The following is a 72,089-nucleotide window of genomic DNA, read 5'->3' on the forward strand; positions in this document are numbered from 1 at the left end:
ATACTCAAAACCATCTCTGAGCCAAACAGGGTTCATCTTGAGAGTCAACTCCAGTTCACTGTAGCTGGTTGAGCTTCTGGTGGTCCCATATTGGGGCAGACGCTGGGGGCAGACTGAGGTTCAGCTGTAAAGTCTGCTGTGGTTGATTATGGATGCCTACCACAGAGTCTCCCATCAAGGTGATATGTGATACACCCTTTGGGGCCTTTCTCAAATTCTACCTCTTCATTCAAAATGGTCCATATTCATCTCTCCCCACCCCCACCAGATGTGCATTCTCTTTCCATTTGGACACTATCAGTACTTTGCCCTTCCACAGAGGACCTATGTCAGCTTTAAGCACTTGATGGTCAGCCCCTGAGGGCAGCTCATCCTTGATTTCCTAATATCTAGCACAGTGCCTAGGCCATGGTTAAAAATTATCTTCAGAAACAAGAAAGTGAGGTTTTCTGGTTTTCTTTCTGTTTGTCATATTTGTTGGTATTATTGGTGGTGGTGGTGGTAATGGGGATGATAATGGTGGTGACTGTGATGGTGGTAATGGTGTTGGTATTGGCAATGGTGTAGATGCCATGGTTGGTAGTGATGATGGTGATGGCAGTTGTGTTGATGGGTTGATGTTGCTGCTGGTGGCGATGGTGATGATGGTAGTGATGGTGGTAATGGTGGTGATAGTGATGATGGTGGTGGTGGTGGTAGTGATGGTAGTGTTGGTGGTGTTGATATTGTCACTGCTGCTGCTGGTGTTACTGGTAGTAGTGCTGAAGGTGTTGGTGGTGACCGTGACAGTGGGGATAATTTATTTGAAACAACTGAAGAAAAGATGAGAAAATAATAACAGTCATTAAATTTATGCCCATGGGTGTCTGTATTATTTATTCTTTGTATTTTTTGGTATGCTTAAATTATTACATGGTTTAAAGGAAAAAAAGAAGAGAAAGTGGAGTGAAAATACTGGGGAGAGCCAAGAGAATCACAAGTTCTCCTTGGAGAGAGCTTAGAAGGCTCCAAAGAAAGGTGAGATGTGAATCAAATGGGCAGAAACGTACCCAGCAGACAGGGTGGATAGAGGATGAGGGTGTTCCAAGCATAGGAACAGCCTGAGACAAAGAGAAGAGTGCAGCACATTCAGGAGAATATGGGGCTTCTGGCCCTGCCTCTTCCAGATACATAATGACCTTCTCTGCTCCATAGTCTCCTCATCTCTAAAATGGGGCTAGTACCAATACAAGCCTCCCAGGGTTGTGTTGAAGATTCTGTGGATAATGCACCTATCACATCACCTGGCACTTGGTAAGCACTCCAAAAATAAGAGCTATAAAAAAGATGCATACCAGAATGGCAGATACATAGGGTACAACTAGGGTGGGCGGGGGGTGGAGATTATGCAATCCATTCATTCATTTATTCATTCAATATTCACTGAGTCTGGGGATACAGCACTGAACATCCTTGAAGTGTTCCAATCTACACAGCTACAGAAGAAAACAGAGTACTTTCAGTATTGGGATTTAAGGTGGGGTTCACTCAAAGAGGTGGGGGGGTGTCCCTAATGTGGAGACACTTCCCAAATTCCTTAGCATAGCGTATAAGGCTTTTTTATTTATTCACAGATATTGTCTGATGTGTGCAGGGACTGGTAGACTGCTGAAATAGTTCTGCATTCACTCCCAACCCAGAGTTACACATCTCTATTTGGGGACCATCATTCCATGTTATGGCTGACAAAAAATAATGGCAGACTGAGAGGCAGTACAGTGCAGTGGTTAAAAACACAGACTCTGGGTCCAGTCTGTCTGGATCCAAATCATGAAAGCAAATCATATACTCATATCATAATAATACCAGCCTCAATTGGCTGTGAGGAGGATTAAGTGAGTACATAAATGAAATTACTTAGAACACAGCTTAAAACCTGGTCAATTCTTTGCTATTATTTTATCTCATCAAATCTTGATATTCAATACACTTCAGATGAATGAATGAGTGAATGAGTGAACTGTTTCAAGCCAGAGAGTGATAGAGTACACTCAACATTTTAGAAAGAGCTAACCATATTAACCATTCCCCAGAGAAACTCTCTGAACCCCACTCCAGAGGAATTTGCTCATGGATGAGTTCAACAGATGGAAATTACATTCCATTTGGTCCCAGAAATGTTCTAGTCTTTACCCCATGCACAAGGACCTCTACATTACACAGGAAACATTTGCTCTGAGGTCAGCACCATGTGGGAGGGAGGACTTGGCTCACACAGCTCAGTAACTGCTGGGCAGGCATTTCTTGGTGAGCAACCTGTGCAGGAACAACAAGAACCACTACCCTTAAGTCATGTGATCCTCAGAATAACCTTAAAAGGAGAGGGCTCATCAACCCTGTTCTTCAGATGAGGAAAATGAGGTTCCTAGAGGTTGGGTGAATCCTAAAAGGGTTGAACTTTGTTATGGCTAAGATTGAGTGTGTTAGAATCTGGTAGAATTAAGTGGAATCCCATTTCAGCTCTTCACTAGGTGACCCTGGACATGTTGCTCAAGTTGCCTAAGTCTCAGTTTTCCCATTGGTTAAATATAGATATTAATTATTCCTATTTTCTAGGATCCTTGTTGTGAGCTTATAAAAAGAGCACTTAGTGCCTGGCATATAGTGATGGGAGCTGTGCCTATTTGTGCTTACAGTCTTGCAAAATTGCTCATCTCCACCCAGCCTCCTTGGTTGTGATATATGCAAAAGCTCACAAAACAAAGCGGAGGTCAGTTTTTCCACACTAAAAACAGAATTTCAAAGTCTTTAGGAAAATGAACTGGAAACATTGGGAAGGGGCTCAAGAGCCATGCCATCAACTCGAAATTGTCTCTCTAGATACCTCATGAGATATTCAGATGCTAAAGGGAAATTGTAGGTAGCAGTTCTTGCTTTTCTGTAATTTTCTTCCAAATGGTTTTGTCTCAGGAATGAACAATGAGTCACCTCATGGCTTAGGTCACTCAAGGGCTCAGGAGAAAGAGCTGAAATTCAATTGACAAAGCCTACCCCCAGAGAACCTACCCTCTGACACACATACGAGAACTTGGAGCTTCTTAAAGTCACCCAACCAAAGTAAAGTCCAGCACATCAGGTGTAATTTGACCAAAGACACCAAAGCCAAGAGATAATCCAGAGAGAAGTACAAGCCATTAGAAACAGACTTGCTTTTCAATTGGCAAGCCAAAACAGTTTTCCATGATAGTTGGTTGCCTAAGAGGATGGAAAAAAATTGTGGCTTAAAATTCTAGGAAGCAGCATTAACACCCAGCGGGACCCAGAGTTCAGCTTGAAATTGTCAGAATAATGGTAGTTCTCATTGATTATAAATACTTAATTAAATAGCTATATTTTAAATCCTGTAATCGAAGAACATACAGGAAAATACAAACAGCTGAGAAGTTGACAACTTGGTAAATTTTCCAAAATGAACACAGCATACAGAAGACACTCAGATGACAAAAAAGAACCTTACTAGCCCCTCAGTAGCCCCTCTCATGTCCCTCCCCACCTTAGTCACCAGCCACCCTCTACCCCACAAGGTATCCACCACTGTCCTGACTTACAACATCTTTTACCTGTTTTTGCACTCTACGTAATGGAATCATGCAGTAAGTCATCCTTTGTCTCTTGCTTCATTTGTTTAACACCGTGTTAGTGAGATTCTGCGGTCGGGGTTACTGCTTCTAGGGGGAGTGGCGGCCGGTAGCCGAGCCCTCAGCTCTCGGGGCTGCTTAAAGGGTACCGGCGGCGGGGGCTCTTTCCCGGAGGCGAGGGCGAGGCGGAGGACGTGGCCAGGGTCCTCGGCGAGAGGCGTGCAAGGTATGGAGGGCGGCGATAAGGACAAAAACACTCTTCATCCAGTAGGGGTATGCGCCAAAGAGATTTATTCAGGGGTGATTACAGGTTATATAGGTTGGTAAGAAGGGCAGGGCTGGAAAGGAGGTGAAGTAGCCTTAAATGGCAATATTGAAGGGAGAGGGGCTAGGATTGGTTCTGAGAGGACGCAGGAGCCGTTGCAGCGGGCGGGGGTTGTTCTGGCCACGGTGCATGCGCGCTGGCGGTGGCAGGAGTGGCCTTGGTACCAGGGAGTGAGTGGGTAAGATAAGGTAGTGGGGAAAGGGCAGTTGGGAGAAAGGCGGTTTCCTCCGGCAAGCCTCCCCTGCCAGTGGCATTTTGGGTGAGGAAAAGGGAGCTGCCTTGACCTCGCTCCTCAGGCTCGGGGGGGCTGCAGAGGGCACTCACGCCCGTACCTACTACCCTCCCCAGGGGGTGATCAGGTCCCCTGGCCCAGGCCTGGCAAGCTGAGGTACAAGCCCAGCTACCCGCAATTCCCCTTTCTTTTCTAATTAGAGGAAGAGGCTTTACCGGAGAGGCCCGCTAAGGGTGAGGGAAGGGGGAGGTCAGGGAAGGGAAAAAGGGGTTGACGGTGGCTCAGCGAGGCTGGAGCTCAGTGTTGGTGTGGTGCCCGGGCGCTTGACAAGGGCTTCGCTGCAGCGGGCTGGGCGAAGGTGAGGGGTTTAAAGTTCAGGGGTTTAAAGTTCAGGGGTTCAGAGAAGCTGGAACTCGAGGTGAGAGCGATGTTCAGGTGATTGAGAAGGGCCTCGCGGTCGGCGGGTTGACCGGTGGCGTTGAGGTCGCGGAGGGTTGGCTGTTATCTTGGAGTGGGGGGCGTCAGAGGTGGCGAGTCGCTGATACTGGATTTGCACGAACGAGGAAAAAATGGCATCTGTTTGTTTTCTTACAAGCTGGACAATTTTGCGGATGAGGCAGGGTCCTAAGATGAGAGCTAGAATAATTATTAATAGGGGGCCAAGAAAAGGAAGGATGTATGGGAGGATGGGAGTGAAAAAACTGGACCAATAACTGGTGGCTTCACGATCTCTTTTACGCTTTTCCAGTCCTTCTCGGACCCTTTTCAGGCTGTCCTCGACGAGACCTGTGGAATTGGCATATACACAGCACTCTTCTCCTAGGGCAGCGCAGAGGCCTCCTTCTTTGAGGAGGAGAAGGTCAAGACCTCGGCGGTTTTGGAGCACGACCTCAGAGAGGGAATTGACAGAATTTTTTAGATGGTAAATAGCGTTTTGTAAGTGACGAATGTCCTCATCAACAGCCGCCCTGAGGTGAGTTAGGGCGGAGCCTTGACTGGCTAGTGCAGCGATTCCGGTGCCAGCGCCGGCAAGACCTAGGAGGGAGGCAATTGTGAGGGCGGTGATGGGCTTTCGCTTTTGCAGTGGGGCTGGAGCTGCAGTTCTTTCCAGACGGAGGAAGAAGTCTTCTTCGCTATGATATAAGACCCTAGGGATAAGGACAATTAGGAGGCAAGTTTCTTTATATTCGCTGATGATATTCGTGCTGAGACGGGGGTAAGTCCTGTAGAGGAGCAGAGCCATTGGGAGGAGTTATGAGGAATGAGAAATTTTGCCGAGCTGCTGGGAGATGAGTAGCTGGCACAGGCAGTGAGGTTGGGAGAGTTACTTGAGCGAGGGCGGACGCACTTTCCCGTATAGGAGACTGAATGAAAGGTCAGGGGGACGGCAGAGGTATTCCAATTGCATTCCAAGGGGCTGTTTTCTGTGCTTTCTGAAAAGGAGAGGTTGGAGGCAACGGGCTCGTACAGTGAGGAAGAGGTGGAGAGGCAGAGCCAGCAGGAGGAGGTAAAATTGGGGTTGGAGGAGTTCACTGAGGCAAAGGCGGCTTGGATGAGGCTGAGGAGGGGAGAGGAATAACGAGAAGGGGGCAGAGGAAGCTGGGGTGGTGGGGTTGGCGATGCGTTGTTTGCAGCTGAGGTGCGGCTGGAGAGCTGTGGAAAAAGGGGGTTAATGACTTTATTGGGACCAATGTTAAAGGGCTTTTTTATAACAGTATCTTTCTTTGGTTGGTTTAAAGCCTCCTTTTTTATTAGAATAAGTGATTTTCGGTCGGTTCCTTTTTTATAGATTCTGAAGCCTCAAGTTTGACCGAGTAACCAGGAGGGATCAGTGGGGAGCTGCACTGTAAGATTAAGATGTGTGCAGGATTCCTTACTTTCTTGGCCGAGCCAGTTAACAGTAGGGAGTTTGCACCCTGTAGGGGCCCACTTTAGGGTAAGGTAATGATTAGGAACAGGAGGCTTCCAATTAGTGGTTAGTGTTTCACACCCCCAGTATGCACAGTAGTACCTGTTGGGGGAATTGTAGTACGATTTTTCAGGATTTGAGGATGGGCACATGTAATATTGGGCCTGGGGATCACTTACCTTTCGAGCGCAGGTTTCTTCGACTCTGGAGACAAAGGTGGCGAAAGGCTTACTCGGTTCCTGGAAGAGCTTGGTGAATTTATTAGGCCGACAGGCAGAACAGCTGGCAAAAGCTCGCAAGGCAATTCCCCAAAGGATAGGCCAAAAGGTGGCAGGTGCATTAATATAAGCAGACGCATTTAGAAACGCTCCAGTGCCCAAATAGGCTTCGGGGGGGTGATAGACTCCAATGGCTGCATCTTGCTCACTTTGCTTAGCTGCTTCTGCCTGGAAGTGAGCACGCCAGTCAACAAACTGACCGGGGTTAAAAATTGAACGGGCAAGCGAGGCCCAGTCTTGGGGGAGGCAATAGTTCATGCCGAGATCCTGCAGTATTTGGGAAGCGTATGGGCTACCTAACCCGTCCTCCTTGACGGCCTTGCGAAGCTGCTTGATAGTATCTAAGTCAATGGGATACCAGTCATGCGGCCTCTGTGGGGTGGGGGCAAGGTTAAGAGGAAAACAGTGAAAAGCACGAGAGAAAGGAGGACACGCTTGCAGAGGACTTGGCGCGGGAGTGGGGGTAGGGGGAGCGTTGCCCCAAGGGTTGCCTTGAGGTGTAGAAGGCAGCCAGGGGTTGTTAGTCGGCAGGGTGGGAGGAGCGGCGGCAGCTGCCGGTAGCGGCTCCGAGGGGGAGCTCGCCGGAGGGAGAGGCGGGAGTGGGAGGCCCCAAGCGTCGCAAGATGGCGGCGCGGTAGGCGTGGCTAAGACACAAGATGGTGGATCAGCCCCGCCCTGTGAAAGGGTGGGGTTCAAGACATAAGATGGTGGACTAGCTCCGCCCTGTGAAAGGGCGGGGCCCAAGGCATAAGATGGCGGACTAACTCCGCCCTGTGGAAGGGCGGGGCCTAAGGCGTAAGATGGCGGACTAGCTCCGCCCTGTGGAAGGGCGGGGTAAAGCGCATGTGGTTTCCGGCAAGGCTTAGGGCTGATGTCATCGCCAGAGCATTTCCTCCCCTCGATGGAAGAAGAAGGAGGAAGTTCGCCATCTTGGCGTGGCGCAGTGTTATTTTGCTTTTTGGGAGTCACCTCGAGCGCGTTGTTAATCTGCTCGACTAAGGACTCCGTGTCCGAGTCATGATTTGAATTAGTATCGCTATCTGAGTCTGTTGGCTGGGTTGATAGTGCCTCCTTGGATTTAACGGGGCCTCTATCAGGGGGGAGGGAGCCTTGAAGGCAGGAGCGGATGGTTATTAAGGTGGGGAGCAAGCCGGGAGGGAAACGCTTGCTCTCATGTTCCATGGCGTTAGTGACTCGATCAATAAGGCGATCATAAGTAACAGGGTCCCAAAGATGGCAAGTGGTGAGCCATGGGTTAAAGGGCAGCAGGAGGTCCCAGTATATCTGCAGCTGCCGGACAGACACTTTACAGCGATGCGTGTCTAGGAGACCCGCTAGAGCACGAACTTGAGGTGCCTGACATGTAGATATACGATTACCCATAGCTGAGGGGAGAGGAGGGGGAGTTGTTCCCGAGCCAGGCTGGCTCGGCTGGCGGGGAGGAGGAGGAGGAGTTGTTCACCGAGCAGAGAGAATGAGATAAACTGTGGCTGCAAGGCCGAAGGAGACGGCGAGAGCGGAAAGCAGTGCCCTTTGGCAACGGGAGCAGTCAGGGGGGGCGGTTGCAAAGAGGCACACGGTGCCAAATGAGGAAAGAAAGATACAAAGAACTACAGCAAAGTAATGGAGGGGAAGAGGGAGAGCGTTAGGAGGAACGGGGGTCATAGAAGTGCGCATACAAGAGGACGAAGAGAGCGTGGGGGAAGGGAGGAGCGGCTTCGGAGCAAGGAACCTCCCACGGCTCCGGAAGCGGCGAAGGAGAGGCGGCCCTACCTTGCAGGCGAGGAAACGGGAAGCTGGAGAGGCGTCCGGGCGAGCGGGTGACCTGCCAAACTGTCGTGTGGAGACGATCCTCACACGGGGCACCAGTTGCGGTCGGGGTTACTGCTTCTAGGGGGAGTGGCGGCCGGTAGCCGAGCCCTCAGCTCTCGGGGCTGCTTAAAGGGTACCGGCGGCGGGGGCTCTTTCCCGGAGGCGAGGGCGAGGCGGAGGACGTGGCCAGGGTCCTCGGCGAGAGGCGTGCAAGGTATGGAGGGCGGCGATAAGGACAAAAACACTCTTCATCCAGTAGGGGTATGCGCCAAAGAGATTTATTCAGGGGTGATTACAGGTTATATAGGTTGGTAAGAAGGGCAGGGCTGGAAAGGAGGTGAAGTAGCCTTAAATGGCAATATTGAAGGGAGAGGGGCTAGGATTGGTTCTGAGAGGACGCAGGAGCCGTTGCAGCGGGCGGGGGTTGTTCTGGCCACGGTGCATGCGCGCTGGCGGTGGCAGGAGTGGCCTTGGTACCAGGGAGTGAGTGGGTAAGATAAGGTAGTGGGGAAAGGGCAGTTGGGAGAAAGGCGGTTTCCTCCGGCAAGCCTCCCCTGCCAGTGGCATTTTGGGTGAGGAAAAGGGAGCTGCCTTGACCTCGCTCCTCAGGCTCGGGGGGGCTGCAGAGGGCACTCACGCCCGTACCTACTACCCTCCCCAGGGGGTGATCAGGTCCCCTGGCCCAGGCCTGGCAAGCCGAGGTACAAGCCCAGCTACCCGCAAGATTCATCTGTGTTGTTGTCAATCACTCATCGTTAATGCTGTATATAGTATTCCACTGTATGAATCTACCACAGTTTATCTATCCTACTATAGATGGGCATCAGGGTAGCTCCCAGATTTTGGCTATTATGCTACAGACATTCTGATATGTGTTTCTGAAGAACACATGTAAACATCTCTGTTGGGTTTTCCACCTAGGACTAGAAGTGTTGCATCATGGGAAGGGGGCATGAATTTACATATAATAGACTCAGCCAGTCTTCTTACTAGATGCACCAATTTCCACTATCAAAAGCAGAATAGCTATATTTTTCTGAGCATGTAGTATGAACTGGATATTCTACTGGGCACAGTACACATACCATCTCATTTAATCCCTACACCAACCCTGAGAGTCACATAGTATCATGACTGCCATGTTATAAGATGAGGAAACTGAGGCTCAGAGAGATGAAGTCATCTGGCTACCTGTTTGCAGGGTGGTATAGTCTGGAGTAGAGTTTGAATTGTTGCATATCAGAATAGTCACAAGAATGAACTGTCATGTTTTAATACCTGCCTCCTCTGTCTGGATGGCTTTTTCCACTGCTCACCCCACTTTACCTGGCTAGCTCTATTTACTGCCTTAGATCACAGAATAGATGCTGCTGTCCCCAGGAAGCCTCCCTGGATTTTCCATGGCTAGGTGCTTCCTCTGCTTCCTATATGTCCCCATGCCATGGCTCTTTTTGCACCTTACCTATTTATTGTCTTCTTTCTCAGCAGAGTGCATGTTCCACATGGGCAGACACCGAATCTTCCTTGTTCACAGTTGGACACACAATGCCCAGCCAAATACCTGGGAGAGAGCTGGTCCTAAGTGAATACTTCTTGAATGAATAAATAGTTTCTGGAGCCCAGTAGGCTCATAACTAAGAAAGAATGGTGAAACAAGGAGCAAACACCTCTACTTGCAACAGGAATAAGATATTTAAACCTGGGTTAAAGGTCAGTAAGACATCAATCATCAACACAGTAGATTCCCATGTAGGATCCTGTGCAGCCTCATATGTGCTTCCTTGAGGATTACAGTTCTGGGGATTTGGCTGAAACACGCTCTTAATGCTTCAGGCTGTCTACACTAGAACTTCCCTTCCTTCTGTGCCATATAGATCTACTCTGATTTCTGCAATGTTAATTAAGGCGTTGAGTGAGAATAAAATAGGAAGGGACCAAAAGTGTTTTCTGTATCTTTGTATTTATCAAAACCTTACTCATAGAGCCAGCTTTCCTGTCATCACCATCTTTCAAACACTTGGCACGTTCTTCTTATTCAGCATTTGTGTTCACCCCTTGGCTTCACCACCATCCTGTGAATTCTCGAGGACAAGGTCTTTGTCTTATTCATTTTTATATCCGGCCCCTGCTTTCATCTCAACCTCATCTCATGTCATTCTGCCTCCATTCACTAAACTCAAGGCACACTTGAGTTCTTTCTGATCCTGGAAATATTCCTGCCCAGGCCTTTTGAGCTTTCTGTTCTTTCTGCCTGGAAGGTTCTTTTCTTTTCTATACGGGGCTCACTTGTTCTCATTTTCCAGGTTCAGATTGAATGTCTCCCCTTTAGAGAGGACTTCCCTGGCCACCATATTATTTTTATCCTCCTTGTTATTTTCTACTTAGCACGTATTGAAACTTGCAATTATTTTACTTATTTGTTTACATGTTTGACATCTGCCTCCCCATCTAGAAGGTAAGTTTTATTAGGGCAGGACCATGCCTGTCTTACTCATTGGCACTTTCCTCCAACTCCCAGCACAGTACCTAAGGTGTAAAAAGGCAACTCACTAAATGTCTGTTGAATGGGATGTACGTATTCCATAGCACAAAACACAGTATTCAGCACACAGTCGGCAATCAATGAATATTTGTTCAATGCATCAGAGATTCTAGGGCAACCTATACAAAATAGCTTTCATTCATTCAGTCATTCAGCAAACATGAACTGAACAAATATCAGATATCACAGAAAACACAGAATTATAAACAGTCTTCCTCATCTCCGTATATGGGGAAACCACTGACCTAATTGCTTGGAAGCAATCCTTGCTGTAATCCTCAACTTCTCTCGTACCATACACACAAATCATCAGCAAACCTTATTAAGTCTCTCTACAAGATATATACAGAATCTTCCCACATCCTAACACCTTCAGCATGCTCCCCTGACCCCACCTACCCGAATACCAGGCTCTGTCATCTCTCACCTGGACAACTATACCAGTCTCCTAACTGGTCTCTCTGCTTCTACCCTTGCCCCTATAGCTTCTATACTTCACATGGCAGCCAGAACAGTCTTGTTAAAATATAAATCACATCACATTCCTGCCCTTCTTGAACCCTCTAGTGACCTGCCATCATATTCACAACAACACCCCTACCGTGGCTGGTAAGGCCCTGCATGATCCGTCTGCAGCTCACCTCCCTGTCCTCATCACCTCTACTCTCTCCCCTTGCCCTCTATGCTCTAGTTACACCAGCAGACTTTCTGTCTTCTTCCAGGTACTTCTCACCTTGGGGCCCTTGCATTTTCTGTTCACTCTACCTGGAACTCTCTTCCCCCATATAATTTCTCTCCCTCACTTCATTCAGAGTGACCTTCACTGATCACTTTGCCTAAAAATCCCCATCCCCCTCCTTGCCCTTACCAAACTTCACTTTCTTCTCAGTACTTATAACTACTTGAAACAATTATTTAATTTATTTCTCTACAAGTAGAATGGAACTATCATGAGTGAGGTCTTCGATTTATTTACTAACTTATCCCTTAACATCCAGAATATGCATGGCATATAGTAGGTACTCAATGCATAGTTGTAAAAGCAGAGAAGGGAGGCAAACAGAATAGATCTGAATAGACCTACATCAAGACACCTAATAATCAGACTATCAAACGTCAAAGACAAAGAGAGAGCCCTGAAAGCAGCAAGAGAAAAGTGATCCATCACATACAAAAGAAGCTTGATAAGACTGTGCGGATTTCTCAGAAGTCACGGAGGCAAAAAGGAAGTGATGTGATATATTTAAGATACTGAAAGAGAAAAACTGCCAACCAAGAATCCTATATCCAGCAAAACTGTCCTTCAAATATGAGGGAGAGTTTAAGATATTCTCTGACAAATAGACAATGAGAGAATCTGTGAACAAGATACCTGCACTACAGAAAATACTAAAGGGAACACTACAGACAGATAGGAAAAGACAGGAGTGAGAGGTTTCGACCACAATTTTGGGTGATGGTAGCACAGCAATGTAAGTACACTGAACAAAGATGACTGTCAGTAGGGTTGAAAGACGAAGGTCAGGAGCATGTGGAAAGAAGAAAGACTGGGACTCTATAACTCAGTGAAACCTAGAGTGCTCAACAGCTGTGATAAAATGTACAAATATGTTTTTACATGAGGGAGAACAAATGAATGTCAGCCTTGCAAGATGTTAAAAATAGGGTGGTCTTCTGTTTATGAACAGAAACTTTCTATTATGCTTCCTTTAATGTAACAAAGGCAATATACCAAAGCTAAATGCCTATAAGAGGGGGATATAAGGGAGGGGTATGGGACTCTTGGCATTGGTGATGTTGTCTGACTCTTTTATTCTATTTCAGTTTAATTCTATCTTTCCTTTCATTGCTTTTTAGCTGTCACGTTTTTTTTTCTTTCTTTTTTTTTTTCTTTTGTCTCTCCACCTTCTTTGACTCTTCTTCCTTCTTTGTGGAAGAAATGGAGTTGTCCTTATATAGATAGTGGTGATGGTGGTGAATACATAAATACAGGGAACCATCAATTGTTTACTTAGGATGGAAAGTATGCTGGGTGAACAAAACTGTCTTAAAAAAAACAGGTTGATGAAGAAACCTTGAGGGCACTACATTGAGTGAAATAAGTCAGACATACAAGGACAAATACTGCATGGTCTCACTGATATGAACTAGTTATAATATGTAAACTCATAGACATTAAATATAAGTTAACAGCTTCAGGCTATCTACACTAGAACTTCCCTTCCTTCTGGGCCATGTAGATCTACTCTGATTTTTGCAATGTTAATTAAGGCATTGAGTGAGAAAAAATTATCTTTGTGTTTATCAAAACCTTTCTCATAATTGAGAAAAAATAGTGAAACAAGGCGCAAACACCTCTACTTGCAACAGGAGTTGAACACTTTGTTCAACTAGGTTGAATCTAAGTGTTTGCAAGTGGATAGAGGTGATGGTAGCATGTTATTGTGAGAATAACTAATAGTGCTGAATGCTGTGTGAATGTGGTGGAAAGGGTAAGCTTAGAGTCACTTATGTCACCAGAAGGAAAGTTGGAGGTTAAAAGATGGGAATGTATAAAACATGAATCTTGTGGTGGACAATGTCCATGATTAACTGTACAAAATTAGAAATCTCTTTCATGAACTAGAATAAATGTATGACACTATAACTAGAAGTTAATAATGGCAGGGTATATAGGGAAAGAATATACCTATTGCAAACTATGTACTACAATTAGTAGTATTTTAACATTCCTTCATCAACAGTAACAAATGTTCTATACCAATACTATGAGTCAATAATGGAGGGGGAATGGTTAGGAGTAGGGGAGGAACTGAGTTTTCTTTTTTGTCTTTATTTCTTTTCTGGAGTAATGAAAATGTTCTAAAAATTGGAAAAATAATTAATTATGGTGATGGATACATGTGATGGTACCATGGGCAAATGATTGTGCACTTTGGATCTTTGGATAATTGTATGGTATGTGAACAATCTCAATAAAACTAAACAAAAAATTTAAAAATTTTTTTTAAATTTAAAAAAAGAGAAGGGAGGGAGGGTGGGAGGAAGGAAGTGATGACTGAAAGAAGGAAGGGAGGAAGCAAGGATAGAAAGATGAAGAAAGGGAGGAAACAAGAAAGGAAAGAAGGAAGGAGGAAAAAAGGAAGGAAGGAGAAAAGAAGGAAGGGAGGAAAGAAGGAAGCCACAGAGGCCAGAAAGAAGGAAGAAAAGAAGGAAATGAGTAAATGAATGTGTGAATGAACGAAGGATGGAGACACAGCCTCTACGACAGAGGGGCTCGCAACCTATGCCCCAAATCGGTTCCCTCCAAGTTGTCCTTTCCAGTCAACGCCATCTGTTTTGCTTGTACTCCTTGACCACAGCAGCATCTTTTCTTTCTCCCCTTCTCTCCGTGTATTGTCCTCCTCCCTCCCACCCCCTCCTCTGCCCTTGCCTCTTGGCCTCCCATGTTACAAATTTAAAACGAGAGCCAAGCTGGCATTTACTGACTGTCAAACACCTCTTTGAGTTTCCTTAAAACAAACAGACTCAACTGACTTTTTTGTTTGTTTTTTTCTTTTTCCTAAGCTGCTGAGCGGTCCCAGTATTGTGCAAGAGGTCACACCAAGGGACTGTCAACAGCTCCCTAATGTAACTCTTAGCCCAGAAAGGGGGTCCAGGGTTTTATAGGCATAAGTGCCTGGACAGGAACACACACACATAAGCTGCTGTTTGTTTTCTCCAACAGGTCTGGCATGTCCCCTGTGGCAGAGGGGAAGTTTGAAATATAGAAGGCCCCCTTCCCTAATTGGACATGAGAAACAGTTTGGATAAACAGAAACATGTCACCCTAACAGTGTAATCCCTTCCCAGGAAGCAGGAGCACTGAAGGCTGTGGGGGATTTTTTTTTTTTTTTACTTTGTTTTTAAATTTTAAAAAGAATTACAGGAAAACATTCATGTATTTTTAATAAACTAAAAACCCCAAGTTCCTAACAAAATCCTTAGTTCCACACCCTCAAAGAAAACAATGACAGTTTGTTGGTTATCGTTCTTCCATTGATTAAATCCACAAATATTTACTGGGTGCCTACTGCATGCTAGACACTGTTCTGGGTATTGGGGATGCAATGATGAGTAAAAGCAGGCCATTTTTTCTAGAAAGTTCCTCTGTGTAGTCAAAATTAAAGGAATGATCTGTTATAAATATGGGAGAGACAGTTACATCTGCATCATCTCACATCACTGTCAAAGAATGATTGTAACAGACACATTTTTCTGCAGCTTAATTTTTTCACTTAAAAATATATCTTAGATTCTTTTCCACATCAGCTCATAAACCTCTACCTTATGTTTCAAAAGTTGCACAGTGTCCCATTGTTTACTTGTACCATAACGTATTTAAACAATTCTCTACAGTCTAGAAGTGAGATTGCTAGGAAAAGGAAAGACCTGAAAATCTGACATATACCAAAAAAGAAGGTAGAGATTTTGAAAAATAAAGTGTAGCTTGACATAATCCCTCAGTTTCACATAATCCCTCTGCCTTGCCTCAAAAGTTAAGGAACTCGTCCTGTGGCACTCAGAGAATTGAGGACTTCTCTGAAGTTTACTTGGCACAAAGCTATGCCCAATCTTAAGAAACCTCAACTTTTACCTGTTTAGCTGGACAGTAATTACCTAGTTGTTTCCCCCTCATGAAACCATGCACTTCTGAAAATAAGGGTCTTATTTTTTTAGTTCCTGGAACAGGACTAGGGACAGAGAAAATACTCACCAAAAGCTGCTGAATGAATAGTTAATTAAAGAATATAGGAGAAAATGAGTGAATGACTGGATGGATGGATAGACAGGTGGATAGGTAGGTGGATGGATAGATGAATGGACGGATGGATGGATGGATGGGTGGATGGGTGGATGGAAAGAAGGATGGATAGATGGGTGAATATATAGATACATTAAAATACTAAGGAATAGATGAATGACTGGATGGGTAAACGGGTGAATGAATGAATGAAATAATGAATGTATGTAGAAATAAATGAGGGCATGCATGCATGAGTAAGTGAATGAGTGGAAGGGTGGATGGACAGCTGGATTATGGCCAAAAACCAAATTTATACTGTTAATTAATTGATTATTGAAGAATTCCCCTATAGTTCTCCTTTAAATAATAGGCTCCTCAGATGCATTAAGCACATAATTCAATTTACACACTGCTGATTAGGGGCACGCCAAGTGTGATAAGCAAACCCAATTGCAATTCATTTCACATCATGGTGCTTAGTGCCCAATGCAAGTCTAACAGGCAGTACTTAATGAGGGTGATGAACAGGAAGGAAGAGACCACATGCCTGTTGGAGCCAGAGATGCCATATGATGCCACACTACTAACATTTGCCAGCCAACATCTAGCAAAGAGGGGATGCCCTCTTGTTTTTTACCCTTTGGGCCTGGAAAATCACAGTCTAAGACTGCCACCTCTTTGAATATTCTTCCTTCCTTGAATAAATGCCCAAGCCATTGTCAAGAAATTAATTCTCATAGGTGGTGCATTGAGCCATCTTTCCAAAAGCAACAGAGATTAACAAGTCACTCCACTTTGGATCAACGTATCACCAGGTTTCTGTCCCAGCTTGTCTGTCAAACCCCTTTGACTTGACCAGGAGCCTCTAGGTCTTCCAACTCTCACCCCAGCCCAGGAAGGCCATCAGTTAAACAAACCACCTTGGGAGCCATCAGTGCATCTTCCAAGGCAAACAAGGTTTGGCCCCAGTGAGGTCAGCAGCAAGGAGGGCAAGGCGATTAAGCCTGTGTGCTTGTCTGCAGCCTGCCTCCCACCCTCCCACTGCTATTCTTGACAGACAGCGATGGTGACAGGAATCCAGCTAGCATAGGAGAGGAGGGCAACAAAAGCCGTTTTCACTGAGCACCTACTGTGTGTGAGGTATTATGCTAGGCTCCATACAAACAACATCCTCTTTCATCCTACGAGTTGGAGGGCAATTTTCAAATGAGCAAACTGAGGCTCAGAGAGGTGAAGTGGCTTGTCCAAGGTCACGCAGTTAGCAAATGACAGAGTGGATCTGAGATTGGTTCTGCCCTTCTCCAAAGCCATTAAAAAATATATATATATTTCAACTTGTGGATAAAAATGAAAACAACGGGTCCTGTCCTCCAGTTTGGTGTCCTCATGATGGAAATATCAACGACACAAAATATCTGAAATTATGAATGAATTTTTTAAAGAATAATATAAGAAACATGCCAAATAAGGAGGTCTGCCACCGCTCAGGTTATAAGGTGGAAAGGGAGAAGGGGAAACCGATAATTCTTTGGTGGCCCCCATGGACCAGGTGGACACAACAGTGAGCACACCAATACCCTGCCCTCATGGACCTTTCAGCCCAGTGAGGAAAAGAGAGATGAAGCAAAGACTCACGCAAATAAAACGGAGAAGGAAAAGTGCAGGGGACACTGGTGCATTAAGAGGAGATCCTGAATGTGTCTGGGTTTCAAGGAGGGCCTCTCGAAGGACTTGTCATTTAAATTAAGATTAAAAAAAACACACAAGGTATCTTAGATATTGGTCAGGTAAAACCAGGTAGAAAAAAACATTTCAGGTAAAGAGCATGCAAATGCCCTAAGGCACAAAAATATGTGGCACTCAGGCAATGGAAAGAGGCCAGCACTGAGATTGAAAGGACAGTTAAGTGGGAAGGAACTAGGGAGATCTTTAGGCCCAGAGCATGCAGGGCCATGTAGATCATTGTAGTGGAAAAAAAGACACTGTCTAGGTCTTCCTATTAGGAAGGCCATACTGCCCAGCTGCTGGGAGAACTGTCAGCTGTTGACCTGCAGTGATGGACTCCTTCATGGCCCCCAGGAGCAGACAGCAGCCTAGGCCAAGGTTGTACCCCTTCTCGGAGGATCATATCCAATGACTGACTGATGCTGATATAAAGGTCTGGTCATGCTAACCCAATATAGGACAATTCTGAAGGGCAATTCTAGTTCCAGAACTCTACAGGGGGTTGGCCAAGGCTGCCATTGGGCCTGCATTTCTGCTCAATTTCTCCATATGTTCCTGCTTCCTTTCCCTCCCTCCCACAGATGTTGATCCCAAGAGCATACCCCAAAAAACATCCTGGACACTAGATTCCATCTCAGAGTCTGCTTCCAGGGGAACCTGACACACAACATCTAGGATAAGAAGATTGGTTTGTATCTTAGGAGCAATGAGACACCAAAGAAGGGTTTTAAGGACCAAGTGCTGCAATTCTATTTACATTTCCAGTACAGAAATGAATGGAGGAAGTAATGAAAATGAGTACTTCCCTTCCGCTGTCCCATGGTCTCCCACAAAGCAGATACCTCAGGCCCTGGAGTCTTCCCCCAATTAGTTTGTATGAAGGAGAGATAGGGTAGAGGAGTATAGCTGTTCTGGTCCCAACTAAGGCTTCAGGCCATCCATCTTTCCCCTCAATTGACATCAATCTTTCATATGTGGGCAAGATGCACCATCGCTGTCTCAGCCATTCCGCTCACCATCCTCCACCAATTTATCATGGGGTCCCACACTTGGAAGACACTGCAGTCTGTCTGTCTGTCCCACTATCAGAGCTGCAGGATGCCAGCTAACAATTACAGGGCACTTCCCTGTGTCCAGAACTACTCTGTGTGTTTTACATGAATTATCTCATTTAGCCCTCAAACAATTCTATAAAGTACCATCAGTAGACCTTATTTGGAGATGAGAATACTGAGGCTAGGGAAGACTAAGTAACTTACCCAAAGCCACACAGCTAGTAAGTGGACGAAGCTTGATACAAATGCAGATGGTCTGCTTCCAGAGCCCATACTCCCAGCAAGCTCACTTGGCTGCTTCCCTAACTTCCAGTGCTCTTTACCAGCCTCTTGCCTTTCCTTCACTTTCACCTGCTTCTGTCTCCATTCCCCCACTCTCCATACTACTCCAAAATTAGCATTCTAGAATATAAAAAAAATCTAATCTGATTTTGTCCTCTTATACTTAAAATCCTTGATAAAGAATTTAATATCATGCAGGTATTAAAAGATACTTACAAATAATGTTTAATGACCTGGGAACAATGCTTCAGGATATATTGTCCAAGGGCACAGTTTTCAATAGTGTGATCTTAACTATGAGAGTAGCACGAAGAGGAGAGCAGTACTCAAGAATATCACGAGTGGTTGAGGTGTGTTGTAGCAAACGTTCATGGAGAGAGAATGCTCAGACTGCAGACCATCCCCAAGGTAGATGTTCCAAAAATGCAAATTACACAAGGACTGTGTATAACTTGATAATGATCATATAGATCTGATTAAGTACAAAAATACAACTTGTGCCTTGGGTATAAGAAGGGATATCCAGGGCTCATTGATGGCAGGCTCCAAAGAACTTCTAGGTTCTTCAACTTTCCTTGACCTGCAGCTGCCAGACAGCATGTCCCCATGGCAATAAGGGAGATGGGGGAGTTGAGCCAAGAGCATCCTTCCTTACAGTCTTGGGATTGTGTCCTGAACTAAGGAGACTGATGTGTATGAGGAACTTGGTTGTTGAGTGGGCAACCCAACTTGCTAGTCCAGTACAAGTCAAGAGATAGTCATTGCCTCTAGGAACTTCTCTTCTACATTCTTCCCCACAAACATTTGTGTGCCTGGTTCAGTGCTAGGTATTTGCAAATGATGTCTAAGATATGGCCCTTGCCCTCAAGCATTTTTGCTGAAGACGTAAATTATTTCTGAAAAGATCATTTAAATATTCTATAGTAAGCAGAGATGCAAAATGCTTGCCACATAGTCACAGAGACTGACTTGCTGCTCACCCAACTTCTCTTTCCTCTTGGGTAGACAGCTAGGCTATATTCCCTACATCTTTAGCACTTAAATGTAGTCATGTGATAGAGTTCTCACCAATGGAATGTGGCAAAAGTGTTAAGTGCCACAGCCAGGTCTGGACCGTAAAACCTTACATGAGTGATCCTCTGCCAGCTAAATGGAGAAACTGAGGCTCTAGAGAAGGGCAGAATCACAGAATGAAAGAAACTGGGTTCTTGAATGACCACATGGAAGGTCTCCCATCAATAAGGAGTACCTGGTTAGTCTGTAGTGCAAGATGGATAAATTTTCACTGGGTGAAGTCACTGAAGCTTTGGGGCTGTCACAGAAGCAAGCTTATGCTGCCTCTAATACCCAACAGCTGGCTAACCATTGCTGACTTCCACAACCACAGTTAACACATACAGCACCTTCATGGGATTCAGAAAAAGACACCCCTTCCTTGGTGCTGACCTCATCCTCTTTCTCTCCACTTTGCATCTAGACAGGTATTTCCCCAAACATCAATCCTTCTTGTATCACTTTCATGGTTTCTGCATTATCCATGTACCATCTGTATTACTGTACTTAGTAATTTTCTTTAGTCCAACTCACTTTTTTATTAAATACATTTATTTCAAAGAACAAGTTTATATTGCTACAGTAATTGGAATGCAAGGATCCTTTACACTAAATAGAAAGCCGTCTTAAATATAAACACAAGGAATGCAAAATACTGTTGCCAAATTCTAATCTATTAACTGACAGGGGTGCTGAGTCTGTGGGGTGCTCTCTTTCTGCTTTAGAGGGGTTAGCAAGTGGCACAGAGGAGTTAAAACAGTATTAGCACCCAACTGAGACTTGCTACCAGAAGAAGTCAAAAGGAATGAAAAGGAGTAGAAAAGGGAATAAGTTTCTCACTTCATGTTTCAATTGTTACGTAATGCTCTATTCTTGTACCTCCTAAAACACTCTCCCCCATTAAGAAAGACCACTGATATATGAAATGTGGTTGGTTTGGGGGTCCTAAATATGTGGTTAGAATCAATGACATCTGGAGGGTCTTTGGCACTGCATTTTTCACCTTTGGCTTGTTCTGCCCACCTCTCTGGCCCTGGAATGCAAACTTGCAGAAGCTTAGGGGCCTTTCCCAACTTGGTTAGAAAACTGGAAAACAATTTCCCCAATTTTTCCCAGGCAGACTCACCTTTGCTCGTGTCTCTGCACTGGCCCCTCATTTGCTCTGAAGTCCTTTTCTCTACACCTTCCCTGTCCCTTGTCTAAGCCACCCTTTTTTCCCAGGAAACTGGAATTCAGGAGGTAGCAAAGATCTTTCCCCCCATACACAAATCTTCCATGACCATATTTCCTCTTAGTAGTAGGGGAAAAAAGAAACACACACATACACACATAAATACACTGCACACTACAGAGCTCCACCAGAGGAAGGGAGGTGAGGGTTGTGTATGTGTAAGGGGGTGGTGTTCTCAAATGTCCCTGCCAGTCTGCTTAACCAGTGATTATTATTTCAATGACTTTGCAATTTGATCTACAGATAATGGACTGTGCATTTTCAAAGGATCCCTAAAGTCCATCCGAATTCTTAAATTAATAACAATAACAACAGCAACAACAATAACAATCACAATAACTCTACAACTCTGCTATGGAGTCTACTGATAACCAACTGTATGACTTTGGATGAGTCATTTTGCCTTTTCTAGAGCCTGTTTCCCAACCTATAGTATTTCAACTAGATGTCCCTTAAGGCTCCTTCTAACTCTAAATATTTATGACTATAATTACATAGGGTATTTACAGAAGTCACTAATATCAGAGAGAAAGTAGGGAGCTCTACCACCTACTAGCTGTGTCCCTGGCTGAGTGACTGAAAGTCTCTGTGCCCCAGTACCCTCATCTGTCAACAGGGATAATGAAGTATCTTCCTTCCTGGTTGGACCATAAAGAACATTTGGTACAGCACCTGGTATAATGCAGTCATGCCAGAATATAAGCTGGATGACATTCTCCATGCCTCACTTTCCTTATCTGTAAAATGGGGCCATCATTCAGTATACTGTGAAGATGAAATGAGTTAAGAGCACTGTCTGGCACATGGTCAGCTCTCAATGTGCAACAGTTATTATAAATGTTGTTTTTCTTCTTCCCCACAGAGTGCTCTGAGACCAGATGGGATGACCTCAGCAGGTGAGAGGGTTCTACAGGGGTTTAGAACCTCTCAAGGCTGGAAAGTTCAGAAATCCAGAGATCGGCGGGGTTGATTTGCCAAACCACTACAATAGGCCTCTGCCCAATACCCAGTCACCTGGCAGCCCTGGGAAGCTTAGAAGGCAAAGTGAGTAGGGCGGGGAGGAAGGGAGGGCTGAATCTAGCGAGCAGGAAGGGCCTCGAGTTCATCACTGCCGCTCTGAAGATTACAGGAAGACTAATAGGGCCCCGAAGGCCTCGGAGATGAACAAACACCATCTTTGTGGTGTGCCTTTGTTGAGTAACCAAGGCAAACTCTCTCTGTGTTTCTGTCTTCCTCCCTTTTATTTCACTAATGAAAGAGAAAGAGAAAAAAGATTTCCCTTTAGAAAACAGGAGACAGGGGAAAGCATTAAAGGCTGAAACCCCAGAGGGCATCCTTGGAATCTAACCACATAACGCAAATTCCTTGTCTCTTTAAATCCTTCCAACAGTGTGGCCCAGGTGTTGGTGGGGAAGTTAACGTTTGTCACACAAGAGATGGACAAGTTCAGGTTGGCTTTTGGGACCTGGCTGCCAAAGCCAAAGAGAAAGAGAGGGAGAAAGCCTTTGCTCCTTGATGTTCTGAGGTTTGCTGGGAGTGGCATCTGGGAACAGAGAGGTCAGAAAGGAAACCATAAAGCCACACAGCACTTTGTAGCAGAAGCACTGGCCTGGAAACCTGAGTTCTTGTCTCAGATCAGCAACTCACTTGCTGCATTACCCTAGGCAAGTTCCATCCCTTCTCTGGGCTTTGTTTACACATCTGAGAAATGGAAGGGTAGAAACAAATGGGCTCCTTTCTAGTCCTATATTTTGTGCTGAGGAAGTTCTAGCAAGCTTTGAAATACCTCCTGAGATATATATTGAGAGGGCATTTAGAGGCCATTATGGTGACTCCTTCCGCAGTGGTGCTGAGCCATACCCATTCAATACAGTGCCATGTTTCACCAGTCCTCCTGTTATGGGATTGTTCTAGTATATTCTTTTCCCATGCCTAGGTTCAGAATGGGATCAGAACTCTCAGTGATAAATATTTAGAATGGAAACATTGTTCTGAGCACCAGAAATCAAATGCTTAAACGATCAGCCATCCATCCATTCATCCATAAACACATATGATCATCTATTCATTCATACCTGCATTCATGTGTGCATCATCAATCCATTCATTCAATTATCAAAACATCCATCCATCCATACATACATCCATACATACATATATACCCCATCCATATATACATTCATTCATTCATCCATGCACTTATATAACCATCCATCCACACATTTATGCATGTACCCATTTAACTATCCACCCATGGATCCATTTATGCATCCATCCATCCAATGTACCTACATACATACATTTAGGAATGCATGCATCTATACATCCAACCATTCATCCATGGACCCACATACACACACACACACACACACACACACACACACACACACACACACATACACACAGCCAGCCAGCCTCATCCGGCCATCCATGCACCCATAATTCATCAACTTATCCCTTCAATCCATCCATCTGCTCTTTACAAGTTCTTGGGGACACTATGAGAGAAGACCCTCATCCATGCCTTTAAGGAGCTCACTATGTAGCTAATAGAAAAGAGAACAGATTCTTTTAATAGAGTGTGCAAACTCCTGTGACAGCAAGCAAAGAAACAGAGATGAGAATTGGGGGAAATATGTCAATAACAACAGCTACCAGCTAATTAGCCATCCCTATGTGCCTAGTTTGCTTACAATACAAATTTTATGAGCTTGGTATTATTATCCTCATTTTGATGAGGATGAAACTGAGGCTCAAAGACATTAATTAATTCTCCCATGGTCACGGAGCAGGTTAATAGTACAGCCAAGAGTCAAACACACCTGTCTCAGAGCCTAAGCCCCTCACCCCATAGTCACTCATTATCAGGGAAGAAGGAATAAAAGCAGAGAAAGCCAGAAACTTCAATAATTCCTCAGAATCCCCAGATTGGGAAGGACCTCTAGAGACTTCCTGTCTTTGCCAGATTAACTGTATCAAAGGGGAAGATGAATTACTTTCTTTTTGAAAGAATTGAGAGTTTTATACCTGTGGGAGATAGAATAATGTCCCCCCCTCAAGGATGTCCAAATCCTAATCCTGAAACCTGTGAAGATATTATCTGATATGGCCAAAGAAATTTCACAGTTGTATATTAAATTAAGGATCTTGAGATGGGGAGATTATCCTGTATTAGCCACTTGGGTCCACTGTAACCACTAGATCCTTAAAAGAGGAGGCAGGAGGGTCAGAGTCAGAGAAAGAGACGTGAAGGTGGAAACAGATAGAGTAGGTGAACCCACGAGAATGTGAGTGGCCTCTGGAAGCTGAAAAAGGCAAGAGAACTGATTCTCCCCTAAAGCCTCCAGAGCTCTGCTAACTCCTTGATTTTAGCCTGGTGAAATGGAATTTGGACTTTGGACCTCAAACACTGCAAGATTATAAATTTGTGTTGTTTTAAGCTACTAAGTTTGTGGTACTTGTTACAGCAGCAATAGGAAACTAATACAAATATTTCTGTCATTCACTTCAGCTTCTTTCCCAAGAGTCAAGGCATTTTCTTTTATTTGACAGCAGTGCCCCTTCTTCTTTTGTTTCTTAGAACATGAAGATCGAATGGTTATTTAAATGAGAAAATACTGTATGTAAAATATTTAGCATCATTCCTGGCACACACTGAGTGCCTGATCAACACTGACCTGCTACTATTATTAATCCAGTGTCTGCTGCAGGTGCTTTCATGTACATCCTGCCATTGACTGCTCCTAACGAGCCTTTTAAAAATAGGGATTATTATCCTCCTTTTACTGACAAGGAACCTAAGGCCTGAGGGGTAAATAATGTAGGTGGCAGAACCAGAATCTGCAGCCAGCTCCCTGTCTGACTCCAAGCCCAGTACCTAAAAGCTGCCTCAGCATCTTTGTAAGCCCTCTGGGACAGGAGAAGGCAAAGACTAGAGATTGGTGCCTGATTCAGGAAAGGACCATGCCACTCAAGAAATAGGACAACAATAGCAGTGCAAGGTTTGTGCAGAGGTCCCTGGGACAGCCTGGAGTGACTGGAAGAAGAACAAGAAGTCTGTGAAATCTGGATAAACCAGGGAAGGCTTCAGGGAGGTGGTGGCCCTTGATAAATGATAGGGTTTGGGTGGTTGAGGCAGTAAGGCCCTGAATAAGTAAAGATGGCTAGGCAGAAATGACAGAGACAGTGTTGATTCTATGGAAAGGTAAGAAAAACAAATTCTAGTAAGAAATAACAACAATAAGAACAACAACTATAAACAACGGCTATGACAATAATAATTGCTCACATGTATTTAGCCCTTACATGATTCCAGGTACTTTTCTAAAGCTTAAATGAACTAATGAAGTCCTCCTGATGAGTCTTCAAGGCACATAACATTATCATCCCCATCTTACAGATGAGAAAACTGAGGCACAGACAGATTAAATAATTAGTCCCAGATGGCACATTTAGAACTGGGATAAATCCCAAATCAGCCAGCAGGTCTATCAGGAACAGTGGAAGGGATTACAATAACAGCATTGCCTGATGGTTTAAGAGTGAGAGCTGTAAATCTCAACATTCTTGGGTTGACTCTAGACATTATTAGGTTCGAATCATGGCTCTACTCTCTTCCTGTCTATGGAATCCAAATTCCCTTAACTTTCCAAGTCTGGTTTCCATGCCTAAAAAATAGGACACAGAAATGGACAGTTTAGTCCTCAAAGGTTTCAAGTACAGACTTCTAGAAATCAGAGTTGTCCCAGTAGGGACTCAATAAATACATAAATTAGGGAGGTTCTGACATTACTGCCTTTTAGGGTAAGGGTCTTAGAAACAAAAGGTTAAAGTCAAGCAAGGTCAAAGGAAGTAAACAAGTATATCATGGAGGTTTAGAATGCTACCTATGAACCAGACTTTCTAGATTCAAATCCCAGCTCATTACCTTCCTAGCTGTATGCCTAGAGATAAGTCACTTGGTCTCTTTGACCCTCACTTTTCTCATGTGTAGAATGGGGATGGAAACAGGACCCGTTTCCAAGGGTTTCACTGAGGATCAAATGAGCTAATATGCTGCATAAAGTGCTTAGAACAGGGCCTGGCACTGGGGAAACTTGCTGTGAGGGCTCATCATATTTTTGTGAGGGATCAGGCCCCTAAGACCTCAGAGCAAACCATTCAACTGTTTTCTGTGTACAGCAGGGCACAGTGCATCAGCCACCCACAGCGGGAAGGATGAGTGTGCCAGCTATTATGCCGCTGTCAATAGTTATGGAGCTTGTGGCCTTGGAGCCTCCTGCCTGGTATGCCAGAATCCGACATTTCATTCCTCTATGCATGTGAGCATTCAACTAACAAGGCGGGCCTCATTCTGCAGCTGAAGACTCCAGCAACTAACACCCCTCCCCATCTACATGCACACACACACACACACACACACACACATAAACACTCCCCCAACAGGAACCAGCCATTGTGTGAAGCAGTCTGAACTTTCTACTGTTCATATTTGAGTGAGCACAAGCAATTGCTTCCCAAGTACTATTTATGGCAGTTTTGTTCTGGAGGAGCTAGGGAGGGTGCCGGTGGCAGGCGGATACTGTTGTTTTTCAGAAAATCTATTTAAAAAACAGAATGCCGTGACTGGTTGGGTTTGAAACAATGACGATAAACATACGCTATTGGTGATGTTTTTCCCTTCATTCGTTTGGGCTTTTGTTGAAACCTAAATCTGAAACGACGATTGACATAGATATCCTATTGTGGAGACAGGTTTGTTTTTATTTTTCCTTTATTTGTTAAAAAGATAAAGAGATCTTAAAAGAGAGCCTAAATATTTGGATCAGGCTCCTGATAAAATCTCTATGACAACCCACATTTGTCCCTGGCAGCTCTGGTATAATCATAGTTAGTTCCATCTATGTATAACCTACACATTTAAGATGTGTCTTCCTCACTGGTCAGAGAGTGCCAGATACCTCGACAGAGCCTTTCCGCTCATGAGTCAGGCAGAACAGGAATCAAATTTTTGCTCTGCCATTTACTAGTTGTGACATCCCTGGCAAATGGCATCATTTGAAGGTCTGAGCCTCAGTTCCCCTTTCTGTAAAATGGGGATAGTAAGAACTATTTTCATTCCTTCATCTGTCCCTTATATCAAATATTTTTTTTGTGCACTAACTTTGGGGCAGGCAGTTTTCTGGGCACTGGAAATAGAGCAGTGAACAGAGAAGACATTAATCCCATCCTCAATTTCGTGCAGGAGTTGAAAGACCATAAACAAGTTAAATAAGAAAACCACACAGCATGTTAGATCAGGAGAAAAACTAGAGCAGGAGAGGATATAGGGAGAGAGGGAGGGAGTGTGTGTATGTGTGTGTCTGTGTATGTATGTGCTTGCGAGTCAGGGTGGAGGGTTTAGATAGAGTGGCCCAGAAAGACCTCACTGAGCAGTTGACATTTGAGACATGATCTAAGGGAGGTGAGAGAGCAAACCATGCAGACAATGGGAGGAAGAGTGTTCCAGTCAGAAGGGGCAGTCAGAGCAAAGGCCCTGAGGTAGGAACGTGCCTGGTGGGTTGGAGGAGCAGCGAGGAAACCAGGAGTGTGGGAAAGGAAGTAGGAGATGAGGTCAGAGAGATAACGCTATAGCTTTGTCCCGAGGATTAAATCATTGTAGGAGCTACATACATAATAGGTGCACCACAACCAGGTATAAGATGGTGAACCCGTGAAAGTGAGTGAGTAAGAAATGACAGGACATCAAATTTATCCCTCAGACCACCAAGACTGAGAGAGATTCAGTGACTTGCCCAAGGCCCCCCTCAGCTGGTTTGTGAAGGACCTGGGGCCAGTTCAATGCCCATCTTACTATATCCAAGGGGTCTATCTTTACTAGGTTACTGTAAGGAGGTGAAAATCTTTGCCAATGCCGTCGCCCGACCCAATTCCAAATGCCCACAGTTGCCAATGTCAAATAATAACAAATTGGTTTAAGGGAAGTGGTTCCTGACTGGGAACTGCCCCCACCCAAAAGAATTATCTGGTCCCAAATGTCAATAGTGTTGAAGTTGAGGAAAACTGGCTTAGGGTAAGAGCCCCAAATCTATTGTTTTTTATTCTCTTAAAACTCCCATTGTTTATTACACCATTTGATGATTCTCAAGGGTGTGTGGAGAGCTGATAGTACAATATTGAATGGGGGGTGGGACCCACTGACCCTTCCACCCACCCCCTGAAATTCCTGGCTAGGATGAACTCAATTCTATTTCCCCTCCCAGGGTTCTTTGTTGAAGGTGTTAGCATGGATTAGGGGGAAAGGGTGGAGCTAGGAGCGAGCACAGTTTTCCAAAATAAAGTAATAGATATGAGATAAAGATCCCTGAGACTGTGGCTCTTCTATTCACAGCACAAAGCCTTTATCCAGGGCCTCCCTGAGCATGGAGGGTAACAGATACTATCAGGGTAACACATGAAAATAATATCTTGGTTCAAGAGGGTGGGGTCTTCCCTCCTACAGAGAGCACGGCACACTTCCATCCAAACTAGTGCATGCCCTTTCACAAGCGCCATACTACAGTGACAATTTACTAAACCAGTTTGGAAGGAGAGACTAGAACTGAGATCATGTTTAACACCATGCCCAATGGGAGCAACGAAGAATAGAAACTGGCTCTCTTGAGGCTTAGTCTACTGCTTTATTCATTCATTCATCCAATGAATAGTTACAGAATGCCTACAGTGTGTCAGGTTCTATGCTAGGTCCTGCAGGCAAAACTGTGGACAAGATGTGACCCGTGACTTTAGGGGACTCACAGGCTAGAGAAGGAGAAAGACAAAGATTTAGGTGCCATGACATCTGGGCTTGACACCAGATATACAAGGACCACAAAAAGTGATGGAGGCTCAGATGGGAGAGATCAGGAGTGTGTGGGAGCTACGGAACCAAAGCAAGGCTTTCTGAAGGAGAAGAAATCTACACCAGGCTTTCTCAGCCTCGGCACTATTGACATTGGGCCCGATAATTCTCTGTGGTAGGGGCTGTCCTGTGCATTGGAAGATGTTGAGCAGCATCCCTGGCCTCTACCCACTAGATGCCAGTAGCATCATCCCCCATCCCAGTTGTGACAACCAAAAAACGTCTCCAAACACTGTCGAATGTCCCCTAGGACAAAAATTTCCTTCCCCCACCCTCCCATCTAACCCGGCCAATGAGTCACTGGTCTAGACAGATTGTAAAGGAGTTGAGGCAGGCAGGGTAATGGAAGGCTCTAACCACTATAGCACATGGCCTGGTGCCACGTGAACCTTGGTAGGAGCTTGGATTTGATTCCAGCATCCACTAAAGTCACTGAAAGATTTGCAGTGGGTAAGGGGCATGATTGGGTCTTGGTTTTCAAAATCTCCTTTGGTAAATAGATGGGAGGGGATTAAAGGGTGGCCCAGGGAGACAAGGAGGAAGGTCTCCCCCAAAGAATCATTCTGGAGCCGTGAGTGACCCCACCTTGCTTGGGGCCAAGACAGCAGAGAGAAGCCCCTCCCCAGCTAGGCCTGGGTCCCTGAGCCAACACATCCTCCTGGGCAGTGGTCCAGGAGCTGAGCAGGGAGGAGTTCCTCTCCCAGGTCCACTGGCTCCAGGGGACAATACTGACATTCTGGCAGCCCCGTGACACAGAGCAAAGGGCCTTTCCCTTTCTGGAAGTATCAACCATCACCCAGTTTTCAAGGAGGATTAGGTTTCAAAGGGAGAATGCTGAGCCTTCACATTGGAGCCAAGACACCATGGGGAGTTCTTGTGGTGGAGCCTGCAACAGGCAAATGGAAGGGACCTCAGTCAGAAGCCCATGATGTGCCATGTGGGGTTCCTGCATCTTTACAGGACCCCAATTTACGAGACCCCATTTTTAAACAAATAGCATGCTTTCTTGTTACCTCTTTTACATATGATGACAGATTTTCAAGGAACAAGAATAAAATGCACTTAACATTAAGCTATTTTAAACTTAATTTCAATTAAGTTTCTCATGCATATCAATTATCACTCTACTGAGGCAGGTATTGCCATCTTAAAGATGAGGCTCGGAGGAGTGAAGTGGCTTGCCCAGAGTCACACAGCGAGAAAAGTGTACATTCAGGGACTCATATTTGATCTAAGTATAAAATCTGAGATTCCCACTTTGCCACTGCCCAGCCTTTCAAAGCCCATAAGACTTCACACACGAACATCTAAGACTATGAGATATTAACACTTCTTAAAATTCTGAGTGTTTGGGATGATAGGGAACTACAATTACCTCTATGCTTTAGTTTTCACATTTCTCAACAAAAAAAATACATATATATGGAGCTAATAAAAGTAATAGTAAGGCATCCTATTCATAGAATGAGATGTGCCCGGATGTGATATACAATCTCTCTCTCAATGCTCAAAGCCATGCTATAAAGTCAGTTCTGTCACTGTTCCCACTTCATAAATGAGAAAACCAAGACTTGAGAGAGGCTCAGAGAGGCCACCTAGGAAGTGCCAGAGCCACAAGACAAAGTGAGGTCTGTCTGACTCCAAAGACTGCAGCAAATGCAGCACAGTTTTTATTCCCTGCCCACGTCATGGGCTTATTTCTCCTTGTGCTGAAGCAGCAGCAACAGCTGCCACCAGCAGGATAGGACAATAGCACCTGTGCCGCTGCCTTTCTCTCTTGGGAAATAACAGGGCTTTTATGCAGCACTAGGCAAGGATGCGAGACGCTCAACTTGGCCTTGGGAACTCTCAATAGGACCAGGCTTACCAGGCTTTTCCCTTGCTTCCCAACCCTTCCAGGCCTGCAATTCTTCTGAAAACTCAGGTGCCAAGGAAGGTCATGCAGACAAAAGTGTCCAGTGAAGACTTTCAGGAAGGAGCTGCTAGAATTCTCCTCGTACAGCCAGGGTCATCTTTTTAAACTGTTTTAAGATCAAGGCACTCCCCTGTTTGAAGCCTCCCCATTTCTTTTGGCATCAGTTCCAAACTCCTGATACAGTCCCAGCTGACTTGGCCTGACCAAAGTGCCTAAGTTTTTCCCCCTTCCAGTTGTTTCTCAAACACCTGAAGCTCAAGACAATCTGAGGCCTTTGCACTTATTGTCCTCTCTGCCCAAGATACTGTTCTCCCTGCTCTTTACTGGCTCCATCTCCTCATGAGGATTGACTGGGCTGGTAGAAGGGAGCCATATAAGGTTTCAGAGCAGACGAGCACTTGAGATAAACTTACTTTTATTGATTACTCATAATGTGGCAGGCAGCATATGGAATTTAATTTAATTGTCCCAACCATTCGATTAAGTAAATAACGTAATTCTCATTTTATAGATGAGGAAGTTAAGGCCTAAAGAGGCAATGTCCTGGTCAAGGCCACCTCATTTCCAAGGGCAAAGATGACATTTATACCCATGCCTCTGGTCTGCCCAGCTCCTCTTCCTCTCTTCATGTCTTTGGTTAGAGCTTTTGAGTCATGAGCTTGGGAAATCGTTGGAAATTCCGCTTTGGGGCAATTCAATTGTCCCCATGGAAGTTGGCAGCCTTCAGAAAGAGTCATTAATCTCCCAGAAGGCAGAACACACCAAGGATTTTGACTTCTTGCACAGCCAGCCAATTCACTGGAGAATAAAAGAGCAAAAGCACCTAGGAGCATAAATCCTTCCAGTAAATTTGGGGATTAAGGGCCTCTGAGCATCCTTGCTACCTGTAATTACAGCCCCCAACAAAGAGGAACCCTGGAGATGGAGGATAAGCAAGAAGCTGACCAGTAACTGGCATGGGAATCATGTCAGAATGGTTTATGGCCCTACCTTGGGCCTCCCAAACAACCTCTCGCCTGATCTCTATCAAGCCTGGCTCCAAGGCAGCTGTCCTTCCATGTTATCTGCAGATCAGCACGAGGCTAAAGAACCAAACAAGGCTTCAACTCCCACCCGAGCTTGTTGGTGGATTAAGGCAAGACTCCCAGACATCACTAGGAGATCTGAAATGAAGACTGGAGCAGAGAAGATGTATAATCGTCGATGGACTGTCATCTCTTCTCTGCAGGCTCAGAGAACACTACCTGCAAGTGAGTTGTCTGTAAAAGTGCATAGGCAGAGAGCAGTCCCTCCACTCCCTGAATTTGGGAGTGCCAGCATGACCTGATGTTTTACTCCCTGACCCAGTCAGTCATATGGACTACATAGGAAACTCACATGAGTTGACCCTATGGCATTCTCTACAGCAGGCTGAGCAAACTTTTTCTGGAAAGGGCTATAGAGTAAACATTTCTAGCTTTGCATAAATATAGTAAATATTTCTGGTCTTTGTGGCAACTACTCAACTTTGTAGCACAACAGCAGCCATAGACAATATCTTAACAAATGAGCATGACTGTGCTCCCCAAAAACTTTATTTGCAAAAGAAGTGGTCATCTAAATTTGGCCTATGAGCCATAGTTTGTTGATGCCTGCTTCATAAAGCACATGAAATCCTCAAATATTTATATTTTTTATTTCATGAAATTGACTTTTGTCCGAAGTAGAAAGAAGGTCCTTTTTAAGATGAAAATGTCCCTTAAAAGGTGAATTCATGTGGCTCTGCCTCCTTCTTATGACCTACCTTCACTAGGTCAGGTTAAAATGGCGTGGGTACCTTGTTCCATCAGAATCAGGAATTGGGGAGAATCACAAGATCTATTCATGACTTCATCCCCTGTGTCTAGGAAATGTCAGGCACACAGTAGGTGCTCAATCAATAATTGTTGCATGGATTGGATCTGCTGAGCCTCTGGTTTTAAGTCAAAGCAAACATTTTCACCTGTTCAATTATAGCTTTGCTGTTCCAGCCTGGCACGTCCTGTCTGCTTTCAAAAGAGTTCAAACTGGAGTTCCCATGGGTGGCAGCCACCCTGCGTTTGTTCACCTACAACAAGAAATGTTCTTCCCTCTCCCTCCCTTAGCAAGCCTAGCTATTAATCATCATCCAGAGACCTAAACTGGCAAGTAGGAAACACTCCAACGAACCTTCTACGTGAATCATTCTGTGAATGTTACAACTTTAATTACTTATTAAAAGCAGACCAGATTTTGTTAATTGGTTACAGTGAACATGTGTTACCTTTGTAATTAAAAAAAAAAAAGTAAACTCTTTTTTTGTGTGTGTACGCAAACTAGGATGGAAAACCAAGAATTTTCCTCTATAATTCTTGATGGGTTTTCTCAAATTTAAGAGAAACAGCATCTGGGTGCTTGCTAAAAAAAAATACCAATCCCCAGGCTCAACCCCTAGATGGCCTTATGCAATATGTCTGGGGTGGTGTCCAGGAATTTGCATTTAGGAGACATGCCCCACCTCACCCCATAGGTCTAACACTAGTGGTCCGGGACCACTTCTAGAGAAAACACCATGGTCCTAGTCACTGCCTCCTTAATCGGCTTCTGCCAATTGCTGTGGCTTTTCAGAGAAAAGTCCAACACATCAAAGCCCACCCAGCCCACCCAGAAGGACTCTACATTTTTAAAAAGGGTCAAGGACATCCTGTGGCTGCTTCAAAGGAATCCAGCCTGAATTACCTGTGAAGGCCTTTGACCCAAACCAAGTCTCCCCCAGCTTATCTTCCAGGTCGCCTGTTTGCTCTATCTCAAAAGGGTACCAAGGTGCCTCCAAAGCAACTCAGGCTGCTTAATTACACTAATTGCCACCCCAGGCTGTAAATTTCATGTTAATGCTCTACCAGGTGATTCATGTGGTAAATTACACACCTGAGACTTCACCAAGGTTTACCTTCTAATCCTGAACTCATTTAAGCCACTAACACCCACACCCCCAGTCCTGGTGCAGCTGGAAGTGAGGTACAGATAAGTCTAGGGACCTCACAAAATGCCTCCTTGCATTCTTGTCTGCACCTTGATTTTCCTCCTTGTCATCTGTCCTTGGGCAATTCTGACGTTCCCTTTCCTACAGAGGGCAAGGCCCCACTTGCAGACAAATGCCCTGGCCACATTAACTTCCAGAAAGGGATTATAGGCCATTCAGAAGGAAGAAAGTAGACAAGGGATTCAATCTTTTAACTACCTCTTAACAGGTGTCTCCACATCTGTCTTTCCTTACTCATTTACTTACTTACTCACTCTTACCTGAACAAAGCTTCCAGATTAAACTTCCTAAAACACCACTTTGGTCATGTCACCCACATCCCCAACATCTTCCATGGCTCCATTGGCCATAGTTAAAAAATCGACACCCTTTAAGCAGACTTTCACAGTCCAGCCATGTTCTGGTTAACTACTATTGCTGGGGGAAAAAAAAAACACCCCAAACTTAGTGAAGCAAAATAACAATTCAGTTGGCAATTAATCATTCTCTGCTTCTATCACCATCTTGATACACTCAAGTGTGGGCACCTTATCTCTTTAGTTCCTTGGCCAGCCCTTCATAACAATCACCACCTAATGAGTGCTCAGTATGTGTCAGGTATAGTACTTGGTCCCAAGCTCGCATTAACTCATCTATTCTGGACAAAAAGCTGAAAACATAGAGATTATTTCATTTTGCTGATAACAAATGAAGGTACTGATAGGTTATCATACATGGTCAAGTTCACCCAGACTGGGAAGCAACTAACTGAACCTACATCTTTCTATTCCGAAACCTAATCTCGTATTCCCTTTGTTGACATGACTCTTTACTTTTATCTGCCTTCCCCTTCATTGCCTCTGTCAAGACTATGCCCAGCCTATACACTCAAAAATACACTGTCAATTTGCTTTTACTTTCTTTACCTTGATTTGATTTTAATTCCTCTACCACGGGACTGAGTACTATGCAGTCATAAGTCTAGCATATAGGAATGTCTTAGGGTTAAATATGAGTGTATTCAGGTAATGTGTTTTGGTTGGATAGAGACAGATGGACTTTCACTGCAAGGATGATGCTGACACAGTTACAAAGATGTTGGAAGAAACCATTGTGTCTCCTCCCTGTTCTTCAGTTGGCTTTACTGCCTGGTCCAAATCCTCCCCCACCGCTAAAATAAGTATCATATTCTTCAACATTTTTTATGCTTCAGCTTTCTCAGAGAAGTCTTCTGAGCCCCCCTGAACCACAACCCACCTCTCCTTCAAGGCTATCAGACACCGCCACCTTCCGTTCTATGCCACTTCTTTACTGCATTTGCCACACTTAGAATCAAGTCATTTGTGTATTTCTTTAATGGCCATCTCCCTAGGAAAGTGTCAACCCTGTGAGAACATGAACCCCATTGTGCACTGCTGTGCCCTCAGGGAGCACACAGTAGGTCTTCAACAAATAGTCCATGAGTGCATCCATGAATGGAAGCCTCCCTTCTGGCAGAGCACTATCAAGGCCTGTCACTCTTTATGAAGGCCCCAGAACCACACAGCCATGGCAGGGGCCTATTTTGCTGGATTCTTCTTTCACTGGGTCAGCATAAAGTGGACATGAGCATTCAGAAGGGCCTTGCTGGAGGGCTGTGTCTGCCCTATCTCATCGATTTAATCCCACTGCTGGTGGGGTACCCTGAGGATCATCATGGGCCTAGCCCATAAGCTTCTCACCTCTGAGCAATTAACTAATGGGTAGTTGGAGGTAATCAAAGCCTCCTACTGAATCTAACAGCCTAGTCTCCTTTGGAAGTCTGAAAACAAAGATTATCTGTGATGTATAGGCTTCCAAACCAGGGAAATAAACCTAAACTCCAGGTATTGAATCAAACTCCCTGCCTCAAATTAAAGAACACACAGGCTCCTGTTGCAGCCGTCCAGCATTCTTATGGTAAGAAATGTATTCAGCTACTAACCTTTCTCCTAAATTGCTCATCCAAGATAAACCATTATTATAATGAAATACCTTGGCCGGGAATGTTCTTGGTTTCAGCTAAGAGGTTTTCTTTCTGACGGGTGAACTCACATGCACTGCCTTAATTTGGAAGAAAACTTCCCCTTGGCTATCTTGAGAGAACTTCAACAGGTCTCTTTATATGTGATTTGCTTCTTTTCTTTCTGTGGGTCAGCATGCCCCAGTCTTAATGACGCCAGAAACTGGAAAAGACGGGGTAACACCAAGAAAGGATTAAGGAAAAAGCCATAGTTTTAGTGAGGAAGATATGGGAGTAAAGCCTCAGATTCTAGAAGGTTCAGCATCCTTCTACCCTTTGGGAGAAGAGGGCTGGAAGGAAATGGTCAGGCATGAGGGATTGCAGTTTAGGACCTTCTGGACCTTCTGTAAAATATAAGGGCCATTGCATGGGGCTGTGTAGAAGAAGCTGCCTTCAAGAGAGGGGCTCGAGCTCAGTGCTAAATTCTGAAGCCGAGAACTCCAGATCAAGGCAGGCTCAGTGGTTGGAAGCCTTGTCAACACTGCAGAATCAAATGTTTGCATGTCTGTCCTCATTTAGGACCCTGTTTTACATGATGTCTGCCCTCTCTCCCACCACCCAGACTCCATCCCAGGGGTCTCAGAATGGCGGTCTCAGGGCCACATCAGCCTTTACAGTGTTTGCTGGTTTCATGTTTCTTTTTATGTTTTTCACTGAATGACTGAGATAAAGAAAATGGGAAATTTCACATTAAAAATGTTCAATTCCTCTTCAGTAATAAGAAGATCCGGCTCATTGGGCCAGTATTTCTACATGGGTCCAATAGGCTGGAGCTGGAGAGCAGCTGCCCCACCCCTCCCCTGCTCCTGGGATGGGCCTGCCTCCTCCAGCCCACCTCACTCATTTCTCTGGCCCCTTGCCTCTGTGAGCATGTTAGCCTGGAACTCACACATCTAAGTATCTGGCAACACTGCCCTTCTACTTATTTTTTAGCAACAAACCAAATGTCACTCTTTCCCCAAAAACTCAACCCCTCCCATTCCAGAGAGAAAACTTTCCTCTTCCCTCTACAGTTTGGTATTTCATGTGCCAAACTTATTTGAGTGCAGATGCCCCCACTGTCTGGGTTACCGGATACTCCCAGGCACAAAATCTTGGAGTTGGCAGGAGGTGGATTTCCACCAACAACTTTGTTAACCCCTCCTCCCTCCCCCCAAATATTAACAATAACAATAGCCTACCAATGCCCAAGTTGTAGTTTCTATGAGCCTGGGACTGTTGAAGCAGTCAGACCTTCACTCTAAAGGAGTGAAGAAGTTTACACTCCTTTAACCCTTCCAGAGACCCGTGTTGGACTATCATCCCCCTTTCATACAGGAGGAAACTGAGGTACAGAAAGTGAAGAGACTTGCCTAAGGCTACAGCTTCCAAAAGGCAATGTTGGGATTCGAACCTGGTAGGCCACATTTTTAAGAGCTCTGCTCACTCCAGCAAAAAAAAAAAAAAAGTACATATGCCAAGGATGAAGAATAGATCCTTGGACCATCTGGCTATTTTTATTGATCTTCCTAATAGATGTTGTTCAAGAGCCGCAGCTTCATGACAAGTGCATGTCCTTAGCACACATCCCTCCCGCCCTGGAGTGCAAGCCCCTGAGCAGGCGAGGGCGGGGGGCAGACATTGGGGTCTCGGGTCAGGCCAGTCAGGCTGGCGGAGCCCCAGCCCGGCCGCCCTCTCGCTGCAGGTGGATGGAGCAAGATCACCGCGCCCCGGCCTGGGACGAGGCGGCGCGGCCATGCGGCGCTCACTGCCCTGCGTGCCAAGGAGAGGCCGCGCCCCTGGGCCCTGCTCGCGCGGTGCCTGCCGCCGCCACCCGCCTGGCCGCCCGGCCGGGCCACGGAGCGGCCGCCGCAGACTCAGAGGCGCCAGCGCACCTGCAATAAGGCCCCGCCGTCGCCGCCTCGCGCGCCCAAGGCCGCCCGCCCGCGCGCCGCGCTGCTCTGCTGATAAGGGAAAGCGGGAGGGGGGGCTTGGCCCCCCAGGGCTTCCTCCCCTCGCCCTTTCTCTCCAGATCACTGTGCTCTGTGTCTCTCCCTAACGCCTCTGACTCTCTCGTGCTTGCCTCTCTGGCTCCGTTCTCTTTGTCTTTCTCCATGTTTGTCTTTCATAACTGTCTCTCCACATACACACACCCCAGTCTTGTGTCTTTAATCTCCCCCTCTTTCTGTCACCTGCCTCTCTGAGTCACTCTCTGTCCCTCATCCCTCCCTTTTTCTTTCTGCCCCCCACTCTTTCACCCCTTTACCTGCACTCCCTTCCTTTGCTCTCTGCCCCGCCCCTCCCCCACGCCCCTTCCTTCCCTCTCCCCATTCTGAGAGTCCTATGGCTCCTTCTCTATCTGGCTGCTGCAGGACTAAGGCCTTCAGAGCCTGCCAGAGCAGGGAGCAGCTGAACCCCGGGCGGGGCTCTCAGCAGGTGTCCTGGCATAGGTGGGCAGGGCTGTGCTCACCTGGAGCCTTTCATCTGAGGCTCTCCAGGCACTTCACAAACAGTCGTTAAGGCCTGCCTGGGGGGCAGATCAGGGAATATCACAGCCTGAGCTGTTTGTTATCTTCATTATTAATACACACTCCCTCCCTTAAATGAGTTTAGTGCAGGGACAGAATCCCTGCTGACGCCCAAAAGATTAAAGTCGCTCAGGGTTGCGCAGGTCAAAGATGAAAACCCGACAGAGCAGGGACCTGAGTTTCTGCTGCCTCCATCCTGCAGTGCAGACCTCCACCAGGAGCTTAGTTAGAGGTTGCCCTGAGACCTCTTTGGGGGTCAAGAGAGGGCTCTGGATTTTTCAGTGTGTCCCAGTCCTAGTTACAGATGCCTGATACCTTCCAGGAGAGGTGAGCAGGGATACCACTGGGACCACAACCCCACTGCCATTTGGCTAAATCCAGTAGAAATGACAGAGAGAGGACTGGTGACAGGGGATTTATTTATTCATTCATTGTTCTTATCAGGAGGTGCATCCAGGTATTACCCAGATACAAACAGGTAGGGACCTAGAAGCTGAACACATGGGCCTCTGGGGAACTGGGTCCAGGGCAAAGCCACTGGAGAGACAGAAAAGATCATACCCAAAGCACATTGGTTGGGCAGGAGAAGCTGTGCCTTACAACGCAATTCAGATCTATTTTCAATCCAATTGCTCAAACCGCCCCCACCACCACCATCTCCCAAAAAAGGGATGTTTCTGGCACCTACTCTGGTGGCAGCAATCTCCGCTAGCACATATTATTTGAGCTTATACCTCCCCTTAAATAAAGACAGTGTGTGTGTGTGGTGAAGCCTCCATGATAGTTGGAATGAGAGGAAGGTGATACTGAGAAAATGCTGGGGCTTTGTGAGTACTTTTCCAACAACTCTGCCTACAGAGTAAGAAGTTAATGGTCTAATACAGTCACTGAAAGGTACTTGCCATGTGGCTGCAGGCAAGTTGCTTGCCCTCTCTGGGCCTTATCCATAACATAAAGTACTTGATCTAAAGATTTCTTCAGTCAATTCAAGCCTCTAGCCATGCAAGCTTAATCTTCTGACCTCATATGCTCTTCCCCATGGAGAGACTTAAAAGTATTTTTTTATTCCAAAGTTGAAGGCCATGCTCCCTATTCCTAATACCTTTTTTATTTTTTACTTTAAATTTTTTAGAGAGGTGGGGATTTTTTTAAATAGACAAATTTAGTGAAATATCATGACATTTTATTTTAATGACTCATGCTAAGATTTATTAGCAATGTAAAAACCTTGAAATCTACTGCAATCTCCCTTTGGTAGCAAATATTCCAGTCTACTGGTGAGGAACTAGGAGATATAAAGATTATTTTTTAAACCTTTTATTATCACTTGCACATATTTTTAAAGATTTGTAATAGTGTCATTTACTTTGACTATCATTGAAAAGACCTTTCCTCTCTGCTTTGTAGTAGTTAAGCTAACAAAGTAAAATAAAACATAAACTGTTAATTGTAGAATCTAGCTGGTGGGTATACAGGTGTTGATTGCAAAATTCTTTCAACTTTTTTATTTGAAAAACTTTATAATAAATGCTAGGAATGAAAGTATAGGATGTCAGCCAGCACCTATTTTGTTTTTCTAAGAAAATATTTAGTTTATAAATCAACAATTTTGTTGTAAGAGATCAGGATCTAGCTAATAATTAAATTTCATTAGGAATCTGGATGCTTAGTGGCTCTTCTTGAGGAAAAAGAAACACAGTCTCCTTCATGGCCCAAAGCTAGCCTGGAGGAGACTGAGAAATCTGCAAACTGATTACACGGGTCACTGACTTCACACTCTGACCTTGGGTAAGTAGGTTTACCACCTAGTGTCCTGTTTTTCCATCTGTGAGATGGGAGTGATAATGCAGGGCTGTTGGGACAGGCAGGCAGATAACTTCCAGAAAGCCCTTTGAGCTCCTTAGAAATAGCCAGGGAGATATGATTTGGCGCCAGCATGCTGCAGAGAAGCGTGCCCACTGGCAGGTGGAATGACCTGGCCTCTCTTTGGACAGATGAGATCAGCAGGCTATAAACGGAGCTTCTCAACTCCTCCACCTGATGTCAGTAACTGCCCCCCCCCCCCATTGGCCACCACAACCCAATTCATCTTGGTTCCCACCTCTCCCAGCACAGGGTCTCCATCCCCACCTCTGTAAGCTCCTCTGCCTATTTCAGCCTCCACGCTTTAGCTCACGTTATCCCCTTCTGGCCTGACATGCCGTCTCCTCCCAAAATCTACTGCTCTCTCAGCCCAAGCATTTCCTGTACTAATAGTATTAGTAAGAACCAGTAACTACTATTAAAGCAGCTGCCATATTATGTGATAGACCCTGTGCTGTGCTTTGAAAGCATGATCTCATTTAACCCTCACATAAAATCCCTCTGCGGTAGATACTCTCACTATTCCCGGTTACGGCTATTTTGAAGAGTAACAGCTACTGACTCCAAGAAACATTTCCTAACTCATTCTTTGAAGATATAACTTATGCTAGGTGCTTTACATACATAATGTCATGGCACCCTCACTACAGCCCTGTGAGATGGGACTTCTGGTCTATTTCATAGATGATCCCCGCCTCCAAGTCTTCTTAACGCTGCTACCCTCCTCTGTAGTTTGGAACATTTTCCTGGACTTTATCAACAAGCAGTTTTGTCCATTTCCCTAGTATTTCAAGGGTGCAGAGACAATTGTGAAACATGTATGGTTCAGGGGAGATGGACTAGCTGCTGTAACAAACTCTCTAGTCTTAGCGGGGGATCACAATAAGTGTTTATTTCTCTACTGTGATGCAAGTAGCTAAGTACAATGTTAGTCAGCATGGGACTTGGTTCCATATAGTCATTTAGGGACCTAGGCTCCTTCCTTCTGGTAGCTCTGCCTTTCTCTTTGGCCTTGGAGTCATCTTCAGTTGGACAGTGGATGGGAAAAGAGAGCATGAAGGACAATGTGGGAGATTTTTAGCGCCAGATCTGGAAGTTGAAGACATCACTGATGCCCGTCCTCTTTCTTTAACACATGGGCTCACATAAGTCCCAGGGAAACTGGAAAATGTAGTCTAGCTTGTGCCCAGGAGGAAAAAGAAAAGAACTGTGGTAAACACACAGCAGTCTCTGCCACAAAGTGTCAGGAATACACAGACGGAACAAAGAGACATTCTTCTTCTGGTGCAATTCCAAGGTTAGGCAATTTTCTGAGCTGTCCATTGCAGCCCTGGCCCTAACTAACCTCTCTAGTACACGAGCTGGGATTTCCAGCCACTGGAATTAAGACAAAAATAAAATAAAAGTACCTGCCCCGAATGTCTTGACTCCCTGCTCATAAAACTTCCTCAGGGCAACAATAGGAAATCTGAACACTTCCACATGTAAAACCCATCAATGGCTCCCCAAGAAAAGTCCACTATTCTTGGTAAGTAGTGCCAGCCCTTCGGGATATGATCCTGCTAGGTCCTTGACTTCACCTTGCTCACTCTTCCAGGAGAACCTCGCTTGCCATTTCCTGAACACACCAGGTTCTTTCTCATCCCCAGCCATTTGCACATGCACTTCCTGCTACCTGGAATGCCCTCATTGGACCCTGCCAGTAGCTGCAGGGAAAATTCCTCTCCACTTTTCAACACCCAGCTCAAAAGTCACTTCTATGAATCCTTCTCAAATGCCTTCAGTACCTTTGGGAAATCCTACTGGACTTATTACGTGGCTGTAGCTGTTGGTTTGCATTCTCTCTCTCAACAGCGACCATCTCTCCACTCCCCCTGCTGACTGGGACCTCTCACAGGATATGGTCTTTGAGGAAGCAGGGCTGGGAGAGTGGAAAAAGCAATCCCTATGGTCCTTTGGAATCGGCTGGCTTCTCCTCACATACAGTTAAAGCATTCGCTCTTTGTCGCCTACAATAGCCACTCTCCACTTCTTTCAGAGAAAATGTGAATTTTTAAAGGAAATGAGGGGGCAGTACTTAATCCAAACTGAACCACCTTGCTCCCTCTTCAGCCCCATTGAATGTCACTGACCTACAGTTTTGATAAGTCTTGGAAGACAACAGGTGGATAGTGACATTTTTTAAAAATGAAGAACTCAGTTCAAAGGAAAGCCAGCTTTTTTGATCAACTTGATTGAAATTATTTTCATATTTAATATGCTTTCCTTATGATTAAAGAAATAACACAGGAATGTGGGAAATATAGAAATGTGCAAGGAAGAAAATAAAAGTCACCAATCAGAAAACCATTGTTACTGTGTTTATCCATCCTTCCACTCTTTTCCTTGGTGTGTAGATACACGTACATTTTGGGTTTTGGCAAAGTAGTATTCAAGCTCTGCAGATCATTTTACTACTTGTTTATTTTTCACTTTTTCTATTATAAATATTTCCTCCTTTTCTTCGAGACCATGATTTTAATCACTATATATAACTGTTCCTTATGCAGCATTACTAAATTTTTTTTTTAAGAATCTACTGATGGAGAGCTAATTTCCTTTTTCCGTATCATGCTGTTACTACCATCTTTGTATATACATATCTATGTTTTCCCTATTACTGCAACAATTATCACTCTATATTGTTTTCCCTTTGATAGGCAAAATCCAATATCTCATTATTTTAAATCTGCACTGAATAGAAGTGCTGTTGAATATTTCTTTATAATTTTAATTGGTCATCTATATTTCTCCTTTGGAAATTCACCATGCACATCCTCAGCTTGCTTTTCTATTTATGCATTTACTTTCTTGTTGATCTATAATATCTTTTCACACAATAAAATCAATAATCATTTTACTTTCATAATGTATATATTTTCCCTTGTAGTCATCTTCCTTTTGATTTTTATGGTGTTTTTGCATTTTATTTGGTTTAATATATTGTTTGCAGTTTTGTGTTTCCTGTTATGATTAGAAAAGTCTCCTCCACCCAGAGTTCAGATAAATATTCATCTATACCCCCTTCTAATAATTTCATAATTTCACTTTTACATATGACTCAATACATTTACACTAATTTTGCCACATGGCCTAAGGTAAGCATTTAACTTTATTTTGTCAGAGTTTATCATTTGTCACAGCATCATTTTCCACATAATGATCATTTCTCCACTGATCTGAACTGCCATTTTTATCATGGATTATATCTATGTTTGGACCTATTTATGGGTTTTGATATGCAATTCTATATATCTAGTTGTCTAGTATTGCATTATGCCCATACTGTTTTGATCATTGTAGCTCTGTAATATATTTTATATATTTTTTCCATAAAAGTTTATGGCTACTTTCACACAATTTCAATGACTTATTTAACTTAACTTCAATGTTCAATGAGTTATTTTAGTAATCTTTTTAGAATTTCAGTAGGTTGATTTTAAAAACTAGATGAGAGTTTGATGGTCTTTTAAAAATTCTTATTGTTTCTTAAACTTTTCCATTGTTTCAATCATGTCATGTAAAGATAATTATATTTTGACTCTCCATTTTCAGTTTATATTCATCTTATGTCTCTTTTTCTGCTTTACTGAGTTGGCTAAAACTTCTTAAAAAGTATTAAAGTACAGGATAGCCATGGGAATCCATGCTCCTGAATTAAATGGGAAGTCCTCTGCTAAGAATGAGATTGCTACTGCTTTGAAAAGTTATTCAATATTATGTTAGTGAAGAACACTCCTATTCCTAATTTAATGAAATTAAATTCTTTGAAATCACATGGATTTGAATTTATCAAATATGTTTTTGGCCTTCATCAAAATAATGCTGTGATTTTCTCCTTTGGGCCATGTTTTATGCCTGGGATAAACACTCCTTCACCATGGTGGTTATTCTTCTAATACAGGGTTTCCCACAGTACTCCAGAGGATACTGGGGGTTGGTTCCAGGAAGCCCCTTTGGGGAATATATGGGAGTGGGTTTCAGGAAGGAGAAGGTGAGGTTGAGGGTTGGTGGGAGAGAAAGACCCCACAGGACCCCACAGGAGGGTTGTGCCCATACCACCTCTGGGACAACAAATTATATCCCTTTTTATCCAAATACATATTGTGACCTTCCAAGTGATTTTATTTGAACAAAGCTCCTTGAGCAAACAAACAAAAACACTACCTTCACATACCATGTGCTTTAACCTCAGTATTAGTTTGTTTACTGTTTTCTCATTTATATTCATAAGTGGGTATGGCCTGTGATTGCTCTTTATCATGCTGAGTTGGTGTACTGTCTTACCTTATCGACAGGAAAATTTTAGAGTAAACATTTCATCTTGGTTCGATTGGGACTTTCCTACCAAAGCCCCTCATCCCAAAATACTTCACAGTCCTGGTTGATGGTTGATCAACAGTAGAAAATGGTAAAGTGATCAATTCCTTCTCACCCAGACTTTTTTTTTTTTTTTAATAAAGATAACACGTTGACAAGTTTGCATGTTTTCCTGCATACATTAATTTTTTTAATGAATTTCATTACTATTTACCTCCCTAGAAAATCTGCCATGTCACTAAGAGTTTTCAAAGTGATTAATACGGAGCAGCATTTCTCAACAAGGGGGTAATTGTGCCCCTCAGGGGACATTTAGCCCAAGTCTGGAGACATTTTTGTTGTAATTTGGGAGGGGGTGCTACTGGCCTTAGTGGGTGGAGGCCAGGGATGCTGCTAAACATCTTACTATCAAAAATCATCCTACTTAAAATGTCATTGAGTTACATATAGCACTTTCTTATAACTTTAAATATCCCCTTCATGACTTCATATCCAATTTCTCATTGCTAATTTTGAGTATGCAGTTCTCCTCGTTTTTTCTTCTTCTTTAAACTTTTCAGTAACTTGCCCTTTTAAAGTTTGTTTCTCAAAACCCAAACTCTTAAGTTTACTTATCAAATTGTGGTCATTTTTCAGTCCTTACTTTCTGATTTTTATACTTACTATTTCATTCTTTTGCTTGATTTGTTCTGAAGGTCTTTTTCTAACTTCTTGAGTTGAAATCTATTAGGCATGACTCAATAAGACCTATGTAGATGGACATTCAGTGACACACTCTGTGGCTTAATATTATTTCAACCATCAACATCATGCCAATGGCAGTGGGGGAAGTGGTAGAAACATACATTATGACCCTTTTTATGGCTCCAACAGCTAAATCAATTCAACTCATTATGTTTTATTAGCTCACTAATGTTCATATTTACAAGATGAAACCATCTTTCAGAAACAGACCAAACTTTAGAAAAGATTAGATTCATAAGAAGACCCAACTTATGCAAGATGAAAGGCAAGCAGAGGAAAGAAAAAGGAAGGTTATGAAGGTGGAACAGCTACAAGGAGGATGAGGTCAAAATAAGGACCAAAAATGAAGAGATATAATGGTAGTGGCAAGAAGGTGGTGTGAAAGAAAGACAGGATTCAACAAGCATGGGTGACAGGAGTCAAACAGAAGGCAATTCATAATAACAATGACCATCCTACAAGATATGAAATCCTAGAAGAATATGTATCACCACTTCCACTTTATAAATAAGGATGTGGGGGAGGTTCAGAAAGGGTAGGTAACTTGCCCATGGTTGCAGGGCTACAGGAACCAAACCTGTGTTTTTTTTCTGATTCCAGAAACCAAACATCTTTTCCACTACCTCATTTTCTCCTAAATTATTCCTCACAGGTAAGAACTAGTCTAAGAATCTCACTACAAAGCACTTTCTCCAATGTACTCCACTTAAACACACTTCCGCCTGAAGGAAAAGAAAACCGAGAATTCAGCTAAGCTGGGAAAGGTTCACATGCAGAACATAAATCTCTAGTTTACAAGGACAAGGAAAAGTCCCCTTGGGAGAGTTCTGGAAATGGCTCAGAAAAACAAAGTCTGGGAATTTTGAAAGAAAAGCTAAAATGGGTTTGACAATGATGTTCCTAAGTTGTCACATGTTGGGGACACTCACATCCATGGGGATTGCTGGCAAGGTTGCTCATTATTTGATCATGGTGAAGGTTGCCGAATGCCCAATAGGGAGGTGAGGATGGAGATGGGGGATAAACTTTTCTTCTAAGTGATATCTGCATACAGGATCTTGTAACTCTGTCTCTGCTTGAGTTTGCCTGTGGGAAACTTCTCTTCAGTTCAATTCAAGAAATATTGACTGGCCCATATGTTGGAGATGTAGCGATCATAAAGAAAGAGAACTTAAAATCAGGGAGAGAAGACAGATCCGTAAACAAATCACTACAACAATGTGCTCCATGAACAGAATGTTACTGCCAAACAAAAGTTGAGATTGCGTGGGAGGGAAGATGTCCCATGGTCAAATATGAAACACTGGTCTCTTTAATGCAGGACTTCTCAGAACCTTTACTCTGCTAATGTATATCTGTGAATTTCCTCAAGCTGGACAGACTTAGCAGCAACCCCAAATACATTTGACCTTAAGAACTCTTTCAAGGAACATCTTGGAGAACTAGCGTTCTTCCTCTCTACTATAGGAATTTAGAATAAAGGGGACTAGAAGTAGATAGAACTGGGGTGAATACTGGGTGTAATTGGAGGAGGAATGACAGGGTGTGGGGACTTTTGGGGAAATAGTGGAGGAGGTGATATTTGAACTGTCTTGAAGATGAAGAAGAATTGGGCAAACAAGTGGGGGTAGGAGGCGAAGGATAGGGAAGAGGCACCGAGGCAGAAGCAACAGCATAACCCAAGGCCCAGGGCTGTGGGTCACATGGCACATTCAGGAAACAGTGACATACTGGGTGAAGTTCTATGCCTTCAGAGCACAGTATATGGTCCAGTATCCACACCTCGCTTCTCTGGCTACCTACCCAGACTTACTTTTGCTGGGAGTTGAAAATGTAGTCCTTGCTGAGGCTCCATGGAATTCTCACCCACTGTGTCTAAACTTTTCCTGGTGTTCCTAGGAGAATGCATGGGCTTGGGAATCAAGAAGTTCTGGGTTAAACTGTGGCACCACCCCTTTTATTGCTTGATGATGGATAAGTCACTGTCTCTTGCTAAGCCTTGGTTATCTCATCTACAAAATGGAGATTATAGAACAGCACCTACCTCCTTGTTGTATGAATAAAATAGATGTCTGCAAGGTGTGTGACATATAGACACTGCTCAATAATGGCAGTTCTTAGCATTTATTATTATAATTATTGTGCCATTTGAGGTAACAGGTCTTTTTTCTTTGGAAATACCAGCCACTTGCACAATAATTATCACGTTGTCACATTTATGGTGATGAACACCCAAGAAGCAACTCTCTGACCTCTGTTTTCCAGGTTGCAGGAAATACCTTTCAACCAGACCTACAAGATCGGTGACTATGGGCATGTTATGTAACCTCTTACGCCTTCCTTTTCTTATCTGTAAACTGGAGGTTAAAATAGTGCCAACTTCATGGAGTACTCGTGAGGTATAATTAGGTTAATTACATGTAACATTTCAGCACAGTGACAGGGAAATAGCGAAGTGCTCAGTATGTGTTTGTTTTTATTCAATAGTTTCTTCCTCTAGAGATATTCCCTGTGACCCAAACTGGAACCCCCACAAGCTACCAGCTTCCTAGTGGCTCTTACTGGAGAGGTTACCAGTGGCTCTGACTTAGAGAGAAGGTGGAGAGGGTGTTAGCATTCTCTTCTGCTGTAGAGCAGATGTGCAGAGGCAATATTCTTATAGCTGAGGTAGCCTGACCCCTTTGGAGTCAAATTGCTGAACTCAAACAGGACCCATGTGCTGTTTAAAAAAAAAAAAAAAGAAAAATAAACGGGCAGGTAAGGTTCCTTAGGAGCAGTAAAGAACTCTCTGCTTAGTGTTTTCTTGTTAGGCAGCCTATATGTATTCACCCTTTCATTCAACAAACATTTATTGAATCCCTAATATGTGTCAAGCCCGAGGCTAGCATCTGGAACCCAGCAGTGATGGCATAGCAGGGAACTGCCCTCAAAGAGCTGCTAACCCCATTGGGAAACAGACATTATTAAAATTTCTTTTATTCTGGTAGAGAAATAAATGAAACAGCCCATTTGAAACAGAAGTTCTGCAAAATATGAGAGATCAGCTATGTGCAAGGCATTTTTGGGTTCAGGATCTTTTGAAGGGCACTTCACTCCAATTCAGCAAACATTAATTGAGCATCTATGTTAAGACCCTCTGTTAGGTTCTCTGAGGACACACCGATGAACAAAAAGCTGTCCTCAGGAAGCTTATGCTTAGACATCATTGACCCAAAGATACTCATTTCTCAGACAAAGGACCCATAGCTAGCATGGGGGACAGGATGCTGAGTGGGTGGTGGCTGGGGTGAGCACTGAGGCCACCTGCCTGCATCAGACCCCTCCTAGCTGTGACTTTGGGCAAGAGAGTTAACTTGTCTGAGCTTCAGTTTTCTCATCTGTTCTTCCTCAGCTCCTACCTTCTAGGGTGGTTGCGGAAATTCAATGTTGTACTATGCAAAGAGTGGAGCGAGGCATAAACACAAATGATAGCTGTTCTCATAGCAATTATTTTCCTGAGTAACAGCAGAAGGGTAGTATTTTTAAATGCACTTTTATTGAATTAGTAAATGAACGTGCTGGATTTAATAAAGAAGATTAGAGTTGTGTGTGTGTATGTGTGTGTGTGTGTGTTTTAATAAGGGTTCTTTAAAAAACAGTTATAGTGGACCTTGCTACTTTCCATGTGCTTTTCTGACACACTCATTTTGAAGGCCCTGGACTTAGCTTCCCCTTGCTTTTAGTCAGTCTCCATGAGAGCAAATGGACAAATTTAGGGTGACCATCATCCCAGGTTGACAGGGACTGAGGGGTTTCCCAGGGTGTGGGACTTTCAGTGCTATCACCAGGAATGCCCTTGGTAAACTGGAATGGTCGGTCCCCCTATTGGTCCTTCATGTAGCAATACCATGCATGCATGCACATGAAAGTCTCTGTGTGTGCATATGTGTGTACAAGTCAGAAGAGGAAAAAACCATATGGACCACACATGGCCACATCTAGCACCTAAGGGTCAAGGTCCATGTGAACAGAGCCAAGGCATGAGACTTGCTTCCATCCCCTCCATCCATCCCCTTCATCCCACCACCACCACAGCAGAGTCTGAGCCATAGCACAGCCATTCCACAACTCGGCAGCCTTCCAGCAGGAAGGCCAGAAGGACTGTTAAGTGTTCTGGGCCTCAGCCCCCAACTCCTCAGGGCAACCTTGGCTCCCTGACAGGAGGTGTGATCCAAGTCACTCCAGGAGAATTGGGAATGTGGATGGGAAGGAGCGATTAGCAGACACAAAGGGGGGTGATAACTTAAGAGCCCTTGGCCTTGTTCTAAGGGTATGTCTTCGATTCAAATGCTGGGTCTGCCACATTCTAGTAATTTGACTTTGGGCCAAATACTGAGCCCCTCCAAGCCTCAGTTTCCTGTTTCGAGAACTAAATCAGATAATGTATGTAACCTATGTAGTGTAGGGAAGGCCTCCAAAATGGTAGCCCATGATGAACAATTGTCATTACTACTGTACTGACATTATCATGAACAGTATTAACATTACCACAGACTGGAACATGGCTATTGCCTATTACTCATCCTTTAAGAAGCCTTTTTAAATAGCTACAAAATCTGAGACCAACACTTCCAGACACAATAGCAATAATTTAGAACTGGTAGTGAGTTGTATACAAGTTTAAAAAGAAATTGATGTATAGGTGGAATACATGAAAAACATAGATGTAAAATCTGTTTTTCAATCTTGGAGGCAACCATTTGTCCAAGAATAAATCAATCTGTCCCAAAGTGTAGTCAGGAGAAGTATGTCATTTTATATAAAAAATAGAATACAATAAAATTAAATTAAAAAGTTAAAGGAGGAAGTCATCCTGTTGAATAATACGGCTATGTACGATGCTCCAGAGTTTCATCCCCCGACAGAATCTTTGAACAACTAGCAAAAACTGGCAGAACCATCTTCCTCAATACTCTAGAAAAGACTTAAAGTGTTACAATAACTGTGTGAGTGTTGAATCAAGAAAATGCAAGTACAAGCAGTGGTAAAGGAAGTTCTTCAGAATAAAAAGAAAGGACACTAGGTAGTAGATCAAAGTGGCATAAAGATCTCTGGTAAAGCTAACCATATGAGTAATTATAAAACCAGTACTACTGTATTTTATTTTTTTGTAAGTGAATTTTTTTGTAAGTGAATTAACTCTGCTTCTTGTAGAATGCAAATACATGGAAAGTAATGAAAAATCTATGGTTTGGGACATACAATGTATAAAGATATAATCTGTAATATGTTCAAAAAAAGGGTGGGGGTTGGAGGTATATAGGAACAATGTTGTGCATGCTATTTAAGTTAAATTGGTAACAAATCAAATATGATTGTTATAGATTTTAGATGTTACATTTAAGCCCCAGGGTAACAACAAAGAAAGTATTTGAAAAACATACAAATAAGGAAATGAGGAGGGACTCAAAACAGTACACTACAAAAATCAGATATATATGAAATTAGGTATTAACAGAAGAATTGAGAGACTAAAAAGGTATAAAACTTATAAAGACCAAAGAGCAAAATGGCAGAAGAAAGTTCTCCGTTTATCAGTGGAGAGAACGATAATAATATCAGCTACCTTAAATTAAATGGATTAAATTCTCCAGTCAAAAGGTAGAGACTGACAGAATGGATAAAAAAGCATGATCCAATTATATGCTGTTTGCAAGAGACTCACCTTAAATTCAAAGACACAAGTTGGTTGAAAGTAAAAGGATGGAAAAATTATTCCATGCAAATAGTAACTCAAAGAGAGCTGGGATGGCTATGCTATTATCAGATAAAATACACTTTAAGTCAAAACATGTTATAAAGGACATAGAAGCACACTATATACTGATGAAACAAATACTGACAGATTTGATGGGAGAAATAGGAAGTTATACATTAATGAACTTCAAAACACCACTTTCAATAATGGATAGAACATCTAGACAGAAGACCAATAATGAAATAGAAGAATTGAATGATACTATAAACCAACTAGACTTAACAGACATATATAGAACACTTCTCTTAACAACAAATGTGTATTACATTCTTCTCTATTGAACATGGGTCATTCTCCAGGATAGAACATATGCTAGGTCACAAAACAAGTCTCCATAAATTTAAAAATATTGAAATCATACAATGCACCTTTTCTGACCACAACGGAAAGAAGTTATAAATCTATAACAAAGAAAGAACTGGAAAATTCACAAATATGTGGAAATTAAACAACATATTCTTAAATAACCAATGAGTCAAAGAGGAAATCACAAGGGAAATTAGGAAGTGTCTTTACATGAATGAAAACAAAATACAGCATATCAAAACTTAAGGGATGCAGCAAGGCACTGCTGAGAGGGAAATTTATAGCTTTAAAAGTTTATCTCAAGAAACAAAGATCTCAAACCAGAGACCTAACATCACAACTGGAGTTACTAGAAAAAGAACAGCAAACTAAACCCAAAGCAAGCAGAAGTAAGAAAATAACAAAGATTAAAGCAGAGGTAAATGAAATAAAGAATAAAAAAACAGTAGAGAGAATCAATGAAACCAAAAATTGGTTCTTGGAAAATAACAAAATCAACAAACCTTTAGCTAGACTAAGAAAGATAAAAAGAGAGAGGATACAACTAAAATCAGAAATGAAAGAGGGGACATTACTACTGACCTCACAGAAATAAAAAGAATTATAGGAGTATACTATGAAACAACCATGTACTAACAAATTAGATAACCCAGATGAAATGGACAAATCCTTGGAAACACACAAACTACCTTCACTGAGCCAAGAAGAAATAAAAGATTTCAACAAACCAATAACTAGTAAAGAGATTGAATCAGTACTCAAAAACTGCAACAAGAAAAGCCCAGGACCAGATGGCTTCACCAGTGAATGTTACCAAACATTACAAGAAGAATTAACACCAATCCCACTCAAACACTCCCCCAAAACTGAAGTGGCAAGAACTCTTCCTAACTCATATATCTGTGAAGCCAATCTCTAATACCAAAGTCAGATAAAGATATTACAAGAAAATAAAATTATGGACCAATATCCCTTATGAATATAGATGCAAAATCCTCAACAAAATACTGGCAAAACAAATACAACAGCACATTAAAAGAATTAAATACCATGATCAAGTGAGATTTATTCCAGGTATACAAGGGTTATTCAAAATAAGAAAATCAATTAATGTAATACACCACATTAATAGAACAAAGGAAAAAAAAAAACATGATCATCTCAATTGACTCAGAAGAGGCATTTGATAAAACTCAGCACATCCTCTTGATAAGGACACTTAGAAAACTAGGAGTAAAAGGAAACTTCCTCAACAAGATAAAGGGCATATATGAAAAACCCACAGGTAACAACATACTCAATGATGAAAGACTAAAAGCTTCTTCCCTAAGATCAGGAATACAACAAAGATACCCACTTCACTACTGTTACCCAACACTGCACTGGAAATTCTAGCTAGAGCAATTAGGCAAGAAGAAGAAATAAAGGGCATTCAGTTTGGGAAGGAAGAATTAAAACTTCCCTATTAGCAGATGACATGATTCTATATGTAGAAAATCCTGAAAAATCCAGGACAAAGCTACTAGAGCTAATACACTAACTTAGCAAAGTGCCAAGGTACATGATCAATATGCAAAAAAACAAAACAACAAAAAAAGTGTTGTTTCTATACACTAGTAATGAACAACCTGAAGAGGAAATCAAGAAAAAAAATCTATTTGCATAGCAACTAACTAGCTAGAACAGTTAAACAAGAAAAAGAAATAAAAGGGATCCAAATTGGAAAAGAAGAGAAGTAAAACTTTCATTATTTGCAGATGGCATGGTCCTATATACAGAAAGTTCTGAAAAATCTACAACAAAGCTACTAGAGCTAATAAACAAGCTCAGAAATATGGCAGTATACAAGATCAATACACAAAAATCAGTAGTGTTTCTACACACTAGTAATGCACAATCTGAAGAGGAAATCAAGGAAAAAATTCCATTCAAAATAGCAACTTAAAAAATCAACTACAAAGGAATAAATTTTATCAAGGATGTAAAGGACTTGACACAGAAAACTACAAAATACTGCTGAAAGAAATATAAATGGAAGGACATTCCATGTTCATGGGATAGAAGACTAAATATTGTTAAGACGTCAATTCCACTCAAAGTGATTTATAGATTCAACACAATCCCAATCAAAATTCCAGGAGCCTTTTATTCCAGAATGGAAAAGCCAATCATCAAATTTATATGGAAGGGTAAGAACTCAGAATAACCAAACCATTTTGAAAAAGAACTACAAAGTTGGAAGACTCACACTTTCTGAGTAATTGCTACAGTAATTGAAACAGCATGGCACTGGCACAAGGAAGACACATAGATCAATGGAATTGTATTGAGGATCCATAAATAAACCTTCACATCTATGGCCAACTGATTTTTTGACAAGGGTGACAAATCCACTTACTGGGGAAATAATAGTCTCTTCAACAAACGGTGCTGGGAAAACTGAATATCCATATGCACAAGAATGAAAGTGGGTTCCTATCTCACACCATATACAAAATTTTACTCAGAATGGATCAAGACCTAAATATATGAACCAAAATTATAGAACTCCTGGAAGAAAACACAGAGACACATCATCAGGACCTTTTGTTAGGCAATGGTTTATTAGACTTTATATCAAAAGCATGAGCAACAGAAGAAAAAAACAGATAAAAAACCAGACATGCAGAATATACAAAGAAATCTTAACAACCCAACAACAGGAAAAACCATTCAAAAAATGGGCAAAAGACTTGAGTAGATATTTCTCTAAAGAAGATATTCAAATGTACAATTAACACATGAAAAGATGCTCAGCATGATTAGCTACTATGGAAATGCAAAATCAAAACCACAATGAGATTCCATTTCACACCTACTAGAATGGCTATTATTTTAAAAAGTGGAAAATAAGTGTTGGAGAGGATATGCAGAGATAGAAATACTTGTTCATTGTTGTTGGAAATGCAAAATGGTGCAGCTGTTGTGGAAAACAGTTTGGCAGATCTCAGAAAGTTAAATATAGAATTACCATATGATGCTTCAATCCCACGTCTATCTTTGTACCCAAAAGAACTAATCCCATTTCTATGTATATACCCAAAAGAACTAAAAGCAGGGCTCAAACAGATATCTGCACACAATGTTCACAGTGGCATTATTCACAATTGCCAAATGATGGAAGTAAACCAAGTGTCTATCAATAGATGAATGGATAAACAAAATACGCTATGTACAAACAATGGAATATTATTCAACTGTAAAAAGGAGTGAAGTTCTGACACATGCTCCAACATGGATGATCCTTGAAGACATCAGGTTGAATGAAACAAGTCAGCCATAAAAGGCCAAATGTTTATAATCTCACTTATATGAAATGATTAGGATATGCAGATTAAAAGCATCAGAAACTAGAATAAAGTTGACCAGGGGCCAGGTGGAAGTAAGGGAATGGAGAGTTAATGCTTAATTGGTACAGAGTTTCTATCAGGGTGATGGAAAAGTTTTGGTAATGGATGGTGGTGATGGTAGCACAACATTGTGAATGTAATGAACACCTCTGAACTTGTATTTTAAAGTGATTAAAATGGGAAATTTCAAGTTGTACATCAATTACCAGAATAAAAATTTTAAAAAGCAATATACAGCATAAATGGTGAACCCTAATGTAAACTATAGATGACAGTTAATAGCATAATTACAACATTGTTTCACCAATTGTAACAAAAGTACCATACTAATGTAAAGTATTAATAACAGAGAAAGCTGCGAGGAGTGGGGGTGGCACATGGGAACTCTGAACTTCCTGCATGATTTTTCTGTAAACCTACAACTTCTCTAATAAAAAAAGATAACATTTTAATAAAATAAAAAGAAGGGGCTCTGTTGGGGATTGAATTATATACCTCAGAAAACACGTTCTTAATCTTAATCTATTCCTCCTGTGGGTATGAACCCATTGTAAATAGGGCTTTTTGAAGATGATTTTTTTAGTTCAAGTGTGGCCAACATATCAGTTCATTCCTGAGCTTGGCTTTCCCGCTGGGTGAATCTGTCCCTCCCCTCTCTCTCTTGCACCGCTCCTTTCTGGAAAACTTGGTTCTGTTTTCATCTACCAAGACATTCCACTTCTCCTAGGAGAACAGTGCCATTTGATAAGAACAACAGAGATGTTGATGACCATGATGCTTCTCTTTATGGAGGGAAGGTGAACTGTGCTTCACCCCTGTGAGTGGATGCTGCTATTGTCCCCATTTTGCACTTGAGGTTCAAGGAGATTATGTGACTTTTCCATGATTTCCCAGCTAGTAAATCATGGAGCCTATATTCATACGGACCAACAGAAACTGGACTGAATGCAGAATCCAAGTTCTTAAACTATGTGATGCTGATTCTTTCAAAAATATGATAATTAAAGACCTTAATCAAACAGGGAGACCATGGGCAGAACTACATCAGAATGTTCACACACAGGTTCTCTGCAAAACCTCAGCTCCCTCCAAACACTAACCTAGGACGCCTCAAAATTTAAGATAAGTAAGCATCCTAAACACCACAAAGTATGGTGGCAAATGACTGGAGCCTCCGACAACCACCTCCACCTTCTGTTACTCCTTGGCAGAGGGCACACAGCCCCCCATCATAATGGGGGTGAGGGGATTGAACTGTGCACCCCAGTTTGGACACGCTCTGGTCTTGCTTCACATTCTGGTGGGTGTGGAACCATTGTAAATAAGATCTCTTCAAGATGTCACTTCATTTGAGGTGGCCCCACTGAATCAGGTTGGGCTTCAATCCAAATTACTTCATAAGCAGAAAAGAATGAAAGACAGATAGAAAGAAGCCACAGGGAGCAGACAGAAGCTGGAAATCAATGGAACCTGGAAGAGAAAGAAGACAAGGCCATGTGCATTTTGCTATGTGGCAGAAAAGCCATGGACCAAGGATTGCCTATAGCTGGCCCCAGAACACCACAGAATTTTGGGGGAAAGCACTGCCTTGCTGATTCCTTGATTTTGGATTTCTCCTAGCCTCAAAACCATAAACCAACACGTTCCCATTGTTTACACGGTGCTGGTTTTAGCAGCCAGGAAACTAATACCTCCCCTGTCTCAGAACTAAGGGAAGTGACCTGGCCCCATGGCCAAAAGATGCTTCCATGACTTGGGCTTCTTGACCGTTGGATCCTTTGCCTCATTAATAACAGGCACAGAATCACTCCCACCCATGCTCTACCCCACCCAGAGGAGATAAAGCGCAGCCCTACTTCCTGCACCAAACTGTCTCCTCGTCACGTTGGCGCCACCACGGAGGCTGGCGCCCGTCGCCACCTCCCACCCCATGAGGAGGCAGCTTATCACCGAGGGTGAAGTGAAGTGATGTGTGTGTCTACACAAGGCCTGACTGTAGAAGCACTTGCCGACTCATAAAAGGTGCTGTATAAATCAATTATTAATAATCAGAGCATAACAGCACCATGAATGGAGACAGGAGGCCTGGAGACAGGCCTCACACCCTCTTTGACACAATTCAGAGAAATTATGAAAAGATGTGAAGAGAGGTGACCTGAGAGCGAGAAGGAGTAACCCCTTTTTCTGCAGATCCCACTGGGCCCTTTGAAAACCCTTACCCCAACAGAGAGCACTGCCTAAGGTAAAGAAGGTTCTGGAACTTCAGAACTGTGGAGCTTTGTGAGTAAGGTCTTAAGCCTTCGTGAGGTCTTAGAGCTAGAAATTAGTTCCAGACTACCTGTTGAATCCAGTCAGGAATGTAGACCTGTCCTCCTTAGACTCAGAAAAATGGTGCCCACCAAGATGTGGCTCTCAGAAGCCAACTTGGCACTTCCTGGGATTGGGCAGGTGCCAGTCACAGGCTTTCTGAACTGGTTTATCAAGCTACTTCCTGCTTCCCCCTGGGATCCTCCTTGCCAGCTTGGGACAAATAGAGCAACTTATTCATGTAATGGATGTGATAAATTGATTTCATGTTTATTCTCTGACACTCTAAGACCCTCATCTGGTTTGGTGACACTCATGAGAGTGTCCCACTGTCTCTGTGGGTGGAACAAATGTGTAAAACGAACAAAGCTTCCCTGAACAAGGTTCATTTTGGCTCCTTCAGTTAAAGAAATAAATATTATGCCTCACACGGCACTTTTAGAATGCACTGGAGGCAAGGTGGGAAATCAAAAACCAACAGTGATTGATACGAACATCCTAAAAGTTGGGTATCCCTGTCACAAGAAAAATTCTGACAATAAACATGAATATTTGCCCAGCATGAACTTCCTCAGAATCTAAAGTGCCAAGAAATAGAGGAAGGGATCTTGGGGGAAACAAAATGGAGGAGACTAACAGACACAGCCCAGAAAAGCAGCAATGGTTGGCCCTGACAGCAGACACCCATTCCACGAGAAACTCTTTGAATTGCCTTTCTAAAACAATGTGGGCTGGTAGAGGTGGTCTGGAAGGCAGAATAATGATGACATCCACCCAAGATGTCCACATCCTAGTCCCCAGAACCTGTAAACATGTTATATTACATGGCAAAAGGAACTTGGCAGATGTGATTAAGTTGAGAATTTTAAACTGCAGGGATCATTCAGGATTTTCCAGGTGGGGCTGACGTAATCACAAGGGTCCTTAGGAGAGGGAGGCAGGGGGGTCAGAGTCAGATAAGGAGATGTCAGGATGGAAGGAGAGGTTGGAGCTATGCAGCCAGGAGCCAAGGAATGCCAGTGGCTTCTAGAAGCTGGAAAAGACAAGGAAATGGATATTCCTCTAGAGCCCCCAGAAGAAATGCAGCCCTGCCGACAACTTGAGTTTAGGATTTCTGACCTTCAAAAGATAATGACTTTGTGTTGTTTCAAGCTACCAGGTTTGTGGTCATCTGTTACAACAGCAGTAGGAAACTACCACATTTGGTAAGGTTGGTCTCTCTAACCTCAGCCCTCTAAGGCACGTGTGTATAGCCAGTTTGCAGAAAAATACTGGAGAGCTCTGACCCACTGTGGGGTGTCAGACCTAATTTATTTCTAATAAGAGTCCAATTGCTAAGTTTGTGAATAATTTACTGAAAAATTCAGAATAGGCTCCCAAATTTATTCATTCATCCAACAAATATTTACTAAGCACCCCCTGTGTGCCAGGTTCTCTTTACTATCCAGGGAATGCAGATGTGAATGAACCAAACAAAACTGATGCTATCATGAAAGTGGCAGTTTAACAGAGAGACACAGAGGGAATAAATGAACAATAATAAATGAACTGCATTATTGCAGATAGTGATGAGGGATGTGAAAAAAATGAGTGATTTAGTGAAGGTATCTAAGGAGGTGGCACTTAAGCAGTGATGAGCCTGTGAAACTCTGGGGAACACCCAATGTACAGACCTGAAATAGGAATTGGCTTGATTGGCCCAAGGAATAGCAGGGGGCTAGTGAGACTGAAACTGAATGAGCCCAAGAAGTGGGTAGGAAATGAGGTCTAAGAGGGAGCTAGGGACAGATCTCATAAGGTCTTACAGGACCCAGAAAGGAGTGGGATTTTATTGTAAGTGAATGGGAAGCCACTGGAGGAGGCTGAGGGATCCTTCATATAATATTCTAAAACAATAGATCTATGGCTATTATGTAATAACAGGCCTCTCTATTATACTTCTGGGTGCTTCCATGAGGGTAAGAAAAGGGAGTAGTTATTTACCAGGAACTAACCCTAACCCTACCCATGCCCACAGCGGGGTGTGTTCTGCAAGTCCACTTCTCTGGTCAGGCATGCCAGGGCAAGAAACAGGGTGAGGATTGTGTTACTGGATTTGTGTTTCTCAAACTGTGTGATCCAAGGACCCTCAGTATCAGAATCCATGGGATTTTAATTAAAAACCCTAAGCTCCACCCCAAGCCTATGGAATGAGCATCTCCCCTGCAGGGTCCCTGAATCTTCCTGCTGAAGAAGCATCTTAGGAAATTCTATGCCAAGGGGGCTTTGGAACCTACCAACCACTCTAGGGAAGACTGTGGGTGTTGGCAGAGTCCTGAGGAGGTTGAAGAAATGAGAGGCCAAACCAGTTGAGGGGTGCACAGGCTACTTTTCTGCTAGTGGTGCATGGGTTCTCCCTTCCGACTCACTCAATTAGTTCACAGCTAAGCAATGATGCTACTTGGGAGGCTTAGGTTTACATGGCTTCCTTCTGGTTCTTATTTTAATTGTGCCACGGAGAAGATAACTAAGTCATATCGACTGGCACTTCTCAAATCTCAATGGGCACACAAATCCCCTGGGACCTTTTAAAAATGAAACTGATTCAGCAGTTCTGGAGCAGGGCCTGAGATTCTGCATTTCTATCCTGCTCCCAGGTGATGTCAATACTGCTAGTCCACAGAACAAACATTCTGGAGTAGCGAGTGGGTGGACAACAGAATCAGCCAAATACTGCCAACAGCCCCCAGAGAGGTGACTCTCCAAGCACAGATGCTTAATAACTTCTCTGTGGTACATCCTAGTGGTCTCCAGCACACTCTGACACTTACTAGTTGTAGCATTTGGGGTAAGTTGCTTGATGACCCCAAGCCTCAATTTGCCCATCAGTAAAATGGGATATAATGGCACATACCTCAGAGAGTTTTGTGAGGATTCAATGAGCAAATACCAGAAAAGCACTGCCTGTAGAAAGTATTCAAAACACGGCAGCTATCAGGACTATTAATGTTTCTCTCCCTCATTAGGCAATAGCTTCATAAGGGCAACTTTTGTACTAGACGTTTCTCTGCCATATGCTCTATACTGAGCCTGGATTATGGCACTTAGTAAATACTCAATGTGTCTATTGAATGAATGATGAATGAATGAATAAATGAATGAGTAAAAGTGTGCCATCTCAACTGATCTTCAAAGTCACAGCCAAAGGAAGGAAAAGGAGAAAGGGGAATTGATATTGGTTGAGCCCCTACTGTATGCCTTGCATTATGTCAGGTGTTTTTCATGCATCTTTACAACTCCTATTCAGAAGTGTCCTCAGGAGTAGGAAATGGGGGACCGGTGGGTTGAGGCCTAAAGAGGTGAAGACACTCGTCCAAGGTCCTGTGGTTGTTGAGTGACAGAGGCAGGGCTCAAAGCCATTTCTGCCCAGACCGGCACTTCCTCACCAGCCCTACTGGACCAAATCTTCTATGACCCCAGTATTTCTCACTAAGAGAATTAGTCACAGTTGGCTTTGGGCGCCGGGTGGGCAATGCACGCTCTTATCTTTATTAACTGTGAATTTATCTCCCTGTGGAGATAGGGCTCTGGGTGAAGGGCCCCCTCCCCATCCATGCCTGGGCCAGTCTTACCTGCTTCAAATAGATCAGCAGGCAACTAGGAGCCTTTTAATTGCCTTCTTCCTTACTTGTCCCCCTCCCTGAAGTTCAAACCTGTACTGTAAACACAGTCTCCGGGACCAAAGGTAAGGGAGATGAGGCATGTGGTATTAACCTGTAATCCATTGGTAAGACTAGAGCATTACACAGCACCATAAATTAATTCTTGCCCTCCGTGGCCTGAGAGGAGTGCGGAAGACAGACAACAAACTGAGAAGTCAAGGGAAGCCAACAATTCCACAGTTAGAGCAGACTGATGCTATCAGAGCAGCAAGAAGCCAACCCAATCCTAGCAGGTGAAGGGTCTGAGCCAGACCAACCTGTACAGTCTGTGATAGCCTATAACTCACGGCAGGCTTCACAGAAAAGAAAGTGCTCACAAAGGGGAATGAGAGGCTTGCTAGACCTGCTCTGCTTCCGGCATGACAGAGACTCCCTCTTAGAGCCAAAGAGAGAAAAACGGTGGCTTTCATTTTTCTGACAAGGTAAAGGTTTCCTCAAGTCAGGTTTAAATCCATTCTCTCTGAGTGGTCTTAGAATCAGTCCCGTTTTTATACTGTGACTTAAAAAGATGATTGAACTCATTTCAGCCATGTTGGACCAAAGTTGTCATCCTGACCCAGGGCCCCTCAGTCAGACAGACTCATTTTCCACAAATTTTAAAGTTCTAAAAAGTTCTTCCTTATGATACTTGAAAAGCGTGTTCAATAGTCTTACAGCATATGATGATTCTTAATAAGAAGGGTCGTTCCCTAAGTATATCGTGGCTTGCTCACTTGTTTCCTTCCTTCTAACAACGTATTTTGCATGCCCACCAGATATTATTGTAAGATCTGGGGATATTTCAGTGCACATACATTCATGGTTTCTTGAAATTTCTGATGTAGTGGAAGACAATGACAAGTTTACAGGAAACTATAAAATAGTATGACAAATTACGTCATGGGAGAGAAGTTTGGGGGTGGGGGGAGCTTAAACCAACCCCCAGATGGGCTTGCTTTTGCTACCTAGCAAATATCTCTCCAATTCTTGACCTATTTGCAATCAGTGAATACTTGGAGAATATCAAGTCAATTCATAATTAGCTAAATTCAATTCACAAGGTAGAATTGCTATTCTGATTCACATAACACATTTCAAGGCCAATTATGAAATGTTTGGACTTTCAGCTTCTTGGGATTATCTTCTCACCAGCTCTCCACATATATAGAGATGTTATGAGATTGGTCACACTTCAAAGGTTTTAAGAATATCATCTGAGTTATCAAACACCATGAAATGAAAACCCACTTAGGCAATGTAGAAAAGATATTGAATAAAGTATCTTTAAGAGTCCAACTTTGAGAAATTGGTCTAGGATAGATGTACGGTTAAATTCAAAGACTTTTCCTTGACCTGAAAAACAGGTTAACCTTTCTGACTCACCAAAACCAAAAACAAAACAAAGACCTCAACCAGATTTAAAAAATCAGTCTACACTAATGTTCATGCTTAAAGATGTTCCTTACTGTGTTATTTATAATACAAGAAATTGGAAATATCTAAAGGTCCATTAATAGGAGAATGATTAAGTAACAATGAAAGAAATATAAAAAGCTTTTAATGTCATGCAAAAAATATTTCTGATGCTAGGACAAAAGGCAGAACACAAAATAAAATTTTAGTATTTTAGGTAAGTTTTAAAAATCATAGATGACAGGCAAGACACCTAAAAGTTAATAAAAGCTGCCTCTGGGTAATGTAAATAGTATAGCGGTTGAACAAATGAGATTTGGTGCCAGAGACCTTAGGATCAAATCCTGGCTTTGCCAGTTTCTTCCTGAGTTATTCTAAACCTCTCTTTCCTCTTCTGAAAAACAGAGCTCACAATAATTATCTGCTTCATAGGGCTGTTTAAGAATGAAAAGAAATAATGCAGGAAAATAATAAAATGCATATTAAATATTCTATAAATGAAAGCTATTATATGCGCACACATTGATAAGCTATTATGTATGTTTATATAATTTGACAAGTTTTCCACAATTTAAATATATATCTTAAACATTCTATATGCTTCAGAAAAAGTTAAACATTAAACACTTTTTTAATTTCACAATTACAAAATCAGAATCCTGGATGTCAAAATGCCTTCAAATACAGCTAGTTCTCCTTATAGCAACAGATTGGGCCTGAGAGGGGTTGTGGTGATTAACTCTGAGCAAGGTTTCTACACTGATGGGAATCATCTCTCACCTCTTTAGAGGAATGTTCTATTGGATTGAGAAAGAAGCTATGATTCTGGGTGTGTTTCCCCTCTGAGAATAAAGTCATGCTGTTTTCCTGAAAGTAGAGAGGGGAATTTTGTGCTGTCCATGTAGGGTGAACTTATCTTATGAATAGCTATGTCACACAAAGAACAGACACTTATAAATTCCTAAGTAGACACAACTTTTAATTAACCAATATTTACCTTGCTCAAATTTTAGATAACAAAGGGGGAAGAAAAAGTGATTTCTGATTTGAAGTTTGGTTAAAAAGAGAGAAAGAGACAAACTTCCAGAAGTAACTTCCCCAGTTGCAGCAAGGTCTTGGCCTGGAGTCCACAGCAGCCCTGGGACCTATAGGTAATGGTACTGAAACTGAAAGCAAAATGATGGGTTCATATGGGAAAGCTCATTGCTCTCCATGAGATTCTGAAAGGAATGTGTAACCCCCAGATTTTTAAGAAACTCTGTTTGGCATCTTCAAACCTGGATGAGAAGACATATTTAAGATGATATTGGGTCATGAAAAATGCCAAGGAAGAATGCAATTGCCTTCCCTAGGCTGGCCTAGCTAACCGTGGTGTGCCTGGTGTACAGTAGGCATAGAGTGAATGGATGAATGGATGGATAAACGAATGAATGAATGAGTAGATGGATGGATGGATGGATGGATGAATGAATGAACTGCCACTGTGGATGAAATATGATACAAAAATTACGCACATAAAAGTTGGGCTGTGTCAGGCACCCAGACTCCATGTGAAATCTCAGCTTCTCATAAAAGTCACCTTCTCTAAACACCCAATTCCTTGAACTTAACAATTAATATTGTAATGTTTGAAGTTTTCTATTCCAGAGAAGCTGCTGGATTGGAAGTTCTGAGGAGGAAAATCCACCCAACGTCACAGCAAGGAAGGACCAACAGGTTGGAATTGTGCAGAGTAAATATTTAAACATGTGATGTTCAACAGCTGTTAAATAGGTTCATTTTTAAAAATCAATAATCTTACTAACAGTAATGGACTAACCTTCAGTGCAAGGGAGGCAACTGAGTTGGAGTCATTTTTGAACCAGAAGTCAATATGAGCCAGTGTCTCTGATACATCCCCCCAAACTGGTTCAGGTGAAAAAAACAAACTGTAAGAATGTAGTTGATTCTTATGCTCTATTTCCAGGAGCTCTTCATGGATTCTTGATGCTAAGAAAGACCACAGATTAGGCCTGGGCAGGGTGGAGGGTAAAGAACAGCTAGTGAGAAACAAGCAAGGCAAGGGAATTGGGAATCCATGACTTTTCTCTGGGGTTATTTAAGCAAGCAAGGACTTGATTTTTAACCTGGTTACAGACACTAGCTGTGTAACCTTGAGTAAGGAAGCTAATCACCCTGAGTGTAGCAGAACAATCAGCACCCTGCCAGTTTCCCCTTGGCCCTGACCATTTCAGAGTAGGGATCAGACTTCCCACGGTCAGCCTGGACTCCGCCTGAGAACTTTTCCTGCCTGTGCAAGAAGGAAGTGGCCTGAATGAATACCACTACCCAGTGGCTGTCAACCACTGACTGATGGGAGCTGCCCCCCCATCCATGGTGTGTGCTCTCCAACACCTCTCAGCGTACCTCAGTGGGACTGAGCCCCCATTGCCCACAGGGGTGTCCTGCTCTACAACATCCTGTCCTGGCTGCCTTCCCTGACATCTCATTTCCTCACCCAATGCTCTGGGATCACTTCCCAAATAAACCACTTTCACTCGGAATCTTGTCTTGGGTCAGGGGGGATCACTTCTGGGGATACTCAAAAAGACTCAAAGGGTCTATCTCTTTATCTGTAAAATGGAGTCAACAACAGCACCTACTTCAGAGACTCAATGTGCGACTTAAATGTGATTATGCCATGAGGCATTTGGCACAGTGTCTGACACTTATCAGGCACTCAATAAATGTCACCTATAGTTACTACTAATTCTATAGATCAAAATAGGAATCCTCCAAATTACTCAAACAATGATGGGGTTATGAATGGTTTGTGATTTCTTCTTTCTACTTTTCCAGGCTCATTCCATTTTGAAAATGACCAAGTCTTGGAGGCAGCATGGCATCATGGAACCCAGGATCCAGGCTGCCTGGGTACAAATCTCCACTCTGTCCACCATTAGCTGTGTGGCCACTGCACTGCTCTGTGCCTCAGTTTCCTCATATGCAAAATGGTAGGGGGAGAGCATCTACCTCTTAGGTTTGGGGACATTCTGATGAGAAAATGGATGTAAAGGGCTCAGCACAGTGGCTGGCATGTAGTCAGAGATGGGTAAACATTAGTTCTTGTAATGATAGAGGATTCATAAACTATTAAGAGATGGTAGATAACATAGAAAGATAGAGAGATAGATGACAGATAGACCAACAGATAGAAATAGATACTCCATGTATTACATACAGAATATTACCTGGGTCAGGATTTAAACTGGCTAAACAAGCTTTCTGTTAAAAATTAGTAAATCGAACTTCAAGGGACATGTTTTCCAGAGCAGTTTACTGCCTTCCCTCTACAAATAAGGCTGAAATGGGTTATCTTTAAAAAATTACATATCAGTAATGGGCAAAAGGAAATGGCTAGAAATAAATGTTTCCAAGATGACGATTGAAAAAACCTATATAGCAAGATATAGCAGACGTTAAATAGGAAAGTTGGCTTAAAGATGGGGGCAGGGAAGGGGGGAAGGGAAGGATAACAAAGAACATTTGATCATGAAGTTTTACCTCCTATGTAAAAATAGAAACCCTAATAAAGACAACCTGGGCCCATATTGCATACACTGTGCCTAGTAGAATGTTAATGACTTCAGAAAACCAAATCAAGGAAAGGAGAACAATTGTCACAGACTAATTAGCTGAATAATCTGGAATTAAGTGCTTTACCTCAAAACTGCCATTTATCCATTCTTCTGTTCATTTATTCATTCATTCACTGTTTGGGTTTCTAGTATCTACATTTCAAAAATACCAACAATGACAAATGCCAAGAACAGCAGATAGATTTTAATTTAGTTCTAACTATGTTCAAAGTAAAATTTTAAGTCTTTTACTTGCATTAACCTACTTCATTCTCACAGCAACCTAAGAGAAGTATAGTAGACTCCCCATTGTACAGGTGAGGAAACAGAGGTACAGAGAGGTTAAATGACTGTCCAAGGTCACACAGGCAGGAAGTAAAAAACTAGGATGAGAACTCAGATATATTGGCTCTTGAGTTCCCCTTTTTAAACCACTGTGCTCTATGCCTCTAGATCCCCGGCATGTATTTGGCAGCATGTAATATTCTACTCCCACTCCACCCTCATGCCCCCTCATACACTTGGTCTAGATGGATATTGCTAGTAAAGCACTGTCCTTTTTCTATAGTTCTTGGAGGAATCCTCTGAATCCTTCTTAACACAAAACTCCAAAAAGTCACAACCAATCTCTCTGATGGTAAGGGTGATAAAATCAGTTTGAAAACTGAACAATCAGGACTGTTGGACTGCAAACAGCAGATCCTAGCAACATGAGCAAAAAAGCAACTCTACTAAAAAGATATGGGAGAACTGAGAGGGTTGAAGGAAATGTTCAGGAACCAGGAAGTTCTTGGAGGCCTTGAGAGCAGGACTGACTAGGATGACAGGTTTGCCTGGATACCCTGAAATCAATGTGTTTAAGCATATTTTGCCCTTGTCCTTGGGTCCCTCTGCTCAACACTTAAATTCCTAAGAGAGTGTCTATTAGTTTAGCTTACATCATTTGCCCACTGCAATAACATAGAGTTAAGTTGAATAAAGGCCCCAAAGGAAAATAAGGGGCTATATAAAGGAGAGAAAAGCACTGGGCAGTACAAAACTCCACTGCCAGCACTACCACCAACTATACACTGCACCAGACCTGAACCACATAATTAATCAGGCCCAAGAATTCTAAATAGAGCCATGGATTGCCAAATGGGTTAATAGATTGGACTGCAAGTCATCACTAAAACAGTTCTGCTGATTATAAATCTAGCCTGCTTGTTCTCACCTGAGGAACTAACTCATAAACCAAGAAAGAGCTGACAACTTCCAGGTTGAGCTTTTGAAAGCCTCTGATGAAATCAGCCTGTTGATTAACGCAATTAGCACTATTAGGAAAGGAAGTTGTTAACCTAAATCAATTATCCACAGACATCTATCATGCTAAGTGTTTCTCTTTGTCTTGAGTATACTGCACTGTTTGGTGTTTCAGTAGTGATGACCATTAAAAATAAATGATTATTGTTGATTTTAAATTGATATAGCTATTAACGTATTGGTGCCTGTGTGTATAGGCCACTTACATGTAGTGTACAGAAAACAGATGTACTAACAATAGAAAGAAGATATGGACTCCCATTTCTCAATTCAGGAGGTCAATATTAACCAAGAAAAAGCAGCTAACAGCTTATGATAAGCTAAAAGGCAAAATGTTCCTATCAGCTCAATTTCTCTTTAATTACTTGTATCATTTATCTTCTGTAATGCAGAGGTTTAGCTTCATGGATATAATTCTTTATCTTTGTGTCAGTATCTAATTCAGCCTCCTCAATAATGGTCCTAAAGTAGATTCTGCTAGTCAGTTTCTACCTATATGAAAACTCGTGCTCCTCTTGTTCTTTCTGGACTTTCCACCATTAGCAAACTTAAATCTTCTCTATCTTCTACACTAACCCAGATACCATTTTCTTATGTGCAGTCCCAAACACACAGAATGATTATCTGTGATAACAATAGTTACAATTTATTGAATTCCCTCTACCACCCAGCAGTTTGCACAGATCCCTCATGATTATCCCCATCTTATAGAATTAATGATAATAAAGACAATATTAATAGCTATTGTTTATGTGCCAGGTACTCTTATGGGGAGGGGAGGAGGAGTCCACTTTTTTTTAAATTGAGGCAAAATTCATATTACATAATATTAACCATTTTACAGTGAACAATTCAATGGCATTTAATGTATTTACAATGTTGGGAAACCACTACCTCTATCTAGCTCTAAAATATTATCATCACCTCAAAAGGAAACCCTGTACCCATTAAGCAGCTGCTCCCCATTTCTCTCAGATACTTTTATTAAGTGCTTTCCATGTATGAACTAATTCAAACCCCCAATTGACTCTGAAGATAATGTTATCATGCCCATTTCCCTGGAGAGGAAACTGAGAGAAAAGGTAAGTCCTAGTACACAGCTGGTAAATAGACCAGTATAACCCATTAATTCTGGCTATAACTTTTCCCCACTTGTCCATGATTCTCTGTATGTATTCACTTAAAGGAATTTTATAGCAGCTGTCAAGTTTCAGGAATGTATTTTTGCTTTCACAGAAACTTGCCCTTGTTCTGGTATGTGTTTGCCTGCATGCGTGTGTGTATGTGTGTGTGCGTGTGTGCATGTGTGTGCCTGTGTGTCTCCTCAACCCTGCACCCCCACATGAAGGAGCTGAATTTCAGCAAGTTCAGTTAACTCGTTAAGGTTTCACAGGCAATAAGAGAAGCAAAATATTAAGAGTCAGGCTCTGTCCCCAAATTTTTCTCTTTAGGGCAAGAGAGTCCTAAAGCATAAGACCTTTTAAGATAAACATAGGGTTTTTAAAAAAGCTTTTTGTTTTCTCAATGAACCATCCATTTTCTCTATTACAGCTGGTCCTGGAATGAGAGCTACTGGAATAGAGAGGACCTATTATGCTTTATGTTCCCAAAGGGCCTGGAATAAGATTGCAACATCCAGAAAGATCTGCTGGATCGATTGGAGTGACTGGATTCAACAAAGCAAGTAAATCCAGGCAGGGAAGGGGAGAAGAGTTGCCGAGAGCAAGCCAGAGAGAATTAACATGAAGAAAATCACATCGTGGAGGAGGAGTGATTGTTCCAAGGATTCAGCCAGACAGTGACTGAGAAGGTCACACTATTACAGAGTCATCAAAAGGAGGTTGAAACATGGCAAACCAGAAGGGCAAGCTGGGCTCCCCCTTGGGACCTTAATTGTCAAGAACTTATTTCAAAATTCCTTAGACTTTCTGCCAAGAGGACACTTCTTCAGCTGGTTAATTAAAACGGGGTGTCAGCAAAGCTTTGAAATCACCAGGAGAGGTGTCAGTTTCAGCGCACGCTGCGGAAACCTCACAGGTTTTGATCTGTGGGGATTGCTTAAGGAGCAGGGCGCCTCCAGGGAAAAGCTAGAGAAGAGGGTGGGGAGGGAGGAGAGGTGAGCCAAGTGATTTCAGGAATAGAAAGGGAGGCCACTGAGACACGGACTCAGGGTGGATTTTTTCTTCGGTTCATTTAGAATTACACAGAACCCCACTTTCCTTGGATTGAAACAGATGAAACTTCAAAAATCCCATCTCATCATTGATCCTTATTCCTGTTAGAAGTTCTTTAAACACAATCACTACACTACCTGACGAAAATCCCAGATCAGCATGTATTGCATAGATATCAGAAATACCTGAGTTAGCAAGGTGGGAGGTCAGATGGCGTGGCAGGCAGAAAATAATGCCTACTGCAACCACCCAGAAACGTACACATCCAATCCACGAAACCTGTGAACAGGTTCCCTTATGTGACAAAAGGGACTTTGCAGATGTGAGCATGAGGGTCAGAGAGAGATGTGAAGATGGAAGCAGAGGTCTGGGTAACGCAGCCAAGAGCCAAGGAATGCAAGCAGCCTCTAAAAGCTGGAAAAGGCAGGGAACAGATTCTCCTCCAGAGCCTTCAGAAGGAAGTCCTGTGAGACCCATTTGGACTTCTGACCTCCAGAAATGAAAAATAACACATGTATGTTGGGTTAAGCCACTAAGTTTGTGGTGACATCTTGCTGCAGCCACAGGAGAGCAATGCATATGGCTAACACATTTAATGCTTCACTACAGGAAGGTTTTGAGGCCACTTCCAAAGACACATTAAATGAGATGAAAATAACCAAAAGTAAAACTGATTTAGGCTAATTTTTTTTTTCTTTTAAAAGAGGAAAACCACCAAGGGTGAGGATATAAAACAGAGTGGGGACAGAAGCTGGCATGCTTCCCATGGTGATCTGCTCACTTGAGACAGGTTGGCTCTCAGCCTCCTGCACCGAAGTGAAAAGGGAAATCAGAAGATTGCATGATTCCCAGTGTCTTCACAAAACCAAGCCATTTGCTTAGAAGAACAACTGTTTTTCATATTAAGGCCAGAAAACTTTATTTCCAGTGGTCCTCCTCAACTTCCTCATTGTATGATGAAATGAAACAGAAGGAAAGTGCTCATTTATTCCCTACACACCATTCCTGGAGTATCCACTGTGAGCTGGGTGCTGAGACCCAGAGATGAAGGGCAGGCTCAGGGATGAAATATTTGTGGCATGAAGAGAAGATGGCAAAGCAAAATAATAAATACAACGCAGTATTATAGGGAAGATCATATTGGAGAGGATGGGCGTTGCTTCCAAGAGGTACCCAGGTTGAGACTCAAAGGACAGAGAGGAGATAAGCAGAGAATGTGTGCGTGCATGTGTGCGTGTGTGCGTGTGTGTGTGGTAGGGGTACTGGGGGTGGGGGTGGGGCTTAAAGGCACTGAGCATAAAAGAATATGGAAAAATATACAGACAGCAAGCCAGGTGGAGTCCAGCTACTTGATGAGTTGTGTAGATCAGCCCCTAAGATGCCAGGTCAGGGCTATGGAGGGCCATGTGAGCTGGCTTCAAGAGTTCATGCCTTCATGCTCTTCCCTACAGAAGCAGATAAAGCCAGTGGTGAGCCTCGAGTGCTATTCAAAACACTCCCTCAGAGCATCTTCCACCTTAACAAGACTCTAGCCTAGACCTAGGGTATGAAAACTGGCTGCTGTTTTTATCAAGCACCTGCTGTGTACTAGGCACAGTGCTAAGGACTTTATTAGGATTCCCTCACAGGGTGGATGAAATCATTTCTCCCATTTTTCAGAGGAAGAAGAACAGAACAGACTTGCCCAACATCACAGAGCCACAAAGGGGCCCAGCGGGGAGCTGAGAGGAGTCTGTCTCCTTCTGAGCCCATGCTCTCCCACAGATATAAGGGCCCATCTGCAACGAGCTCCTCCCTCCATCCCCACCCTTGAAATTGCTTCATGGATAAGAAAGAATTTCCATAACCAACATTCATTCAGTCATTCATTCATTTGGTAAATATCGAACACTTACTGTTGCCAGGTACTGTGAATACAGCAAAGGATAAAACACAGGACAAAATCCTTGCCCCAGTGGAGCTTACATTTTAGTTGAAAGACAGTGCACAAACAGAGATATTACATAGCTGGTGGTGATAAATGCTATATCCAACATAAAGCCAAACAAGGGGTGAAAATTCATGATAGCAGTGACACAGGGCAGGGGCTGGTGGTGGTGGATGAGGACAGAGGTCATTCCAACAGAAGCAGTCATGTTGAGCCCTTGAACTGAGTGACAGGTTCACAGGTGTTTAATTTACTACTGGGCTTTCATAACTTACATGTATTCTGCATATATTCTCTTGGATGTTTCACATATTAAATGACCTAAACATTTTATAGTGTTAGGGGATGCCAATTTCTATTGATGGTAAGGGCAAGCTCTGTCTTAGTTTGCTAGAGTTGCCATAACAAAGTACCATAAACTGGGTGGCTTAAAAAAATAGAAATGTATTGTCTTACAATTTTAGAGGCCAAAAGTCCGAATCAAGGTATCGGCAGGGCCATGCTGTGAAGTTCTTGTGGTGGCTTCCCAGCAATCTGTGGCATAACTCCATCTCTCTCCTATCTTCTTCACATGCCTTTCTCTCTCTGTCTGTCTCCTACTGACTATGCCCCATTTTCCTCTCCTTGAAAGGACACAAGTCATATTGGATTAAGACCCACCTTAATCCTGGTCTCATCTTAACTAATAACATTTTCATAGGGCCCATTTCCAACTAGGAGCACATTCACAAGACTGGGGATTAGGACTTGAGCATATTTTGGGTGAACGTAACTCAATTCATAACAGCCTCCATGGTGAATTGGTATTTGAGAAGAGACATGAAGGAAATGAGAGAATGAGCCATGTGGATATTTGTGGGAAGAGTGTCCAGGTAGAGGGAACAGCAGGTGGAAAGGTCCTGAGTGCTTGGAGTATTTGCAGAATCAAGAGTGGGAGCAAACTTTGGAAGCAGAGGGTCATACAGAACCTCTTTTTGATATG

The sequence above is a fragment of the Choloepus didactylus genome, chromosome 23 (assembly GCF_015220235.1).
Source record: "Choloepus didactylus isolate mChoDid1 chromosome 23, mChoDid1.pri, whole genome shotgun sequence".
Lineage (NCBI taxonomy): Eukaryota > Metazoa > Chordata > Mammalia > Pilosa > Megalonychidae > Choloepus > Choloepus didactylus.